The sequence below is a fragment of the Rhopalosiphum maidis genome, chromosome 3 (genome assembly GCF_003676215.2).
Source record: "Rhopalosiphum maidis isolate BTI-1 chromosome 3, ASM367621v3, whole genome shotgun sequence".
Taxonomy (NCBI): Eukaryota; Metazoa; Arthropoda; class Insecta; order Hemiptera; family Aphididae; genus Rhopalosiphum; species Rhopalosiphum maidis.
In genome coordinates, this window is record NC_040879.1 from 10,461,624 (window position 1) to 10,522,571 (window position 60,948).

The following is a 60,948-nucleotide window of genomic DNA, read 5'->3' on the forward strand; positions in this document are numbered from 1 at the left end:
CACGCGCTCTGCTTGATCGCGACCCACAGCCGCGTCGAGGGCATTTGACGAGTGACGGCGGGTGGGGGGGGGAGGAGGAGGCGAAGTCGCTAGTAGCAACCGCGCTATAAATCGTGCAGCGGGCACCCTCTTCTTCGGGAAATATAAAAAAAACGAAGATCAAAAAGTAATGTAATCGCATCGTTTTCAATTCGAGTGTTCAGCACGAAATCAAAAAAATTATACCGAGTTCTACTGAATTATGAAGTTTAGTACATTTGATTTTATTCTCGTTAAATCATCGAATATGTATTAGTTATAAAGTTTTGACTTGGTTTCAACTATTTGAGCATACCCAACAGCGTTATGTGATTCGTATAACGACATGTAGTTTATAGTTTATATTTATTTTGAAATTGTCTGAAACAGTTTTAATCCCATAAGCCATAGACAATAGTTATCCGTTGTCTACGATTTTGAATGATAATAAATTAATGTACACATACTACAGTTTTGTACTTTTAATGACGAAACCACGGTTACAGATGGAATACCTAAACTTTAGACGTCTACGTCCATAAATGATTTATAGTATATAGTATATTTATAGTGTTTATGGTGTACATTTTATACTATAAGGTCTACGTTTGAAACCAATATAGTACACGGAATAAAAATTATTTTGAGACTATCATAGTTCATACCGCAATAGCACATGATACTTTTAATGGTTACAGCAATAATAAATAACAAAACTAAGAACCGATATCGGTTTGAGATTTATTTTTATTAACTAAAAAATTGGACGGTATGGCAAGATCAATACATAATGTCTCTACACTCAGCAGTAAACGTGTGCAATACTGTAATACGAAAGCGTAGATATTTTTGAGCCTTGTCCGTCCGGTGCTGCTCTCTATAATAATATTATAAGTTTATAACAATCAGACAAGTGACTAGAATACTAGATGTACCGTAACATTACAAACAATATATTTTATTATAACATAGCAATTACGATGTATTATAATGAATAATGATGTATAGGTATTATTACACCATGGTCGGATGAAATATACAAAAAAATCATTATCTAGTTAACTACCCATTTTTAAAATCTCGTCTATATTATATTGTAATACGACTATAGGAAAACTCATGGCTTAAATAATTATATTAATATGATATTATAAGTTATATGTATAATTTCTAAAAATATTTTCTAAGACATTTAAAATACGAATAAAAACCGATTGTGCAATACTTATCTTTTTTTAAGGGCCTTTCCTTTTTAGGAAATAAAAAGAAGGAAATAAAAAGAAATACTTAGGCAATATCTTTGACGTTGCCCGTATCTTTTGTGTTGGTTCAATAACAATAAAACGAAATAAATGTAAAGATCCTGCAGTGCACGTGCGTTGTGTACTTACAACGGAGGATACAGCTGTCCGCCTGTCCGACGCCATACTGTGTGTTATACATTTTAGTTTAGTGTTATAAAAATATATTGTCTGCCTAAATAATATAACGGTGCGTCATAGTATGAATATAGGTGAATATCTACCATTTTAAAAAATTCCATAGAAAATATACTTTGCTTTTTGTAAATCATAATGGACATAATGAAATGAGTTCCGTAAGAAGTTTTTTCTTTCTAAAAATAAAGATTACCAAAATCTGATAACTTCAGCGTGTTAGAATTTTTCCTGTAAGGCATGTTAATGTTTAAGAGTAAAAACACCGGTCTGTATATGTCTTACTAAGTCATCTCTATATTTCTAATAATTAAATCATTTAAATGGTACGTTTATATCATACAATTATCATTTATCCGCCACTCCCATAACATAGAATTAAAATGGTAGCTTATTTTTCATTAAAAAAATATTGAAATTAGATATTTCAAAGCAAATAGTAAATTGTGGTAAAAAATAATGACAATATATTATCGTTATAAATGTTTCATCATTTACGAAGTACGAGAATGCTAACAAAAGTCCTATTCTATATTTAAAGTAATATTTTAAATTTGTATAACAGATATAATTTGTATAAATCAAAATATAAAAATAAACGATAAGAGTGTTTAATACACATAATAATATGGGTCGGGTTCATTTTTTTATAATTCAAAGTCCATTTGATAACACATACAGTTCGTATAGATTGATTGAACAAATTTAAATAATCGAATAAAAGATAACAAAAAAAGTATTATCATTGATTATAAATAGTTATAATAGGTACTATGGTCGTATTATATTCAAATTAAATTTTTATGAGATATTGTCTATACTCAGTATACCCATTACCCTATAGTTCTTAGTATACATTGATTTACAATATTTTACTATAGGTACCGTGTTTTATTTTTTGAACTAAGTGATTATAATTTAATGGTTTTAAAATGTGGTGTCATTATATTTAAAATTCCACAAGTATTATAATATTGCAGCATTCGTTCGGACATTAGGTCGATTAAATGTAGGCGTAAAACATTAAATATTAAATCTCCTTTAATACATTAATTCAACCGATAACCATCAGTCATGTACTATATATTACTTGTATTATATTATTACACTTTGAACTTCAATTAATTATTTAATTGAAAACAATTCACTATGTAATCGAATTTATGATTAATTATGCCATGTATTATTTATTATACTCATGGTATACAGCAGCGGTTCCCAGCCTATGGGTCACTGGTAGCCATAGACCATAATACGTAAATATTTATATGTATATATATGTATATTTTATATATATTATTAAAATTGCTAATGTCTATATTAATTCTAGTTAGGTATATAAAAAATAATATTATTATATAATAATATTTCTGGTTATACTAATAGTTAATCAATAATAACGCAATCAACAATCCAGTTTTAATCCAGATATTGGCTCTCGCAGAGGACAAGCAATGTCAATAATCTCATTAAATTGTTTAATTTATCATTACGTTCAATTAAGTTTTTTTCTCAATAAACAATTGTTTTATGCAATTTATATAATATATGAATATGTTATTACTTATTATAGTGGACCTCAAAGAATTTTTACAAAATCGGTGGTCCGCACAACTAAAAAGGTTAGAAACCGCAGAAGCGTTATTATTCAACATACTGTGTTATACACAACCGCGACATAATTCAAAAACGTTGGTTTTCATTTTTCATAAATATATTATTTATGAAATTAAAACTTTTTTTTAATTCGTTGATTACGTTTTTGCTATAAATAAACGCTTCATAGTGTGTCCGCTAAATAAAATCCACGTTTAATCATACTTCAAAACGTCACTGCCAGTAGCATTTAACAATGCACGTCGGCACAAAAAACGATACGTGCTCATATATATAAGGCGGTAACTATAATAATAATAATAATAATAATAATAATTTATCGTCGACGAAAACAACCGGACTAACGCACGTGGCACGACACTATAATAAATCATAATTATACGGTGACTTATTGCAGAGTAGCGTCGTACAGGTGGCTCGTTTCGTTTTACTTAGTAACGAGTGGTTATACCTATATAGGGCAGTTTTTTACAACGTAAATCGGACGATAAAACTTTTAAATTTCGAACGGTTTAAAATTTTACCTGCGTTTTTTAGTTCCCTTATTGTCAGACGTATCATATTATTATTGTATCGTAGCTACTTGATGATTGCTACAGGCGTAATTTGTATTTTTGGAATTTTAAACATATTATAATAAGCTTAAAAATAATAAAATTTCGATATTTCAATCGAAAAGTCGTCGGACTATCACAGCTGGGTTTCGGTTATAATCTGCGATTAATTAATATTTCGGTTTTACAGTTTTCAAAGATACTCTTTTGAAAATAAGAAACGCTTTCATAAAGCGCGTGCTCGTGTAAACGTCGAAAGGTATAATACTAATAGCGCTAACCAGTGCCATATTTATGGGTATTTGTCCAGGGCCCATGCCGACTAAGGGGGCCCACGTACTAGATTTGATTCTTGATCCTTTAATTTAATTTAATATTTATAATAATATGCCCATTTATTATTTAGCCCGGGGCCTCAAAAATCCTAAATCAGGCACTGGCGCTAACCGATCGGTTTACTATATAGTTGTGCACTTGTGCGGCCGCCTCTGCTGCAGCTGACCGTCGACATGACGGGTGGCCGACCGCGGTAACGCGATTCGCAAATCGTAATAATAATATCGACGGCAACGATCAGGACGTTGACGATACGCCAATTATACATACGCTCACAACAAGTGGCCACTACGCGCGACGACGAAACTCGCGAGTTTCGCAAAACACTGACAAGTGGTCACCGAGGTGGCCGTAACAAGTGCCAACCAGTATCGAGTGGTATACGTATAATATCGGTGCGTACCCACCGCGGTAACAAGTGGCCGATGAATAATTTTATTTGAGAATAACGTTCTCGTTCTCGTTCTCGTTTTTGCGCGGTAGCGATTGCCGTCGAGGGGGGTCGCGGCGGCGGCGGCGGCGGCGCCTACTGCCGATCGATAAGTATCGGCGGCACTCCCTCGCTATAGTAATATTATTTTGACCGCGTCCGTCAGGTGCTGCTCTCTATATTGCAACGGCAAGTAAACTCTGTACGAATTTTACGTGAACGTTATCTAGTGTGCTGAAAAAAATATTGGTATACCTATAATAATTAGTACAATAATTTTATTGGTACTTTAATTAAAATGAATTAATAATAACAGAACATAGTATGGTTTGTAGTTTGATCGTACATAATTATAACATAACAATAATATTATATAAAATTACGTATTTACACTAAAATGCATAATATTAATTGCATAATATTTAATGTGAATGTTATCTAGTGTGCTAAAAAAAATATTGGTGTACCTATAATAATAATTAATATAACTCTATATACTTTAATTAAAATAAATTATTATATATATGTATAGTGTATACGCATACAATAGAGAGGATATTTATTACCAAACAAAAACAGTTATAAAAAAATTATTTCGAAAAATTACTAAAAAAAACCTGCTATTTCAAAATCAAATTAAACGGAGTGCCAAAGTATAATAACATAAAATTATAAGTTTAAATTTACAAAATTAACAAAAATAATGCGGTTTGTAGTTTTGAGTCTACATAATTATAACATAATAATAATATTATAAAAATTACGTTTACGTTAAAATGCATAATATTTTGTAATAAATTGGTAGCTTGATCAACACATAACTTTAAAAAAATGCAATAATCGTAAAAATCGTATTTCTAATAATATTGCTATAATTAGTTAGATATGTAGATTGTAGATATAATATATTAAAAACTATACATTATTACGTTATTTTTTTCTTTTCTTGTTATCTCTTAATTATAAAATCTATAGAATAAATAAAAACAAATTGAATATATTCAAGTACAGTGAAAACTCTTTATAACGAATTTTAAGGGACCAAGAGATTTCTTTCGTTAAAAAAAGTTTTCGTAATAGAAAGGGTTTAAAAAACAAAATTTTTGTTAGAAATTACGTCGATAATAAAATAAATATATTCGATATCGATAATAATGGTATTATTACGATATTAAAAGTAGATAATGAAAGAATGAAATAGTTCTTGGAAATTTCGGTATTTTTGCTGATTATTTTTATAATTTATAATACTTAACAGGTAAATTGTGTTATGAAACATACAATATTGTTTCGTTATTGAGAGTGACTATACGTTATAAAGAATGAATTGACTAATGGGTTATAAAGCAAACCCACATTATATACAGTAGGTATATAATAAACGTTTAGAACTATTAATTTATTTGTTTGAATATTTTTATTTCTTTATTTACTATAGTAATATCGATGAAACTAAGAACACGTAAAATACATTTAATTAGAAAAAAATAAAGTATATTAAAGGGAAAAAATCACACATTCATGATACATCTAGTAAAACCAATGAACTCATCTATCACCTAATTACTCGGAATCTAAAATAATATAAAATATTTTTAAAAATTGTTTTTGTATACGTTTGTTTTATAGTAAAATGAAATATTCTAATCTATGTATTTAGGATTAGGACCAAGTGTATGTTTACACGTTACACATTGTACTTGAGTAAAGCAGACCTTGGGACACATCGTAAGCTGAACAAGTATATACGCATATTTAATGTACAACAAAATGTATTATAATATAATGTAAGCTCAGTGTCAATTAAAGGTACTGTCCGTTTAAAAGTAGTACTTTTTAATAATACAGAATACATATTCAAATTTAAAATTCAAACTTCATCATCCTTAAACTTAATTGCAATAAAAATTAAAACACTGTGCTTGATAAGACTTTGATTTATCAGCGAGAGATCGATATAATTAATGACAAAAATACGTCAAGTACAATAATATTATGTTTATTAAAATATGTGATGGATATTATTTTGGTACACGAAAAACGTTTAATACCTTTACCCTGTATAATTATACATTATCTCTAACGAGATATTACGCAAGAGTACGGATAGTATGATGACTAAATTTAATTTAATTTCCTACGGGCAGACGTCTAAACTTAGCAATAATGGCCGTACACTCGGAGGCATGTCGAAATTCATTAATTCAGATACATGCCAAGTTACATACTTAACACGCGATTAAATTTCCGCGGAATAAAATCACGATTTTAGAGACCTCTTTAAATACAATCAATGTGTACATAATATTTAATATATTTAAGATAATAGTTTAAATAATTTTACTATAATAGATACTATAAATAGTCATTTTCTCTGTAAAAGTACATGTAGTTTATTTTTAGGTTTAAAGAAAAAATAATTATTTATAAAATTTGTTTTGCATAATTAACTACGTATTTATGCATCTGTAAGTGAAAATTGTACGTATTTCGTTTTTACATTTAAATTTGGGCCCTAATTATAAATATTTACTTCAGATAAGTGAAGAAAAGCATAATATTTTGAGAGATGTTCCTGTTATGACTTATGATAATACAATTGAATGCTTGTAATTTATTAATTAGGTTCCTATATGGTTTTATATTCAATTTTTTTCAATCGAAATTATCAAAAATGTATTCTGCTTTGGAACACGAAACTACAAATGAATATTGTTCTTTTAAAAAACAATCACTTACCAAACCTAATGATAAATATAATAATTAATAATAATAAAAATATGTTATGTTATAATTACTTTAAATTATTTAAAATAACGTCTTCATACGTACAGTTTAATCGAACAAAAATCACCCCATAATATGTACGATGTACCTATAACAGTATAACCTTATAACACATTGTGTTAGACGAATTAATGGTCAGTCGTATGCGGTGTACTATGTATAGATATAAATATAAATAGTTACGTGGTAGGTGGTATAAACTCTAATAATGCTGTTTTTCTGTAGCTTCAAGAAATGTAATTTCCTGTTGTTGTCTAAACATTTCAACTTACGCGGACCGCTATAATATGTACAAAATACAACACGTACAAACACACGTACATCTATATACATGCCGCTAGTGCTCGCTCATCGCGGCTACGTGTTTTATTTGGATAAAAACGTCGTAGCTCTTTTTTCTTTTTACATCCTACACAATATTATACGTAATATGTTATTACATTTCGACAGCAAACATGGTCATTGTCTTTCGAAGAAATCTAATTTCCGTTTTATTTTCCTCGGCCGTCGACGAATTTTCGGTAATGCAATATCCGTATAATATACGTGTATAATAGCAGTTGAAATATATTTGCGCAGCAGCATGTCTTGGAAACCTATACGCCGACCTTTGCTTCCCCAACGCGGCAGCTTTATACATATACATTCTAGTGGACACACATCTGTAGGTACATCTTACTGTATAAGTGAACGCAGTGAACTCGTAGGTAAACGCGAAACGCAATTTCCTGTTGTCTTGTCGTCGCACGTGATCCGCTCACGCGTACACGGCTAATAATATATATATTATATGTTGGGATTATGTATATATTACTATAAAAAAAACCCCATGGGGATAAAACTTATCCGGTCGGCCGTCAATTCAACGGTTTGATTAAGTTGCTGGTGGGTGGGTTGGGGGCTTATGGACGGCATACGGCCGGTCACGTTAAAAGTTAAAAGTCAATAACAAACCTATCCTGTCTATATATTATCTCTCTGTAGTACTTATACATTATGTATAATACGTGTGTGCAATTCGCTAACTTCTATGTTGAATCTAATTTCCGTTTCGACCTTTTTTATTTAGCCCTATAATACACGTCGACGTACGTAATTTTATTATGATTAAAATTGATCGTCCTCCAGTAATATAATAAGATAAACATACCATATTATACAAGGAACCGGCCTTGACGTCATATATGTATGTGTTTATAATGGTTGACACAGAAAGTAAACACAAACTGTACAACGATGAATAGCAATAAACGAGCGAGTCCCTTTTAATTAAATTCGGGTTCACTGCGATGACGCACGTGAAGCGGCCCGGACGTCGCTTTTATGTCAATACTATATAATGATATAAACCTCGTATAAATGTATATTACAATAATATAGAGATGAGGGTCACGTTGGTCTCAAATAAAAGCAATAAAACGCGGTCGTCGATGGTTCGGCCAGAGATGAAATTTCATTTCTACAGTCCATCATAATCGTATAAAAATAATAATAATAGCCAAACAGAGTACCGTCGCCACTCAATTTAGCCAATATGATACGCGAGTAATTGTATAAAATAATTTTTATTATATTATATAGATACTCTTTTTATAAATATTAATATATTTTATAGAGCAGAAATTGGGCGTGGTAGAGTTTAATTTAATATCCTGTCCGATCTACTAACTGCCCTATTAACAAGTCGTAATAAGTACACAACATATTCCTTCAAAATATAATCTGGTATATTATATTTTACTGCTATACGTTTTTACGATGCAGTCGTTTATGTTGTTTGCTCACGTAATTGCATTAGTATTTTATATACAAATGGATCATTCTGAGAGGTTTGGAATGGTTTAAATTGCAAAAAAGGTTTTCCTAAATAAATAAGTATAATGTTATAGTATTTAATGAGTTCCCAAGTGTGACCACAGAACCCTCGTTATAGTCACGAACTCGCGACCACGTGACCTTAGATGAATACTGAAGTATAATATACAAGATATATAACCTACAAATAAAATATAATATGATATCATTATATTATTGAAAATAGAAAATATTCTCATAAGATCATCAAAAAAATTCAATATTACCTATTATTTATTAGAAAATTAGTAAAAATTATATTCAAGTACATGCGCATATAATATATATATATATATATTATACAAATAGGTAATATTACGTCATTCTAGTTTTTCGTAAGCCAAAACATGACTTAATACTACAATATATTTTTTTGTCAATAATTATTGACTCAAATATTAAATCATAAAATAAAAATTCAGTCATAACCTAATGATAAGAATACTAATATAATATAATGTACGTTTTATGTATGGATAAATGTCAAACTACGTTCATATATGCGGTTTATAGAATATCACAGTGATAATAACGTCATAAACATAATATAGGTAGTATTATATTATATGTTAGATGTGCAGTAAAAAAAGTTGTATAAATAATATATTTCTAATAAACAATCACTAGATAATAAGTCATCCAGAGTGGCGGACAAATTATATTACTAGTTTTTACAAAAATTAAAAATATATTTATTTGTGTGCGATATATTGTAAGAATAATGTTCTTATAATTTTCCGTTCGAAAATCATAAAAATGACGTTTTGCTGGGGACGCAACCATAAGCACAGATTAAAGATTGTCCATCCATCATCATAAATGTAATACTATGATGCTGGTTGCATGCCGAGCTAATGGGATGAAATTTTGCAGAATCCAGGCCGCCACCCCATCATTGCCACCCATAGATCAATAATTAATATAAACTAATAAACTATACAATACTCGGGGTTTTTAAGTTTATTCTTTATTATTAAGAATAACAATTTTAACATTATAACATTATTTTTGCAATGATAATCTGAAATGAAATAATTTTTCTCGATCATAAAATATAATATACATTATACGTATGTATAGCTATTTTAATATGATTTGATGATAATCGCACACGTATAAGCTGTTAACTGATAACAAATAACAATTAACAATAACTAGGTACTTAAATTAGAATTTTTATTGCAGTATATTTTTATATGCAAAACTGTATCATCATTTTCCACATACATTAGTTTCAATCAATTTCTAAACAATTTAGCTATCCCTGCAGGTGCATCCAAAACTTTTGCATAAAGTACCTATTATAAGATCAAACAATTTTTTTTTTATTCGGATCTAGTTAGGGTACACAATATAGTATTATAGACTATAGAAAATGTTTAATGTATTATTATATTTATATTATAGATCTTTATAGTTTCCGTTGACCGTAATCGTGTATTTAATGTATATACATATACATAAAACATAATAATATAGCATACTACATATAGGATAGTCTACATTTTATAATATTATTATGATATTTAACTTATAACCAAAAGAATCTAAATTTGCACTAAAAAAATATATATTATATTTATAATTGATTTATAAAACAAGAATTATTTGTATTATGATCTGACCGTATGGACTCGTGCACACACTCGACACACATTTAATATAATATAATATTATATATATTAAATTTATCATAGTAGGTAGCCAAATGTGTAGTATGCACATATTATGTTTCAAGGGTATGTTTTTAAAAGTCTTTTCAGGAATAGCGGTAACAAAAAGAAAAATAAGTATTTTATGATTTTTTCCCCATATAATCTTGTGAAACCAGAGTTAGTCACGCACACACATGAATCCCCTTACAGCGAAGGGTCGAAATAATAAAAACCTGTAGCATTTTATAATAGGCCAAACTACGCACTAAAACCTCTCAAGGACCAAGTCACACTTCATATATCTTAAATAACACATTCCAAAGATCACAATGAAACAAGAAACTTGAGTGATTTAGTATAAATCTAATAACCGGAAGTCCTAAAATAATAAATCTTCTTCGAAATAAATACAAATCTTGAGTTTTGAAGAACAAAATGAATACACACTTTATTTCTTATGTTCTTTTATTAAAATTTAAGAATTTTAATTTTAAAAATAATTAACTTTTAGAAAGGTTTAGTTTCTGAGTTTTGTTCATATTTTTTATCAGATAATAACTATTAGTAGATAGATATAACAAATTACGCTGTTAAAAATAATCATATAGTTTCCGAATATAAAATAATGTTATTTTTATTTTTTATTATTTTACAAATGTAAGAAATGATGTGTGTACCAAGTGACACTAATTTTAAATCATATATTTATTTACCATTTACATAACCTGATAACTATGTATCCTAACGCACTTATGAATTGTAAACGTATTTAACTTATTACCTGTACAATCATGATTCCAATGTAATACCTAAATTATTCATCATTTAAACGGGTTTTTTTTTATTATTTATATAGAATTTTTACTCTTAGGATAGGTATTGAAAATATTTATAAGTGTTTTAATGGCTCCTCGAAGGTAAATTACCTATACTCGCAATAGACTTCCATAAAAAAAATATTTGGGTACTCCTGTTATTATATCGCGATTGAAATGAATATTCTCGGTAGACATAACACTTATATATAAGTTAATTTATTACTTGTATACCTATATACATTATACACGTTAATACATGTATAATTTACCTTCATTGTACTCGTGTCCGATATAATATAATAATAATACTTATTAATAATATTATAATTATAATAATACCTACAATATTATGTAGTAGTAATATCTTTATACGCATATTTATGTATAACTTTATTTCACATCATAAATATTTTATGACTTATAGTCAACATATTCATTAATTTGCAGCGTGTCAAAAAAAGAAACCAACACCTATTATTATTATTGTAGGTATTAGAAACGTATTTTTGTAGAATACCTATAGTTATGATTATATTGTTTATACAACATAAAATCATTGCGTATGTAGTTTGAATACGTGCGCGGAGTATAATTAAGTAATAACATGTAGTAACGCGCTATTATCTTATTGATCTGAAAAAACACTGTTCATCATTTATTTTTACCCGAAAATAATAGATCTTAGTTGGCCAATTATCTCAAGAAACATATATTTTGAAAATGTAATTGCTTTACTTTAATGAGCGGTAGTTGCCTCGTAGTCACTTGTGATATACGACAATTTTTAAAAATATGGTATACAAATAATTTTATTTTGTCTGTCTTATTCTTGTTTTATTCTTTGATACGCAATTGCAGGAATAAAAATGCACTCACCCATAGAATTATATTTTGAATAGGTATTCAATTTATTACTTTAAAGTAGGAGCTTTTTATACAATCCGAAATTTATTTTATATTAATTTTAATGATTATTATGAATAGCCGTTTTTATTCAAAATAATAATTTACAATAACTTTCAATGTACTTTATTTATAATATACAACAACTGTAATTATTTTTTACATCGTTTGTAAAAGTTATAAAGTCTTTAATTGTTTTGTACTATTGTCTGTTTATGAAATAAAAAGCGAGAATATACTTTAAAGTGATTTAAGAGTTTAAAGCTCATTAACGATACGATTGTACATTTGGACCATGAATAGAAATTGTTATTTATTTTCTTTATCACTATTAAACATTTAATACTTATATAAACATAATATTCCCTAAACAACCTTTACAACTCAAAAGCAAAAAAAATAAAAATAATAATAACAAATATATAAAATAAGCAGAATTAAAAAAGAATGTTTTTGTACTGAAGTCTTTTATTCAGTATAATTTTCTATACTCCTTTTATAAAATACAAAAGAATAAAAACAACATTTTCAAAGAGTAAAGCTGTAATCTCTCTAAAATATGTATAAATAAAAAAAATCATGACATTCTAAATTATTATACTATTGACTATTATCAGTTCAAAGATACTTATACTTATTTTTTAATATTATTATGAATATAAAAATAAGCTCTTAGCAGAATATTTTAATATTAAATATTAATATTAATGAGATTCTATACAACCGTATTTTTTTTATTTAAAAAATACCGTATTTATGGTAAATAAGTAGTATAGGTACTAATATCATAAATAAATTATATTTTTAAAATTATATGAAATATTTATTTGTTTTAATTGAATTAAATATTGAAACAACGTTCTATACTCTTGAAAATTATAGCGCGGTTGAAAAGACCAAGAATCGATTTTTAACTTAATATACACTATCATAACATATGTCAGGTTAATTAAAAAAATAATTAATGAAATTATTGTTGAGTACTTGTGAACCACAAATTGGAGACATGTGAGTATATTTGTGAATATTATCACTTATTTATTATTATTTTATTTATATATTATCTATAATCTAACTGCAATCGCTGTTCCGTCGTCGCCGTAGAATCGGTCGAGACATTTGAATTTTACCTATCTCACTATTGATGACGGGTGTATGACACAGTAAATGGGGGACGTAGTGGAGTATTACCAAAATTATATGACTAAACAACAATATTTAGGTGGTATTTATTTAAAACCCACTAAGACCACATCAGATATTCGTTAGAAATAGATAACGAAGTTATTGCAATTACATATAAAATAACTGACAATGACATTTGGTATGAGTATAAAACAAACCTATAAAATCTATTAATATAATAATATAATATTTACCTTTAAACAGCAAACGGGTATAATACACTTATAAATAAATTGATAAAACTTACATTGTTTTATTATTCCAATTAAGTATAGTAAATCAATGAGTAAACAATAAAAATACAATATATATTGACTTAATAAGTTAAAAAAATTATTATTTATCATAAAATATCTGAATATAGTATAAGATTGAATAGGTATGAAACTGTTCAAATAAATTATTTACAATAAAATAAATAAGTAATTTAAATTCGTTATGCTGAAAAATTATGTAATATGTATTATGTATAGTATATCCATACATCAAACAAACTGATACACATGCTGCATACATATTTAATAAATAATTATTCGTAGGTATGTATTAAAATTAAAAATTATCAATTTATTTAACTATTATTTTATTATTACTTCTGTTAAAAATGTGACGAGTATTTTTAATTAAATACTACCTATTAATTATTGATTTATATTATTTATTCAATTTTTATAGTTTTGAATGATTACACATTAACCACTCATAGTCTGCTGGACATTAAGTCACGACCGTTTATCTTGATTTGAACCGAATCAGTGACATTTTTAAACGGATAATTTTATAAATCTCGATAATATTTTATATATTATTACAATTATTGAGAATTTATACCTCATTATATTCTATCGAGAATAATTACACAAACAGTCAATATAAGTACAGGTTTAGTCGGTTTAGATAAGTTTAGAAAATAAAAATTCTACGTAAATATACATATAAACTTTTTAATTATTTAAAAATAATGACTTGTTCTGATTTAATTCAATAGTTTCAAAAATAAATAAGTACCTTTTTAAAATTTAAAACTGTTAGGTATTTTAGAAATTAAATCATGTAGCGTATGATATAATTAATTATATATATATATATATAATTTATTTATTTTATTAATTGGGTACCATATACTATTTATTAATGCTTCTTGGTTTCTTTTAAATATTCTACAGTCTACCTTGAACTATTAACTTCACTTAGTTTATATTTATAATTAGTTTATGAGCAATATTATTTTAATAAATTGACTATAAAAGTTAAAAGGTTATGATTTAAATTAATATTATACTAAAACAATATTTTACTTCTATTATATTTTAAATGTATTTTTACTAATGATAGATATTATAGATAAATAAAATGTGTGTATATTACAAATTTCATTCAGTAGGTATCTATCGATAAGTGTCCCACATTTAAACAAACAATATTATGGTCACACTATGTACATATAGATCATTATTATTAGTACGTATTATGATTATAATTAGGTATATTGTATATTGTCCTTTATTTCCTTTGCATAATATTTACTGTATAATTTTTTTTTAACGCGTTTTCTATGGTAAATTAAAGTTTAATAAAGGAACAATATTTTTCAGTTGACCAAATGAAATCGAGAATGACTGTGGATTCTGTTTTATACCCATGCAGCGAATCGTTTTTGTGTGCGTCATCGCGTAGTTTTTTTTTGTACAATAATATTACACGCTGTAGTCGTACGATATGATATCCCCTCGTGGCAAATTTCCATAGAATTGTGCAGCTGCTTCGACGCTGCCATTGCCTGCGTATATAATTTATACGTGCCGAATACAATCGCACCCTCATTCGGCATCACCCTTATTGTCGATGGATATCGGTCCCGACCGCTGTTTTGTCGACATCGGCACCCTCTTCCGAGAATTCGTATTACCTAATTGTTTACTATATATGGTAGGGATGCGCCTGATTTTTTTTTCAAACATGTTTTCGATGTCCTGTATTAGTGATAAATTATTATTTCCACCCACTATACATTACAGTATACTTATAAAGGTACATTGAAACCGGTCACTGTAATACCGAGAAACTAACAATTCTTTCAAACATATTTTATGTATATTGTATACCAATTGTAAAGACGGAAACGTTAGGAATGTGAATTCACGACTGGATACTTTTTCAGATGACCGTTTATAATGCGATAGGTACAGTCGGACGTTGTCGGTTTGGTTCTTCCGGGAAAGCGACGAGGGTTAATCGACTTGATCGCCCTCAGGTAATTTATACGCGTATATTGCTGTCACGATGACATTTTATAATACAATGTGTTACCGGGACATTTTATGGCTCCTATAATGGATATTTGAAAAACGTATTAATATAATAAACCCGTGAGGGGTGCGACGCGTCGCGCGAGCGGTGGGGTGGTGGGTCGTTACTGTTTTTCGGCATCCATTTCCATCTATTAAAATATTTGATAATATTATTATGTCTACAGTGTCGTGGCAATAAACATAAAACCCTAAATTTATTATCTCGGTGGATTTGCTTTTAAGTTTAGGTAATTTCGGGTAAGCTCATACAAAAAATTATCTTTATAACGGTATGATAAACATTATAATATTACCATAGACAATCCTTATTTTTATTTTGTTTACAAACTGAAATATAATATATTTTTTTGACATTGGAATATAAATAAAGAATAAAACATTTTACCATGTATATCTATATGTATATGAATATTTAATTAAATATCAAGTGTAAGTCGATTACGTTGAATATTTTACATTCTAAAAAAAATTAATAAATTATTTTCTTGCTTTTTTCTTATTATTTCTTACATCAAACTTATAGTGAATTCATGAAAAATTTTTAAGTCATGCATAAATCATAAAAAATCGTTTTCAAATCAACATTGTATGGTATATGCAAGTATCCCAAAAATTATCATAAAATCAAATAAATTATCAAAGAGACCACGTTGATTTAAAATAAAATGTGTAAACTATCAATATTCAAGTACTTACTTAATTTAAGTATTTAGAAAAATAAAAAGGTGTTGATATTATAATATACATAATAGGTTTCTAAATTATTAAGTGGCCTGCTCATACTATTTATTATTTAGTAATGTGTAACGTTCAGACAATTTGTAAACTCGTTTCCGCTGCCGGTACCTTTATGTTATCCTTTAAGTGTAAATAATTATTATTGTGACTGTAAGTAATGCTGTACGAGTTGTCGTTATTTGGACGGAGCTGCGCACTATCTACGCACTGTGTACTCACATGTTGACGGTATCGCCAAATAGAAACATTTCAAGCCTGCGATTTTATGATCAAAACAAATTCACAACGGGGAAAACACTCGCACCTTATCTGATTTCAATATTTTTTCACATGATGCATTGGACTTTGATCTTTGACCACGTTGCAAAAACAAAACTAATAATAAAAAAAAACACATCCAGCACCTAATAAAGAGACCCGTCACTCATATCAGAGCAACAAAAAAATATGCCGTGATATACAATATACGATAGTAAGTAGGTATCCATAGTATACGGTCAAAGGGTAGGTACTTCAAACTATAAGTAAAATTATTTTCAAAAACCTTAAAAATTGACTAGGAAACTAAGTGCCATTTGGTATGCGAAATACGTAGCCATCGTCCACCACCATTGGCCGCACTTTACTTTGAAGTATAATGTACGAAACAAATACACACGTCTCGAAAATCTTGGGTTTAAAAAAGCTATTTATATTCCCGTCTCGGCGGAGCCAAAAAGCGAAAGGTACTATAGACAGTGTAATATTTTCCATTACGTTGTTATTACAATATTTTATTTATACCTAGGAATCCTGTAAGCTGGCGACGGTGTGGCGGCAATAGGTACGTTTTGACGAGGGTCGACAACTAAGAGTATTGCGTTTTTTGTAATTGACCCGTAGAACCGATTGTCATTGGTTTTATATTTATATTTTTTTTTTTTTGGTTACTGCAGGGGTTGAAGTTTGTGTTTATATTCGTATAGCATTTCCAATCGTTTTTATCTGCATCGTCATTCTGGGTAACTTTTTATAACATAAATATTATATAGATGTACATAATATTATATATCTTACACGGGCGTAGCAGGTATCGTTTTTATAATATTACATACTTCAATATAGTCTTTGTGTGATGCATTCTTGAAACCGGGCGAAATACGAACTACACCATAGGTAAATATTAATAATAATTGAAACATAATATTAGTATAATACTTGCTTGCTACTGTTTAGTATACCTACTTGTATTCCCGGTACTTATTTAATAATAATATTATGATGCGTCATCTCGTTAGAGTAAATTTTAAATGACGATTCAACGCAATAACAAATTATAAAAGAAAATCATTGCAAATATTTGATTAGTCAAGCTTTGGCTTTATTTTGAAGAAAACGTTTCGTTTCTATGTCCGTATCACACTATATTTATTGTACTAGTTTTATGTTTTATAATATTTGATTGTAATTACCAAAGCGGCCCAGTAAAACGTTTTTTTCAACTAGTTAAAATTAAATTGCATTAAAAGTAACTAATTTAAAGTATAATTTAGTTAGTTAGTTACTAAATTTCACAAATTATATTTGTTTATTTTTTATAGCAAAAATATATTTTATTTTATTTGATGTATTTACATGTGTGTGTGCATAGAAAAGTTTCATTTTACTAAAAGCGATAACGTTTTACAAACACTATATATTTTTTTTTCTACTTACACATTTACAACCACTATACGTACAGACCGTAGGTACAGCCGTATGCATAACATTATAGGAATTTTTTGCTTAGAATTTATTATTCTTCAAAACCTGCAACGTTTCAACTCCCTTAATGCTATTGTTATATTTTCGTGAATACACACGGGTTACAGCCTGTATATGTATATACTATATAATAACGTTACGAGGCAAACAGTTTAAGTACACAAGCATTTGACAGTGTCATTATTATTTAAATTTAGTAATGACAAACGGAGATAACTATTATCTTATCTCCGTATAATATATAGGTAAAAGTTTATCATAATTCATAATATTGTGAACAATTATTGTGCTATCTTTTAATAAAATAAGTGCCGAGAATTATGATACAAGATGTTTTTTAAGTTATTGTATGTCGCATTATGCGTTTTACTATGTATACGATGACAAATTATGCATAGTAATATTTTCCGCATACGGCAAGACGAAAAAATATAAGACTAAATAATATACCATCGTAATGGATCTAGGACAATTGGTCCCCGTCATGATTTTATAACCAGACAATTACTCCCCGACTTAAAAGTTAAATACAAAATATTTTTTATCATTCAACATTCTTTAAAATGTATTTTCAATTATATACTACTTTTAGAATATAATAACAGTTATTTGTTTTTAATAAAATAAAAATTAACATAATCATTTAATAATACTGAAACGCTTTCGTTTTTAAATCCCGATAGCTCCCGTTGCGGTCGTTTTACATTTTGTTAAAACATCGCTGGAAATCTTAGACCGAAATAATAGTTTTTTTTTCTTATACACAATCGCTCCTTTTTGTTCTCCTATTTGAAGGATCGAGCCAGGTGCACTGTCACAATACTCACAATAGGTAAATAGTATAACCTATAGTATATACCTACCATAAGTGAGTCACTACAGTATTCATTTTATTATATAGCAGGGACACACAAATTTTATCCGGTCCGTAGCCAAAGAATAAATAACATATATTATAACATTATATTTGTTATTATATGTAAGTACTTAGGATTAAAAATTTGCGAAAAATTTTCAGATTCCCAATGTGGCCATTAAAAAATATTAATTGGTGACCTCTGTTATATAGTATTCACAGTATTTATTATTAATATTATTAAGGGCCTGGTGAAAAGCACCAATGCAATGTATCACACAATTATTATACATATTACGTGTACGATAGTTCTTTTCAAAATATTATTACTTTTAAGTTGTATTATTATTTTATTGTTTACTTTGCCCCGAGTATATTATTTTACTATACATATTTCTTCATAACATATATTACTTATTAATTATTATTTAATATATGTATGTCTGTATTATAAGTATATAAGAAGGTTTACAACATTCCCTTGTTTATAAAAAAACAATTGGTAATAATATTTTATTAAAATCATAATTGCAATATACACATTTATTTGTACAATAGTCAATAAGTAGATTTTATATTATATTAAAATATAGCGGTAAGATACAGAATGAGAAGGTAGGTACTTAGTACTGCCCGACTAATAATATAGTTAGAAATAATAGAAACCAATATTAATTTTGATTATATTATTTGATTTATTATTATGCGAATAAGTTATATAGGATGAAATAGATGAATCATCGTATATTCCTACATGTGGTTGTCGAATTATTTGAAAAATAAATAAATATAATAATTATAAAATTATAATAGTTGGGTACCTTCCAATTATAACGTTCTATAACGATGGTGCGATCGTCAGGTCCTGCGAACGAGTTTACTATTGTAGGTACATAATATTTTAAGTGACTAAAATAGCCAATTGCAGCGTATTACATTATAATACGAATTATTGTCATCGATTGTGTCTGAAGTTTCAATAATTGTTTGTTGTGTGTTAGAATGACTATGATTGTAGTCTGTAAGAATTAAGAATATATAAAAAATATTTTTTTAAATTTTAAATTTAAATTTTATAAAAGATAATTTTATGATAATTATAATAATTATTATTTATTGAAATTATCATTATATTTTAGTTTTACTTAATATAAATTGTATTTAATTTTTAATTTTGCGAATTATGAACACACGTGTATTTACCAAAACATTTATTATCAGAATTATATTATATAGTTATTATAACCATTTTTCTAGTTCTTTTACTGCTTTTTGTCAAATTATATATTTATGGGAAATCACCAATATAATTAATATTGTAACGTTTGTTAAATTTATGCAATGATATTAACACATTCTTTAATGCTATTTGCCTATTTATATATTTGTAATTGTTATGAAATAATTAATTATTATATATGTAATAGCTAATTCGCAACTTGGTTAAAAATTGGCACGTTGGGACACAAAATATATCTACAGCCTAATTTGAACCTTTTTTATTTGGGCCAACTGCGCTCCAGTATATACCTGATATAGGTCTACTCCATACTACCCGTTTCAAATATTGTATCGACCTTCGTATAGTAGGTGTCGTTCTTAATTAGGGATCCTTGAAAAATTCACAAACTCCACCTAATCAATCCAATGACCAATATTTAAATTGACACGTGTGCAGGAAAAGTGTACATACTACTTATTTATATGAATATATAATAATAATAGGTAAATAGTACTATTCCCCGCATTTCTACACCAAACGTAGTTAGTGCTCTCAACTGCATTTCAGTATGTATAGAATATAAGTAGCTGTAGGTATAACAAAGGGATCTTGTTATAATGGGAAAAAATTCTTGATGAAATTGAAAATAAATAAATGTAGAAATATTGAATATAATATATGGAACGGCATTGGGGACGTACTTATGTTATTTAATGTATTGTTGTTTGAAATTGGGAAAAAATTCAGTACTCAGGAACACAAAGTCGGTTAACGACAAAGGCTTTCCACGAACCTTAAGTAAAATATTGTTTCACGACGACAGGCGTTGTTTATGGTGCTTTCGGTGTCGAATAAGAACTACAAAGGATTCTAGACACGAACGAAAATAAAATAATAATTGAATGTGCATAAGTCATTATGTTCAATTTACAGTATAATATTGATATAGGTATTCGGTTAAAGTGTATAACTAGTAGCAGAGCTTTTTACTGGCTAAACATTTTTTTTTTTTTAAATCTCTAAATGATCACAAATTTTCACTCTCGTAAATCTGTATATTATATTAGACATACTATCTCATAACATTAAAAGTTTCATTTTTTAGACGATTCTTTATAAAAAGTCATATAGGTATAATCAATTACTATTTTATAAAATATACAACTATATATAACTAAGTCGGTTTCTTAAGCATTATATAGCTTTATATTATATTTTGTGCACAATGTACATAGTATTTCAAATAAAGGAATTAAAAAAAAATTATAAGCGTCTATAAGGCATTTCTATTTTTTTTCAGAGTGGGACGAGCAATCTTTTATATTGATACTTACTTAAATGAACAGCAGAGTATAATATTATTATGTGTAACATGTCATATAATGCGTAACAGCGAAAAACATTATTCAGGCCAATAAAAAAGGCCTAAAAAGTTTCACTTTGCGTCATTATATAGATTGGAAATTCGTCACAGGTGGCTGATCGCGTCGTTTCCACCACAGTGAATTATTAAATTTATTTCACATATCACATATTTTATTCATATAGAAATCCTAAAGATATCTAAAATGCATTAAATGCATTATTCACGAACATCTAATGGTGTTTTTTGATCATATCACCAATAACAATCTACAGTATTACATTATTAAATAATATATTCATTTACTCGTATACATTACATGCATCTGTTACATAACGTGTGACGAAATTTCAAATGTTTTATCGGTTGATGACAGACCAAACATTACTTACGATATAATGCGATTGGGGGGGGGGAATAGTAATATTCTTGGGCATATTACATTTTCGTATACTACAGTCTTACAGTCGATTACATAGTTGAATTGCGATAAAATATACATTTGATATTCAATCAATTTATAAATAAACGTAAATATCTTAACACTTCTAAAATATGTAAAAATGTAAAACACATTTTGTCAAGCGTTTGGAAATTTTAATTAAAAACTTTTTTGTTTTGCAGGGTTTTCACATTTTGTTTTTGTCATCATCATTTTATATATACATGTATTGTATACATGGTTCGCATGAGAGTGTGCCGTAGTGGTGTATTATGAATTCGGATGAACTTTACTATATGATGCGCGCACAACGTTCTCTAGAGTACACAGCATAATATTCGAGAACTATAAAAGTAAACATATACAGTAACTAAAAATTCAGAGGAAAATACGATAATTTAATTGCCACAAAATGTGTTGTCTCCGTCAACAAATATTGTTTTTATGGTTATATTATATTATTATTTTCATCGTCATTGTATCCGTCTTTTGTTGGTAATGGCTTCGTGTTCCCAATTAATTTAATACTCGTGCGTCGAATACATTCTTTAAGTAATAGTACAGTGCAGAACTTAAGAGCACTTAGGAGGACACGTGTCAAAGATCCAACAAACGTAATATAATATTATTAGTGTCGTGTCCAAAATGATATAATGGAAATAGTGTTATATTTTTTTGTTGCGTCACGGTATGTAATGTGATTTTATTCTTGGGGTTGTTGGAAATTCCACTTAACTACAATCGTGATTGTTTGAAATATAAAATCTTATTATTCTTGTCATAACCATCATAAAGTGCTTTCCATTTTCAAACATTACTACCTCGAAATTAATTTTAACATTTTGGAAATTCTACTAAATTATATCTTAAAAATAAAAAAATATATAAACACTCATTTAAATGTAAATGTGTTTTAAAATTAAACATTATGAAAAAACATGCCTCAAGTTATAAACAATAGTTATTGTAATTAAATTTTCTTTCTATACAGAATATTGAAAACTGCAACGAAAAATCTAAAAATTGTACTAAATAATGAAGTAAATTAGTAGTATATGTTTTAAGTCTAACATATAAAATTAAAAATCTGTAATAAGTTTAGAGTTTTATGTTTTGTTGGAGTTTTTTTGTAGAATTCAAGTATGCATCATCATTGAGTAGACCACTAATTATTGTGTTATATTTAAATTCAATCATAAATTATTTCATACGAAAAATGATTCAGAACGGAGTCTATGTATCAGCCTATTTTAAAATTTATTTATTTTAGCATTTAAAATTTATTTTTTTATTAATATTACAAAAAACAACAATTACTTGAAACAACCGAAAAAACAATTCGAGTGAGAGATCGGCGGCCGGTAACAGAGCGTCAAAATCACGCCATGCCAGTTAGTATGCCACAGGCGCCCACAACATAATAATAACCATGTAGTTGTTATTACTTCACCGACGACGGAAGTGTTTCCGGCAATCGGGATATTATTATTGCTGTGTTAATAAGTTTTAACGTCGTAATTGGATTTTGTTATCGCGGTCGTACTATATTATATTATAATATTATCTCAAGTATACCTACTCTAGCATCGAGGCGCACACAAAGTCACTCAAAATCAGGCAAAATATTAATTATTAACAACAATAACGAATTATATGGTAGCCGTCAAAATCAGAAAACGATGTAATGCGCGCGTAATTAACAAAACTTTCGTCATAATTATTTCAATTATTTATTACGTAATTCAGTCCCCTCGCCTTTGAAATCATCGCCGCTTTTCCGGCTTCCTTTCCCACACACTTTCACTTTATTTTTCATCTTTCTTCATATCTATCACTCAACTTCTCATTATCTTAGTATCTTTCTCTCTCTCTCTCTCTCTCTCTCTCTTTCTCTCTATACACACACCAAGACCCATCTTGTCGAAAAGCTCACAGCAACAAATTAGTGCATTGCATACAATATACTATAGTCGATTTTCGTGCAAAATTATCGTTTCACGAAAATTGTACGCCCATCCTCGCCCGCCATTAAAATATATTCGTACACCTACTCTAGACTATGGCGCGCGCAGAGTTACTCGAAAACAAGCAAAATATTAATCATTAATAAAAACGAGAATGTAAAATCTTGAAACGAGGGGGTGCACGTGGTTCGCCATACCTTCGCAATATAACTATGCAAATTATTTTATTATGAGGTTGATTTTACCCTCATATATTCAAAGCGCTTTTTCATCTCTCTCTCTCTCTCTCTCTCTCTCCTACTTACTTTCACTTATATTTTTCACCTCTTTTCGTTTTTATCACTATTCCTCTTTCTCACTCACTCTTTTTCTACACGCCACAGCTCGTACCGTCAAAGAATTCACAGCGACGGCGCAGAGCATGGAATTGGCGAAACGTATATACATTCGTCGATTTCATCGTGTTTGTGAATTCCATAAAAATTCATCGTTCTAGTATATATATTATAAATAATTCAATGAAAGCAAAGAATTCGTAATTACTTTATAACTTTGACCGCACCCGTGCAGTTTTTGAATACGACAATAATAATATTACCATCATGAAATAAATTACATACATTATTCGAACCCGAATTCACTGAATTTTTGCGTCATATTTGCATCCGTTAACCTTTTCTAAAAAGTTTCAATAAATTTTAAATACAATAAGTACCTATAATAAATAGATACATTGGATTTTAACTTTTTTGACTTTCAAATTCCGTTTATATATACCACACTCGTATATGTACGATACACTGCTGTATTATTTAGGTAACAACATTATTTTCCAAATATAATATGATGTTATGGAAATTTGTACAAATAATGAAGTGTTCGTCAATGTGGTAATTTATATATTTGCTTTGCTGTTGAGTGTTGATGAAAAAATATTTCACACACACCTTATTATAAATAAACATATACTATACATTAAAAATATATTACATATTTGTATATTTAATGATATATATTGTATTGTTGTTAATAATAAAAAAGATCGATGACGGATAATTTCGACAGCTATATAAAAGCGATTCGTGAAGGTTGACTCACTTCGTATACAATGTCCTGAATTACACTTCATACACGTAGAATTATTCACCAATCGATCACATTGAAACACTATTATATTATAGAACTTGCGCTGAAGTGAACATGTTTTTCACATATCGGGTGTGATTGTCGTCGTATTGTATATTGATGGGGTGCATACATCAAGATTTTAATTTCCGATTACGTTTCCAGTGACAAGGAACTCTACCGTCGGTGTTCACTCATGTTTGTACGACAAGGGACGGCGGAAAGTTCGTATATGATACATATTAATGTAATATAAAGGACAAAAGATTTGTGGTTTGTTTAGCCACACAATCATTGGCAAGCGCGCGCTCAACATTATATTTGAACGAGCACGCCACCGTTCAATCATAACAATATTATTTGTATGCACATTATATATTACATCATATCATTACATTATTTTACCCTCATCAATAACCGAGAAAAGCAGAACCTAATCAGCAGCTGTCGAATGCGTCACCATATAATTCATAATCACTCACCTTGTACCGAGTATGAATTGGCATTCAAATATTGTAAAATATATGAATTTAAAAAAATAACCGTGCCTAAAAATTGATAGGATTATAGTCACAAAATTGAATAAAAGATTATTTCGAGTCAATTAGAGAGGGTAACACAATGTGAATTACAATTATTTTTGTTTAATTGCACTTGGGTTAAAAAAAAAAGGTAACGGTCGAACTGCACTCGAGTTCAAAAAAGCAGTGCAGTTCTATAAAATATTATGTCATAACACAGTTTCTTATAATTTCTTCAAAAAATAATTTCATTAAATAATATATACTAAATACTTATTATATTTGTAATATAATTATATTATATAAAAGTAATAATTAGTATTTCGATGATTGTATTTTAAGCGGGTAGGGAAATTAATAACAATATTTAAATTGGTGCGACACTCATTATTTGGAAAATTATTAACTTAAAATATTTTTTACTATTATTTATGGTTATAACTCTTTTTATGATATGTTGACATGTTGTCATAATACTTATTAGGTATTATCAAATTTAATTCCTTATTAAAAACAGAATATTTTTTGGAGTACTTTATTACATAAAAATTAAATTTCGGACTAAGCGTTTTGAATGCTATAAGAACCTATTTTAAGTTAGTTGAGTGGTATAGTTACTCTATAAAATATTGGTTTACTACTCCACTCGTATAAATATTAAATACATATGACTAATAAACTATACCTACTTCTCCAAAATTCGATTTTTATTAATCAAAATATTGCGAATAATATTCTATAACGGGATATGATATTAAAAATATACAATTATATCAGTCGAAAGAGTAAATAACTTAAAAAATTATAACGACGAAAAATAATAAAAAATATTGTTTTGTAATAAATTTAATTAGCTATGTGAAAGAAATATATTCAAAATCGTTAGTGTTTTCTCAATTAAAGATGGTTACCTTACATTAAATAGGCCCAGAGCTGTGGCCGTTAAGATTTGGCGCCCGGGGCAAAATTAAAAATATTCGCACCCTATTTTATTTATCATTATGCATTTCAATTATTTTGGCGCCCCTTTAAACCATACCCCCTAGCCCCCCCCCACCACTGCACGGCTCTGAATAGGCCACTCAGTATAATGTGACAACATCCTCATGATGAATGCATCGTTGCCTACCAAATTAATAACTCTACCAATCTTCGAAATGTTTTTTTTTTTTTTAGTCAGTAAGTTGAAGGGGTCGGTACTCGGTACTTACTCTGGCTTGCAGTCAAACCGAATCCGGAACAAGTAAATTTATCAAATACATTTAGAACTGTAAAAAACTTTACTAAAATGCATGTTTTAAATAAAACATTAGAATAAATATGGAATAATAGTATAGGTATTTGAAGTATAATATGTATGCATGCAGAGTGGCTAGGGAGAGGTGGTAGTATTGTGAGTGTTTTCATAATGTTCAGCTAGCAACTTTTGAACAGTTAATATTCTTGATGGGTTTATTTATTTTTTGAAAATTTTCTGCCGGCAAGTACAAACATGAAACAAGTAACATTTACGAGAAGCATGCAATCTACGTTTGTGATTTTTGAACTACATTTATAGTAAAAAGTGTTCAAAAAATAATAGAGTAAGAAATAAAAATGAAAAAAGTGAAAAAAAACAGTGCGTCAAAACACACAACTACAACCCCTCTCCCCTCGTTGCCGAAATATCTCAAAACCATGGCTGAAAATGTCAAACCCGCAAACTAGCAGCCAACTGCCAGGGGAATACAATTTATAAATAATTCATCGACGGCAACATTTTATAATCCCGATGTACAAACATACGTCGTAGACGTGAGTGTGCTTTTGTACAATCACCATTTAGATTGCTCTCTACAGGAAGTTGGGGAGTCTATTGACAAACACACGCGCTGGGTGAGTTTTCGGGAACTTTCGATTACGGCGTATCTATAATGAGTTTTCTTACCCCCGAGGACCGAAAAGTTCAAATGGAATTCGCCGTCACGCGTACACACATGTTATATTACTATAAAATAATATAATAATATTATGTGTGCGAGTGTGTATACATACATATTATATATATATATAAATATAATAAAAAAATATTACTCCATAAATAATTCAACGACTGTTCGTGACGATCTTTTTATGTCGTTACGTTTATTTGTCAAGCGCGTCGGAAACATTTCGACGGTAAGTTTTTTTACTGGCGGGACTGAATAGGAAGCTCGTGTAGTGAGTGGAAGGTAGGAGATCGACAGGCGGTGGCCGTCGTAATATTATTTTATATAATATAGTTTATATAAACGAAATCTCATTGATTTTTAATTTGAGGGTTGTTGAAAATAAAAATACTTTCATTAGTTATTGACATTTTTTATATTACATGGCAATAGAGACTGTTTTATAAAATAAATGACAAAATAAACGCACCAAATAATACGTAACCTTACATGTATTCATTTATAACGACTATTTCAATAAAAAAATACCAATTACAATCAATACATTTTATTAAAGTCATAATAAAATAAAAAATACTTACAAGACGAGAAAAATAATTGCATAAAAAATACAAAACTAAATAAATTAAATGCAAACAAATAGTAGTTTAAAAATGGTTTCGGTTTTGATTTGTTTCATATTGTTAAATTCTTGCTTGTTCTGAATGACTATAATAATATAATAGTTGTATTATATTTTCAACACAATGCACTATGCACTATATGGTATATATGGCTTCAAACGTTTCAATCACACACTATTTTTTTTCATTTTATATTCAAATGCCTTTTTATAAAGCATTTTTAAATGAACCTTTAAAATTTAATTTACTAAGAATCCTCTCAATTTTACAACAATCACATTATTAACAGTATATTCTAAGTTTTCATTTAATATAAATTATTTTGATATGTTTCAGAAAATTCAATTTTAATATACGTGTTGACTTAAAGGTATATATCGAATTAAATTGGAAATCCAATACATTACAAAATATAATAAATAATAAATTATTTTTAAAAATACAAAAGAGGTCTTATAAAGCCCGTGGTATACCTAATTATCGGAACCAATTGTAATACTAAGTTTAAATTAAAAAATAACTCACGGAAAAGTAAGGTTAAAACTGTTTTTAAAATAAAAGTAGACAGAGTAACTCAAAACATACTGCTTTTAAGCTAAAAACTATAAATATATATATTTTACATATACAGATATACATATAGGAACAAGTAGACCACTTCTTTAAATTTAGTTTTAAGAAATATAAATTTTATTCTTTATCTAATAGTATGATTTTAAAGTTATTTCAGTGATATAAACCTATTTAATGTATTGTATAAAGTCTTGGACTGATACATTATGATACTTATATATTTTTGAATCAATAGAATTTTAATTATAATATATCTATGTAATTAAAATTCTAATTATATCATCATACATTGCTGCCACATTTCTAGCTTGTATACATTTAGTATTATACTTATAAATAGTATATATAAAATTCTACTTTTATAATAAGATTTTCAAATTAAAGGAATTATACGAAAGCAAAATACAATTTTTAAATAATTACACTACACTTTTAAATTTACATTTTTTTCGGACTAAATGTTTTTGTGGTGCAGCAAACGGATCAATTGTATTGCGCTTTAAAAAAAAAAAAATATGATTCAAAGTATCAAAGTTTTAATATTCCAGCAGTAGTAATAATATTATATAATATGCGAATAAAAGTTTTTGTGCGTTGACGTCAGAACGACCGCAATAATCGGATTATAAGCGAAATATTCTACTAAAAGTTATGATAATGCATGTGCGCATATATCACGATCTACTTTTAGTACCATTAATGTACCTACTTTTAGCTGTATTTCAGTATAAGTAATTAATATATGCAGTGGCGCGTTTTGTTTATGACATTAAAACAAAACAGCGTGTGGGCGTGTCGGTGAGTATACATTTTATATTTCGTGGCAAAATATATCTCCGATATTGAATTATTAAGTTCTATATAATGTTCTCGTGTGCACGCTGAGAATTTTCGTGGAAATTTGTTCGGTATTTCAAACGTTTCGGCGTCGCTCGTTGCCTATACCCACGGGCATACATCCTACGTACAGAAATATTGCCGAATCGCGAGTGTTTGTTATATATTATTTTGTATAATACAGACGAGCTCGGTGGGCTAAAAAAGGGGTGGTGGCCGGGGATTAAAGGGTATAGCATAGGCTGCTATATATAATATGTATGTCAGTGTCAAAAACATATAATATTATATTGTATAAACCTATACACTCGCTATTCCTCACAACCCCCGTCGATTATTTGAGTATATAGATACGCAGTCCGTAGCCGGAGGGCGCGCTTTAATGATTTTCTACATAACGGGTATAATATAATAACATCATATAACAAACACACACGTGCACGCGGAGCTTCGGCTTTGTTCGGGATTTAAATTATATTTTCAATTCGAGAAAGATTTAGTTACGGTGTTTCTCCCGGATCATCGCCGACCACGTATTATAATCACACGCGAATGCCACACGCTCCAACCATATAATATATTATTATTATTATTATAAATCCACGGTTTGAACGCTATTATTCCGCGCGTTGTTGGCTGAGAAGCGACGGTGAGGGTGATGTTGACGAGGTCTGCTGCTGCTGCTATACAACATGTAAAATATAACTATTTTACTCGCATATTATGATTATAATATAATATATCACAACAACGTACTTGCGACCTTGTCTCATCTCACCTGTAATCTGTATGGACTTTTGAATGTGTGTATTCGTATTTTCGGTATTACCATAATTTCGACGTAATGTTTACTGTTTTTATTATGTGTGTGTGTAAATTATACCAAGTATAGGTAAAATACTACGAAATCCTCATTTAACGTCTGAGGAATTTCAAAACGTAATATTTTAAGTCGAAATGTAAACAATAAACATGTACACATACTGTATACTGTTATTTTGATATTTTAATCTGTGAGATAACCGTCGATTACTTAGAAATACGCTACACACGATTTGAATCATTTAGATAAAATTGCAATAAAAGACATTATTATTCTTGACTTTTAATAATGCATGGTAAATATAATTATTGGAAATTTTGAAGAAATTCTGCAAAAATATTTAGTGCAGAGGCCCAAAATTGTATATGAAGGAGCTTGATAATACACATCATATATTATGAAAAAATCTTGGAATATTTTACCTTATAGTTACCTATGTAAAAATATTATATACGTAAAAAATAATTGAAAATACCTTTTTTTTAAATATACCAGTTTTATACTCGCTACTTGCTCTCTTTTTGTCGATCTCAAATTAATCCATAACTAATATTTCTATAATATTTCTAATAACATTTTTTTTGTAATTACATTAAAAGATGGGTGTTGGCCGTTAGATTACATAAACAACTTGAAAGATAACACACCTAGGTACTTAATAATTTGTAAATTTAAGTTAATATACATTGAAGTTTCTATTTTATGGTAACTTCAGTAGCCAAAGATTAAAAAGAACTGTATTTTAATAAGTATAAAAATTAGTTAAATCTTCAGGTGTAAAAATATAAATATATCAAATTAATTAATTAATGCACAAAAGAATGTATAGTTAAAAATTTTTTTTGATAATTATTGTTATTCTAAATATATAACAAGAATGAAAAAATGCATATGATATGCGTAAAAACCATAAAATTAAATAACAAAATATTTTATCATATAAATAAATATCTATAAAATACAAAGTAAATTTTTTTAGAAATGTAGAATTTAGATGTTTAAAATAATGACGAGCGTGAAATTGGCCCCACCATGTTATGATAAATACTAAATATACCAAAGTTTTACAAATATTTGCAACGAATTTGTGAAAAAAATATGTTACGTAGAGTAAGTTCACAAAAAAAAAAATCATATTATATATTATATATTATTCAATGAATCTTAATTTTTACCTTTTCAACTAGTACCCAGCGTTTTTAAAAATATATTGTTTCCAGTATTTAAGTACTTTAGAAGAAGAATTTTGGAGACAATATGTAAAAATATGCAAATACACGTAAACAATATGAACTAAAAAATTTTAAATAATACTATGCGGTAAAACGTTTATGAAATATAACGTAGTGGGCTTGAAATACAATAATATTGAGTCAGATTTGTATTCTTCAATTGATACGTGATCGTTCTAAAACGCCAATTTTGATTAAAAACGCTTTATTTAATTTTAAAAAGTAATTGCAAAACAGACATCAAATATTATATCGTATAATACGTATTTTATAGCTTTGTATTTTATATTAAATCCTTGTACGGTACACAAAAGTTTTTTTCAATACCTACTCGTGCGGTACGCTTTTATTTTGAAAAAGGAGTAATGCCGCCGGACCTCGGGATCTGTCCGTATAAAACGTATAAACCTAATACAATTAAAGTCCATCCCTGAAACATCCCTCCGGCAAACTCGTGGCGTACAAATTAAATTGGACGGCCACTGCGCGTCACATACACTAAGAGCGGTCAGTCGGATCGAATAGAGATTTACCGCCGTATGTACACATTTCACCCCCCCCCCCAAATCGTTATTTACGGGATCCAATCGAGTTTTCAATTATTATTCCACCGTCGCCGCCGGCGTGTTAATCGTATACGGACAGATTATACATATATATATATTATATAAATCCCTCTCCTTTGACCGATCGCCGTCGCCGCGGGCCCAACAACACTTGTATATACATATGTGTACGCGCACAATATATTATTATATTATAACGTAGGTACCTACTATGGTGTACGAAAGCATCTGATGTCGCCGTCCGAAGTTTAATTAATATAGGACGGTCCCGTGACTGTTATTGATGTATATTTCGATGATCGTTTATCACCATTGTGTGCGTACGAACAGAATGCGATGGTCGGATTTAATCAACGCGGAATCGGTCGGTTTTTCCGCGGAGGGAGGCATTTGATGAGGGCGACGAAAGGTTTTCGGCCGTCCGCGCGTCAGATCGAGTTGTGACGATTGCGTTGCCTGTAAGCCAACGATAATGATATATAATAACAATTAATAATACTACGCTTTTTCTAATTATATCGTTGCGCCGTCGTCAGCGGTTTGGCAATCGAACGGATCAACAAATCTCATCTGTCTTTTCTCGTCCCGATCCCGTATTGACGCACGAGAACAATAATCTCGTGCGACCGAATTCGACCCTTCCGGCTGGCGGTTATATAATTCGTACACGACGTAGTGTGCGAGGGGTATGCTTGTAATTATATCGTGTGTACTTTGTTCAATACAGGTTTAACGAAACGGAAGGGATTACTCACTGGACCGCGACGGACAGTATAATAATATGTATAATGTCGTCTCCCGTCCGCCGCAGTACTATTACGTTTCGCCGGACGTATAAAATGTTCAATATAATATATATATATATATATATATATCGCACTGTCGCCAAATCGTGCTCGCTCATACGCGAATCGACGAACCCTCCCCCCCCACCACCAATCCTCCGCGAATCCGTTACCTATGTCGACATCGATAATTGTATACAACGAAATCTAATCGAAAATACCTCCGTGACAGCCGTAATCGCGTACAGATTACACTGGGGCTTAATGATATACACATATTATATTATCGTGCGGACGGGAGTTGTAATAGATTTTCAGCCAACCCCGCCAATCCCGGTTGGGTGGTTCCTGGAGTCTGATAGCTTAGTAAGCGCGTGTATTTTCAATTATATAATATATTATATACATATTATGTACCGTCAACCGAGAGCGTGGTGCAATCTATCACGATTCTAAATCCCATTTCGGTCGTCGTCTTAAGTATTTTAGTGATCTGTATAACAATAATACGCACGGAAGCGTAGAAATTACGATTGTAACCGAATTTCAACGTGGCGACATTTGCGCAAATAGGATTCGGTCGGCGGAGCGTGGGAAAAGGTCTCGTCCCTAAAGTCCACCGTGTTGTTGTTTGTCCGCCTTTCAATTATTGTTATATCATTACTGCAATAGTTTATAATTAAAAAATTGCTAAATTGCTCGACATAAATCTCTTATTGTCGTCCCGGTCCGTTAATTATATTGCTATAACGATTTAGCGGAGATCGCGCAACCCAAACGGACAATTTATTATTAATTAAAATCTCGACGTTACATTTTATTGTATTATGTGTAGGTAAGCGGGTCGGTATGTGCACACATTGTTTACGTATAACATCCCCTTCCACAAAAAAAAAAAATATAATAAATACAAATTAATTGTATTACCTTGATATTCGTTAAATTGTACGTGATCTTAAAATTATGTATTGATTTTACTTATAATAATAATATATCCTAGTGAATATTTTTAAATAATTTTACAAAATAATATGTTAAAAATGCATTTATTATAATAATAAATTTTAATAAAATCAAATAAGTACTAGATTTTTTTTTTACGCCGAATAAACTTGTATTTTGTATAATAATTTAAGTTTATGGATGTAATCTGGGTTACTTATTACGTTTTGAACATATTTAAAACATTTGTTTTAAACATCGTCTACATTGTTTAAAACGGTTAAAATATATTATTAAGACAGTATAAAATTATTAAAATTTAGGTGAATATTGTGTTGAAACTACATTTTTATTGGTTTTCTCATTAGACAGATAATGTTATAAAAAGATCAATATCAAAAAATTTCGATTTACAATAATTAACTTTTTTTTTTTTATCAAAACCCACCGGTGGCACTATACATAATCTATGGATTATCTACGAAGATTTCGAATAAATTTTACTTTTATTCCATTTTTATATACATTTTTAATACTGAATAACATAACATCATATTAAAGTATTTTGTTTTTACTAGATAAACTTCATACTAAAATTACTAAGGTTATCGACATATTTTTTTTAGACATTTAATTATTAAAATATATCAGTCCTATATTTTATGCAAATTATATATATACTCATTACACACTACACGACTACGCTAAAGGTAATAATAAAGTCAATCGATAAAAAAACATAAAATATAAAATATAATATGTGGCTCATAAACTTCGCTAGAATATACCACACACGCGACGTATATGCGTATAATGAATCGCGCTGTAAATTCACGTGACACAGTTATAACACTATCGAGCGAAGGAGGGAAATTAAACTCGACGGCCTTTTGGCGCCATCCGGACTCGTCCTTTTGTCGATCGTACAGACTGTAAGACATATGATATCATAAAACGCGCGCTTCCCCAATATCTAACGACGTTTTCGTCAAATACCATTGTACGATTTGTCCGTCGCGCTCGTTTAGCATGCAATTTGCAACACGTCACGGCGATTTATTCGTCGACGACGAGATACATCACGAGTGACTGCGGACGGCACAGGCCCACCCGTCTCGTCGGCTATGGAGTGGGTAGCGCACGCCATATGGTAGGCTACGCCGGTCCCGGGACGCTGTGGACGAGCTTCTCGGCGTCGATCGTGTTTAATTTCCGTTGGCTAGGCTTTGCGTCGTTATTTATTTCGACACGCGTGCACGCGCTTTTCCAATTATAAAATCCAATCGAATCTGTCGACATCGCGTAAGGTCTCGGCGCCGGATCCTCTTATCGCCTTTATCCCGAAATAATAATCGCGATCACGACGGCCGTCGCACGAAATTCAATTTGACGGCGGACGTGACGACGGGGGCTGCCGGTATGCGCTGTTTGTCGTGTCACCCACTCCGTATATTTATCATAAATATATGATGTACGGTGTTTGTAGTGTATGCCTACCGAACGACGTCGTGCCGTGTGGCCGCACGCGATAGAGCACACGAGTGTCGGCGGCGCCGGATCCGCGGGACGTGTCATGACGCTTTGACGTCGTGCCGCCACCCCGCCGCTTATAGGTGCGCAGGTGTTGACAACATGCGCGCAATACGGTATTATGCGGTGTACGATAATAGTTCCGAAACCCGAGTGACAAGCACGTTTTCAATTAACGACGCAAATTACGTTTTCATTTCCCGAGCACTTTGTTCAGCTAACAAGAACTGTTATCGAACACGCTCAACGACCCACCCGCGACCGTCGGCCGACGGCACATTCGACGAGCGTCCGTAAATATTAAAGCGCACAAGAGGTTCGTCGTCGTTTTGTTATAATAATAATAATAACGACAACAACAACAATGTGCGTCACACACGGCGACGTAACGCAAATAGATAACACACCTGAGCACTCAAGACACGGTGTCATGTCGATATGCTGTACGTCATAACTACGCGATGTTGTGCTCTGCGAACGACGAACGTGCGTAGTAGAGTTTTCGAAATTAATTTTCTGGAAACCTTAAGAGAACGTTACAGAGAACAATCGATGTTATACCGAAATAATATTCGTTCGTCGTCGGGTAACCCAGTGAATGTAGTACATGTCTACATTTTTTTTTTTTTTTTTTTTTTTTTTTAATTATTGAAACCAGCAAAGTGATGATTTATTAACCGTTACAAAATATTAAAAACGCGTAAATTATTGGTTTTGGGTTTTTTTTTTATTATTATCACAGATAATCATAAACATTATTATTTGCAGGCTGTCTGTATAACACGTCATTATACAATTCACAACAATCTCAATCACAGATCGTAGTACACGGACGTTTTAAAATCTACTTCACGGACGACAAGGGTCTGCGAAAAAAGTGTTCGTTATTTTTAGTCTTGAACAATGCCGTGTATGGATGTATAACTGATGTAATATGTAAAAAAGTGTGATCAAGTTAATTCGTCGGTGTCAAAGTCTCGCATTCAAATTTAATTTAATAGTATTACTACATTATAAAGAAATCGTATATAATTAAAAATTCGCGATCACGGACATTTTTCACCACAAGTCAGGTGGTGGTTCTATTGTCAACAAGTAATAAGACATACGTTAAATAAATTCAATAAATTGAGTATAGTCTATAAAAATAATATTCCTTTACACTTATGTTTTTGATTTACTAAAAAAATATAATATAATAACTTCTAATTTTCAAGATATTATTAATTGTCGTGTTAACCTTATGATACTAAGAACTCGCTATTTTGCGCTCTTAAGTAAATAAATACCTTTATAATAAATACTAATCGTATTTTAGAATATTAGATACCGATGGCAATTTGTATAAATCAACATTTCTAAATGGGCACACACATACAATTATAGTTATGTATTAAGAAAATATTTGATATTAGTATTTTATTAGATAATATTTTTTGAACGTTACTGTTTACGATTTTTATCTTAATATTGTACAATGACAATATTAAGTGTAATATTTTCAATTTCAATACAGAACTTAAAATATAATACCTATTTAATAAGATTAGAAAAAAAAAAATCAAGTAGTAGTTTTATCACATTTCAAATGTATAATAACAACAATAATAATAGTGAAAAATGATCAGACGAAAAACTAACTACTGATGGATCGTCGCTCAAATCAAAACTATGTAATCAAATATACTAATTATTATTGAAATCAATCGTTGTCATATCGGTTTGTTTTTACAGGGTAACGTATTAACGTTGGAGAGTTTTGACTTTTACACATATCACAACCATGATTTCGATTACGGTAATGTGACGACGAGATATAATTTCCGTTGTATCGATGCTGCGTGCTGTTATAGTACGACCGACGATTTCGTGTTTTCACGCGAATCCCGGCGAACCCGCTTTTGTCCCGTGAAAGGCGCGGCGTGGTACGCCATTAGAGATGTTTGCGACCCTCACGGATATGTATCGTGTGCACAAAAACGATAGCGTTACGCAGGTATACGCGACGCGCTGCTTACAATGCACATGCTCTCAAAACGAGATCCCATCGTTCTCGTCCTTCGTCCCGTTTGTATGGGAAACCTCCGCCGACAGCGCAAACAACCGTCGCACACGGTCGGGCGGCGGTCGCGGTCGCTGTGGCGGTCTGCAGGGTGGTTGCAGCTGCCGCCTCCCATCCGCATCTCCCGTTGTTGTTACATTCGACATTGTGTTTTGGCGCGATACCGCTGCACATTTGTTTTATCCGGACAGAGTACTTAGGCCGTGTTATTATTTCGCGTCACAGAACAAACGCTGTTTCGTGTAGTGTCCATTGATCGCAGTGTCTACACGCACTCGCAATGTCATGCTATTCGTATCGTCTTAGCGCCACCGCTAAAAGCACGACAAATATCGTCAAACAATATACATATATATATATACATACTAAGCGCACACGTTATATTATATTGTCTTATTATTATTATATTCGCACCGCCCAACAATACATTTACGCGGTTAAACTAGCGCGTCTCGTGGTCGTTTTACCAAACACACACACACACACACTATATATATATATATATATAATAGTTGTATTTTATTTCGTCCGTGTCATATGCACATATGCTATTCGCCGTCATATATATATATATATTATTTCACCGGCCATACCCTCGTCGCTACCAATCCGACCGTTTTCGAAGGGCACAGTCACACTGAACGCGATTTGCAATAAGAGCGATTTATTTAACGATTTAGCGATGTTACGATTTTTTTCAAAAACATACAATTGGTGTGATGTGGCCACAATATAAGGCGCTATTTGGGAACATTAAAAAACATATTAGCGAATTATTAGTGAATGTGCTCAGAGAGTCATAGGTACGAGTATATCAACAAAAATTGTAATGAACGCTGTAATCAAATTTGATAGCTCGGTAATTTTTTCTTCGATTTTGATTGTTTTTAATTTAATGAATAATTCTGTCTTCCAAAACAATATTCCAACATGAACATTTTTCTCTATAGCAAGGAAGGTTAATGCACTGTCTATAGTTTATTATGAGGCAATCGTAAGTTTTGATAAACAATAAAGATATTTATGTCTTTTGAATTTATGAATGAAAACCCTTACTTATAAATGAGTCTAAGCAATAAATCTTATGTAAAGAATAAATAATGAAATATGTACATAAATGCATTATTTAATAACATTATACACCTATCTTGGTTCTAGCAATGGTTAAATAGAAAATTATGATATTAACATAAGTACGTATTGTTTTATCGCATTATAGTATATTAAACATAAACTAAATTTAAGTATTTTAATTTGAATAGTGCCGTATATTTATAATTATATTTTTTGTACGCAATATATAGAATAGATCATAGAAAGAAAATTCTATTAGAATTTTGTTTCGTCTAGTAGACTTTTTCACTACTTTCAATCATTTATTGTTATTTAACTATCAGTATAATCTCTTTATTAATTATTTTCTACGGTCTACCTGTACGTACGATCTACTCGTACCGATCGTCAATCGTTCTATAATTCTATTTGTCAAATATTATGCTAGTTATCAGAATTCATAAATTATTACACGACACATACTCACATGATACATGCCGAGTACCATATCAATTTACGATTATTATATTGGTTTGGTAAACTTGCAATCAAACCGGCCTAGGTAACTTACGATTATATTGTACCTAAATTATTGCTTTGTGTATTATTGGTATGTCATTTGCAATATAAATAATAAAAATAACAAAATCCCGAATATATTTCTCGCTCGTTGCAAGGCGTTGGTCCTTATTTTGAGTTTACACGCCACTAACAACGCACCCTTAAACCGATGACAACGCGTCGTATTTTACAGTCTGTACGAGCGGTCTACGAAACACATAAATATTCTCACAGAAAACCAGTCTGTCTTGCAGGCCATTATATTATTTATATTCGAGAATAATTCGAAAGCAGTCGACGACTTATTGTTAGACGCACCCCTCGACAAAAACGGTGGACGAAAAAACTGGCCACCGCCACGGGATATCTCACGTGAATGAAAAGGTCGAATTCCCAACAGTAAAAACGATCCTTTCTACACAACACAACACCTGCGAACACACACTTACAAGTGCAATTATACGTGTGTTATTATTATATTATAGTTACTACAGTAAGATACACGAAAAATACAATCCAGCGGCCGACGCATTTCCGACGCAAATAATAGATATTATACTGTTTAAAAATATAATATTCTCGACGAAATCGTCACGGTCTTTGATATTTTATTGTTCTTGGAGGGAGATCCCGGAAGTGCACACTAAATCAGTAAATCACGTTAATAAACTGTTAAGTCGATAAATCTGATGGTGGTAATACATTTTACCGTACATACTATATAAACGTCGTTTGATTGATTGCTACAACTAAAATAACTTAAATGAAAAGTACCTACCTACGATGTGGATGGGTAGTTAAATTAAAGTTAATTTGATTTTTCGAAATCAGATAAAATTTTATTGCAAAATATTGTACCGCAGTGTAATAAATTCTAAAATTGACAAACGTTTATTTTATTTCTATTTAGATTATTTTATATTCTAAGAAACAAATTAAGAATCGAATTTGAAATATCGATTTACTCATATAGATAACACTAAACATTATACATAATATTATATACGATTGATAATTTTAAATTTAGGCCCATAACAGTCATAGAGTAATATTATATTCAGCCACATCTTTCAAGTAGACAGTCAGTCAGTCGTGCTGTGTACAATGAACCTATAATATTTTTGTGTTTTCGAAATGAACAAAAATTAATTATGATTGGCACATAATTGGAATTGTGTTGTTTTGGAAATCCCGTTTAGTGAATACAAATACAAATGTTTGAAAATTGTTGTTTATTTACAAAAAAAATATACTTCACTTATTTTTTTTTTTTAATCAGTACAATAATTCCTCTATATTTATTTGACAATTTTCACGTTTGTGATATGATATGATATTATGATATATTATATTATTTTAGTACGAAATATAATTATAATTCTGACAAATTATATATTAAAAGTAGCATATAGCAAACATCAATACACACATTTTGCGCAAGTGGAATCCCGATGCTGCCACTGATCATTTTAAATTATAAAAATAAATTACTAACAGCATTAAGACGAATAAAATGTTATTTGGGCCTGATCGATTGATAAAACTATAGTAAAGATTGTATATACTATTTTGGTTAAACAGATTTTAATTTTGATTCATTAATAAGTTTACTAAAATGTTTTGATGACTTATAAATTTGCAAAACATCATGTATGTTATAGTAAAAATGATATTATAACATTGCCTTTTTATCCACGTATTATAAATTTGTGGATAAAATAATGACTACTTAGTCAGTGCACGCTACCGAATGTTTAGTAATAAAATAAAAATGAAAAAAAGACTTTGGTTGTCAAAACGAATAACAATACGTTTAATACGATAGGTTATTATATTTAGAGGATTATTATACTAATATTTTATACATAGTGAGACAATGCGTTTCGTATTAATACTTTGGACGAACGACGTAAATCGTTCAACCGAACTCTTCATCATAGTACGTACCGCATGAATATGAGTAATATACAAATACCTTTATCGTTGCATTACCATATTATTATATATTATTAATGTTTGGGGACTATTGGTGGATGAGCCTAACATAGCAGTACATATTGCTTTCATGCATAATTTATTAACTACGTAATGTACCTCTACTAATGACTTTTGAGATAATAAAAATGATCCAAATACCTATACTTATACCTACGTCTATACACAATATTTATAATACATTATAAATGACGATAAATGCGAGGTTATTCTCCTGATGGTTTTTTTCTTTTTTTTTCTTTTGGTTTCGTGTTTTCATCGATGCCGCTTATTCTGTCCATAATCTATAAAATATGCGTAATGCATTCCTACGATAGGGTTAACGATATTAAAATTATACCAATATCATTATTTTAGCCTTGCAGGATGCAAGAGTACATTACATTCCATGCGTGCCCTTTATATTTTACAGATTTTTTTTCTATTGAAATTGATAATTGTCATCAGACATTTAATGGACTTTCTTAATGGTTTTTGACATTTTTCATGACTAATACATTTTTAAAGTAATCAATTATTATGAATTTCAACTCTTCTAAGCTATATAATATATAGTACAACTATATTATGCTACATTTTTTGACAAATTAAAATGTACTACCTACCTACTAACTTAGGTACATAATTAGATATTAACAATTATTAACTGTTTAACTATTATTTTTGGCTTTTTTTTATGCTTACTCATTTTCAATTATTAAACTTTAAATAATTAGTTAGTGCTGTAACAGAGTGAACGCTGCGACCTATTGTTAAGTATATTTAATGAATTCGTGGTTGTAACGTTCGTGTATAGTACTTTCCTATATTATTCGGTAATAATGTAAACATAAAATAATTTGGAAATCATGAACTTACAAGTAACGACTTTTATCATAAATAAATTAATAATTATAAAAATACAATTAAAAAATGTACAAAAAACGTACAAAAAATACCTATTGAAATATTAATAAATTAAAATTAAAAATAAATATCACGAAACATAATGCAACGAATTGGATTTTAAAAATAGTACTGAAAAATGTATTTTCTCTGTAAGTAAAAATAAAAATAAAATAATAATATATTATAATTTATGAGTTATGACTGACAAGCTTATTAATAAATAAATTCAGCAGAAAATTGTCTATAGATCGTACGGAATACTTTGTAAACATTAAATCTTATATTATAATGAAGTATTAGTAAAAATTTGAAAATATGAATTTTTTCAAATCATAATTAAAGTTAAAACCAGAAAGTCTTTCAAACGATCTACAGACATTTTTCGGCCGAATTTAAATATTTTTTCAGAATTAAAATTAGACAACGTTAATTAACTTTAATTTTGTCAAAATTTAGTGTTCTTTGAGCTAAAATTAACGGTAGCAGCGAATTTAATGAGGTAAATTTTAACCATACTAGGGGGTACCTGTGTAAACTATTGATTTTCAATCTGATGCAGGTGGTCGGCGTGGTTGCGACGCACAAGGCCACAAATGCGGTAAAAGTGATAGAACAAAATATTATTTTTGTTATACTATTTATACGTATACTTACACCTGTTTAAATAATACTATATGTATACACCGGGTGGTAAATTTAACGTAAGTTAGGTATTCATAATTTCGAAATAAATTTTATTTACATTTATTTAGTTTTTATTTACTTATTTTTTACAAGACAATTTATTTACAAGGTATAATAAGTAAGTCTGATGAAAAATTTGACAATTGCATTTAAGATTGCACTAAGAAGATTCCCAGCGGTGCCACATAACAAATTTAAGTTAATATTTTTATGCTTTTGACAAGTCCCTGGATTATTACCTTTTTAATCTTCTGGATAGATTTATTTTTAAAAAAATATTTTTTTTTACATAATTGTATGTCGTCAAAACAATTTCTGTAAAAAAATAGAAGAAGATATATTTTTACTATTTTAAATGACAACATGCATTTTGCATTGTGTAATTTCTTAATCCTTATTGGCTATTGCAATACAAAAATTGAATTTTTGATGTATATTTTATGAGTTATCTGTATTTAAAGTTTAGATTCGTAGAGTGGAGCAGTGAAGCGGTAAAGAAGTACACCGAAAAATGTTAGTCCACTACTCCACTCATTAAACCTTAAATAGATAAGTACTATAAATATAACTAATAAATCCAATTATTGATTTTTATAGATTACTCCGAATAATATTCTATTTCGGAGTATGAAATTACAAATAATATATGGTAGCATTCAAAAAAGTAAAAAATAATAATGTTTAAAAATAAAATAAAATCTAGTGTAAAAATAATATTATCAAACCAATAGCTTAAATTTTCATCAAGCAAATATTATAAATTGTAGCTATTATATTTATTTAAATATAAACATCTACGCGTTAAATTCTATTCAACTTAAAAAAAAAATGATAAAAATACAGTATTATGTATTCTATGCAGTGTTTAAAAAATACATTCATGTTCCATCATTAGCATTTTGAAGGGGTCGCCTTGTGAAAAAGAAAGAGGGTCGCCACTTTAAAGGTTGAAAACTACGGCTCTATATTATATAGTGGACGATAATGCGTCATGCATACGGTTACACAATCGACAGTTGATGATGACGTGTTGTGACTGGAACCATTGATTAAATATACATATATTTAATTAATGCTGGAACGGTGATGTGTTGAATACTATAAAATATAATAATACATACGTGATATTATGATGGTAATAAGATGCGATAAGGACGCAATTTTAATAACATAACTTATGTACAATAAATCAACCAAGCATTAAATCATTTAAAATATTTATTGGTTGAATTAATTAAGATTACATTTCTAAAAACTTTTAATTGCCTAACGGTATATAAAAAAACATTTTGTCAAGCTAACATACATTTTTATTATAATAGAATGTACATTTTTTTGAGTACATTCAAATTTTTAATCACTTCTCCAATATTATTCATGATACATGCTTAATATTGTAATGGCTTTAGAAATATATTATATATTTAATATTCATGGTTATTTATATGTATAGGTAAACTATACATGCGAATCAAATAAGTTCTGTTTTTAATTACAATGATTCAATAATAATAATATTCAATCACGAGAAATAAGAAAAACCGTTTAAAAAAAAAGTAGCATAAGAAAAATACACAAAAAAGTTACGTTTTTATTAAGATCATATTTTCTGGTAATATTCGTTTTAATTGAAAATTTAGAGGCTTCGACTAAATAAATACAAATAATGTATAATACAATTTAGGTTAACAAAAATTACTATGTTGACTTTTAAAAATATTTCTCTCTTTGTATGATTTAAAACTCACCTGAGAACTTTATATTCATAATTTAACAATTGTCATGTAATATGATAATTGTTGTTATGTAAATAATAAATAGAATATCGATCATGCTAGTGATTCAGATTAATCTGTCTAGTTTTGTAATATTTATTATAACAATAATGTATGCAGTTTATTTTAGAGAGATATGTTTTACATTGCATTTATTTTAGTCGAATAATTTTTTTTCTGAAAGGCAGATGAACCGCGATATATCAATGTACGAGTAGGATATTATGTATATATTCATAAACCAAAAACAATAAATATTATAACGATCGTGTCCATTTGCTTTAATAGGTAGTATTAGATTGTCCGTTATCGACAGTTGACGTCTTAAACTTTCCATGGAAATGGAGAATTTGAGGTAAGAGAATTAATAATATTTTATTTTATACTGTTTAATATTATAATATATATAGGTAGATGTTCCGATATTTGATTATCTGAATCGAATTTAAAATCATTTTTTTTATATATATAAAATTAACAATCTATGCTTATAATAATATAATACGAAATTATGATGATAATATTATGTACATATTTTAAATTAATGGTATGAAGGGGGATGCCATTCAATGATGGAACCCAATGAAAATAATCAGTTAAAAAAAAAATGAAATATCAACGCGTGATCTTTATTTTCGTTATCCTTTCTGACACCACCACTCCTTATTTGCACAATAAGTGCCACTATTATATTGTAGGTACTATTATAAGTTATAACACATAGAGTATAATTAATGTATAATATTACACATACATTTGTCATTTTTTTACACGTGAAAAAAATGTATTACCTAATACCTACCTACTACTAAACTAAAATAATGATTACTAGGGCTGGGATTTTGATGCAAAGGCATCTTTTTTCTGATATTTTGAAACGTTGATCCGTAAGTATAAAATGTGTTGGGCAATACTGACATTTTTTGACGTTTTTAGTGTATTTTCTTGGTTTTTAGAGCATTTTTCACAATTTCTTCATAAAATTAACAAAAATTGTTGTAATTCACAAGAAACTTTCGGTAAACTGCTGACGGTACGAATAATAAATTATATATAGTATCATATATTCATATATTTCATCATAGCTAGGCTTTTCCCCAAAAATTATCACCGTTATATACCTATTATGGATTATTATTTTTATTACACCATACGTACATACATAGGTATTTTTTTTAAATTATTATTTTAGAATGAATGATTAAGAAAACAGAAGCATAAAAAAACTAAACAACGTATAATAAACAAAAAAAAATACATTACTATAGTATAATTTAAAATATTTTTTCCAATTTTTAAGCTATAATAAATATAATTTAAATGCGTTTTTTTAGTAAATTGTTTATTGTGTACACTAAACACTTTTATGGTTGAATAGAGTACTTTTTATCTTTATAAAATGTTGTTGTTTTAATCCAAAGTCTAATTTTCTTAAAATATGCTTACGTTAACGGGATTTAACAATAATAAAACATTTAAAACTACTTGTTTATCACGATAAACGCAAAAACTTATCTTTTTCTCCATAATTCCAGATATTGTACTAGATAATTTAACCTCGACCATTTACTCATTTTATTGTTATTTTATTAATATTTTTACATTATATTATTCATTAAACTAAATTATGTATTATGCAGTGGCGTACGCAGGGGTACTAGGGTTATAACAGCCCCCCCCCCCCGAAATGTCTTCCTCCTCTTAAAATTTTTTATTTATTAAATAATATGTCTATTGCCTATGAACTATGGTTTTTGAACAATCAACTTGCTAACTCCAAATTATCACTGAAGTACGTCTGCCATTTGTGACACTTGGCAATGTTTACACCAGTACACCACGGTTGTAAATATAATTGACAGAAGGTCTAGGCCTACAACCGGGGCGGGGGTTTATACCATATACGATAAACCTTAGATCATATACTAGTATATGATCTAAACGATAAACCTATTAATAATGTTTTTATTTTTATGTTATCAGCGCGACACTGCGCCATAATATTAATATTATCAATTATCATTATTCAAATATTTGATTAGATATTGATAATAAATTATAGTTCAAACTTTGAATTTATTTTGAAAGAATTATTTTGTGTTATGAAATGTTGGTGATACTTATTATTTAATAGTTCAGCTATAGTTCGGGAGGGGGGAAGCTCCCCACATGTCTCTGATTAACCTATAGTGAACACCCTACTCGAACTAAAATCTTGTGTACGCTACTGATATTAAGTAAGTGTTTAAGAAGAAAAATGATATTAATATATAATAATAATATTATTATATTGTAAGAATTAATAATAGTTGAATTTAATATTAATATTTATTATTTTTAATCAATGTATAAGATAACATTTATCTATTTTATATATTTAATATCGTATAATATAAGATTTTAATTTTTCAGAAACTTTGTTATCTTACAATTTCGTGACGATTTAGAAATAGTTAATAAAAATTGGATAATTGATGATAACACTTACTTTTATCCCGTGGGAGTTAAAAACAGAAACGATTACTTCAAGTTATTAAATACTATGGTTCGACCAGGATATCATAATGATAAATATAATTGGTTACCTCACTATACAACCAAAATATATGATTCTGAAGGTAAATATTTTTATTTCTAAATTAATTAATTTCGATTAAATAAAATCTTTTATTTAGCACATAAATGTTTTTGAACAACATATATGATTTTAAATAACTATTTTTAACTAAAAAAGTCGCAACTATTATGATTTATAATATGTACCTATATAAATATTACTTACTCCAAAAAAAAAAAATGGAAAATATTTAAGTATATAATATATAAATACTTAATGTAAATATATTGAAACATGATTATTATTATTTTTTCCATTAAATATTTAAACAGTCGTGTAAGCATAAACGCAAATAGTGTTTGAAATTTGGGAAGGGGGCTGTAAACCAGGTCTATACTGGATGTCCATCCATTTGCGCCTATGCGTGTAAATAGTACAATAATACGTATAGGAAAGTAACCTGTACAATATAGCAAGTAAATATGTTTAGGATACATTGTGTAAGATATAAGTTGATAACCTTTAAATTTAATTATTTTATATAATACCTATATTATAATTAATAAAATAATTTTTTCGTGTTCAGATATTATTGTTATTATGAGTAAACAGTAGGTATTTGATAAAATATTTTTAAACACATTTAGAAAATAATGTCAAATATTAAATATTATAAGTAAGTATGACTTAATGGTATAGTCTTTTTATTTGCATTTTACAGATATGTTTGGAAAAGCAATGAGTAAATTAGCACTGATAAAATATTATAATAATTCCATTGGTGAAGCTGATTTTAAGAAATCATGTAATGAATATGTCAATAAATACTACCCTACACCGGTTCCACCAGAAAAATTAAATTCACAAATATTCGAAAACAAAAAGAATAACAGTGCGCCAGTCTCCAGGCTTTTGAAATTTCTTACGCCTATACCATGTTTCATGAATCAAAAACCGACCACCGATCCATTCAAATCTAATGATAGTGTTACTACTATCGTAGGTATTGAAGAATTTTCGGCTGGTAACTTAAACAAAAATGTACCAACTACTTTCACTCAAAGTTCAACTACAACCATTAACTGTAATTATTAATTACTATAGTTAATATTAGTGTATAAATATATGTTTATTCGATATCACAAGTATATAGATTATGATATGTATATATTTTAGATTGTCCTAAAAAAGATAGTGACGTTCCAGTTTCCAAGCTTTCAACTTGTAATACTCCTTCCTATGGGTCAACGAAATGTAAACCATTTAATTTTCCGCTGAAAAGCACTGCCAGTACCAAAAACCTTTCGGGTGGCACCATCAAAGAGAATAAACCAGCTACTTTCACTCAAAACACCACGTTTCCAAGTAATTTTGTTTCTCATCATTGTATAGGTATAAATGTACAAAGTTAATTAACACACAACATAAATACATTATACCTAAGATATTTTTTACTGAATTCAACTGCTTAGAAATTTTTTAAGAATATATGAAAACTGTTGTTCGAGTTAACTTATTTGTGTTAACTTCAACAATTAATGAAATGGCTGTATTTGAGATGAGATATAGGTGGCATTTACTCTTTTTGTAATTTACTACGATACGCGGTTATACGGATGTATGGGTACGTTTCTATTAGCTATTAGTGTTTTTAGTGACATAAACAAAATATTCTATAATTGTTTTTAGTTTTCAATTCTCAAACAGTACCTACTTAATAAACAACAAATAATTATTAATAAATATTTTGGGAACCAATGACCTAACCAAAGATGAGAATCCATAAACTCAATAATTATCAACCATTAATTTTTTGTACACATTAAAAAAATATCTAAACTAATATGCAATGAATTATGAATTTGTTTAAGTAAATTACCTACTATAGATTTTTATTTTATGTTTCTATATTTTTTTTCAATGATTCATTTTTTAGTTTTTACAACAGGTTTCGATTAAAAACGTGAATTAATTCGTACGTGAACATAGAGTCAGTGTACACGTAATAGTGAAACATTTGAATTTACGAATACGTACAAAAGACAAAACATGCGAATTTATTATCCATGTTCACGTGTTTAAGTATCATTTTATTTATTTATAAACAATAAATAAAAATAAAAAAATAAAATAAAATATTTATATTAATATATATTATAAATATATTCAGGTATTCATGTATTCGAGGATTTTTGTTTATGCTAAAAATGTAATCATTCATAATAAATTTAATATGAATTATGTTTATTTATAATTTATTTAATTATTAAATTAAAACTGAACGGTATTATGAACTTAAAAAAAATATATAATTAAAAATTAAAATACGGGTTCAGAGACCTTTAAAGTAGGTATATAGTTTTATAAATGCAATTGTTAATTTCACGTGAATGCGCGAAAGCATGTGCAGGTAAAATAGGAAGCTCTAAATTTTACCATTGTCATTTACGTGATAAAGGCAAAATTCACAAGCCTATCATGTAAATACGCCAATCACTGGTATACGTATTTTATATTTCTATTAAATGAATAGTCAATTAGTACCTAGTAATAGTATGATGAATATTTTGTTTTATTTTGTAAATATTACATTATTATTATCTGTTAACTAGACATAAAGAATAATTTGATACCACAGCTGAGTATGTCAGTACCATCAATAGATGTGTTAGATCAAACCAATATTCTTTGTAAGTACCATAATTAAATATTTATAAAAAGTATCTTGTAAAATAATTTTTTAAATCTATACAAGTCCTCTAATTTTAGGTTTTTAATTATTTTTTGTGTCTATAATATCCACTAGCCTATCAAAGAAAAACAATTTAAAGAAATTAAAACGATTACAGGTGAATTTAGTTTAGTAAGCATAATAGCCAGTCGAAATACTAAATAAACCTACCAAGTTCTTACACCTCGCGAATAGTTGTGTGATAAATACCTGAAATTACGTTCCTAATCTGTTTAACTTTTATTTTAAATGCTTTGCATAGGTTTATTATAAATAATAATAAAGATAAATAAAAAAGGAAGAAAGTAGTTAATGCTCTGATCATCAACTTCGATGGAGATTTATTTTAGAAAATTTGTTCTATAGTTGATACTTTTTAGAGGTGAAAATTGAAAATTCTTAGTACTTTTTAAAATAATCGGTAGAAAAAAATAAAAATATTAATTGAAATAAATATTATGATATATTATGCAACATTAATAATAATAAAAAATACATTAAATCAACTCAATATGTATCTACCAAAATTATTATAAAAACAATATCAAAATACATATCGTGAAATATATTTAGTAATACGCATATAGGCCTAACAGAACGTCTTCTCTCAATTTTTTTTTCGTATACAATGACTTCTCATTAAATTTAAATTTATTTAACAGATGTATTACAGTGGTCAATGGCTTACATAATGATGAGGTATACTCACGCAGTCACGCTTACTGTACAGCAAAACGTTTACCTATTTAAAAAAATATACTACATTAAATACTTTACTGCTTTATATAGTTACCACAAAAACCATCATAAACTAAAATAATAGTTATATGTACCTACAAACAGTACAAACTAAATCCAAATTTCTACCAAAAATTGCCTACATTGTTGAAAAAAAATCCATTTAACCCGCTATAAAAGTTTAACGCACAATTTTAAAACCAATACACTACGCTTAGAATAGAAAACTAATTAAAAATATATTGGATGCAATTATAAACTTGTTAAAATAAATTAATATTTTCATTAAATTATATCGTTTATTTTAGGTTAAAATTTACTTATTAGTGATTTTAGTCAAATAACATATTAACATATTGTTTATTAATATACGAGTAGTTACATTATTTCTATATTATAGTACTAATCACGTAATATTTCTATATGTGATAACAAAAATACATTTAATTTCTATTATTCGTTACAGATAAAAAAATAGTCTATTTTGAACAAATCATAATGGGTATTAATTTAAGAATTACAAAATCATTGGATAATCAAGAAAAAATTATCAGCTTAATAGAAGAAGAAACTCGAAAAACATTAGCAGAAAAATATGTAAACAAGGTGACGGAAGAATTTGAAGACCACTTTAATTCGAACTTTCCTTTAAAAACATTTGACGATATACTTGAATTGGAAAAATTATTGATTCAAAAACAATATTATAAGCTTTTAGTAAGCAAAACTATATAATATATGTATATTTAATAATATATTGTTTATAGATACTATTGAATGGTAGGTATAGATGTTTATCCTTGCTACAGGCATATCCATGGAAAACTTACAATATAATTTGATAATTTAACCGCTTTATTAATTTAAAAATAATATAATTATTTATTGATAATAATAACATTAATAACAATATAAATACTATAATGAGATATTTCATTTGGGTAAGTTAAACTTGGGTATACTATATAATATTTTATTTTTAACAACTCTTATTATGTTACTACGTTTATTATGAGGAGTATTTCAATACTTATTAGTAAAAATTTATCACAATTTAACCTGAACTGTACACAGTGTGATTTTTACGTATAATACAATATTACGATTTAATAAAAGAATTGTTAACAATTAAATGTGTACCAAAAGTTATAAAGTATAAATTAATTTTTAAGATTTTAGAAACAATTAATTCACAAACACGTATTTATATTATCTTGTATTCACTATACTTTAATATTGTTTCAGAAAACCAAACTTTTATCATATTCTGGTGCTGATTTAAAATCTATGACAATAAATATCTTGACAAAATTGTTTACAAATAACGTAGCAGCCAAAATAATGCTGTCAGGTTCGAACATTAAACGTCCTCTAACGCTGGATACCATGTATAAAATCAAATTTCAAAACAAAATAATATACAAACTTGTTATAGGTAAATACCATTTTTTATGTTACATTTTGTACTATAGTCACTATATTTATCATAATATAATAAATAATGGCATATTTTTGTAATATAAGCCGTTTACACTTAGGTATACAATATACATATTATTACGTCATATTAATGTTTTGGTCTGTGTTTCTAATCGTTATTTTCTAATGAGCATAATATACCGCCGTCAAACAATATCACTTAAGATAGATTTTAAATTTAATTATAAATTACAAAATAACAAAATAACTAATAAATATTGGTTTGACAAAATTAAAGTTAGTTAACGTTGTCTGATCTGGATTCTGAAAAAATATTCTAATTCGGCAGAAAAATGTCTGTAGATCGTATAAAATATTCCAGTTTTAATTTTAATTTTAAATTTAATATTATGATTTGAAAAAGTTCATAATTTAAAGTTTTTATAACCTCTTCATTAGAGTATAAGATTTAATTTTTACAAAGTATTCCGCACGATCCATAGAAAATTTTCTGCAGAGTTTAGGATCTTTCTCAGAATCAAAATTGGACATCTTAAACTAACTTTAATTTTGTCAAAACTTTACGTCTATTGAGTTCAAACTGACGGCAGTAGCGAGGCTCCTTAAGGTTTTAAACTAAATAAAATCACATTATACTCGTATAATCTGCACCATTTTGTGCCTTCAAGAATTGTAATTTGCGACACTTTTAAATAATTAAACAATTTTTTTTTTACAAATTAACATTATTGTATTTTTAATCATTGATCAATCAAGTTAATTTTAATAGTTATATAATTCTAGAAAATTCTTAAAAGTAATTAAAAAAAAGTATTAAATAAGTATAATTCCAATGTATAATATTCAACCATATAATAGTTATAAATAAATGTATATTAGTATACTTAAATTCCAACAATTGAAGTTAAAAGTGTGGCGCAGATTACATATTCTATTTCGTTTTCGTTTTCTGTCGTGGCGCAAATTCTGAAATTAATTTTTAGATTTGGCGCAAAATACCATCTCCCAAGTTATAGGTAATATTAAATAAAACCGGGATCTAGTGGATTTGAATTAGTTCTATACATCAACATTAATATAATTACTAAAAATAACTAAAATACTATTTTTTTAAATAAATAAATAACTCTTCATTTTTTCCCTATCATACGGTAAAATTAAGGTTTTATAATTTTATTATATTACATGTATACAACTTATGTGTTAAAATAAGGAACTTATAAAGTTATAAACCACTTTTATTTTGAATTTTGTATAGAAAATATTTAAATGTACTTCGTGACTATTGTATTAAGTTCATACATAATTAAAATTGTATTTGTTTCTTTAGACGTCTTAATGCAAAAATTCAAATGTAACGAAGATCAGATTAAAGTACCAATTCGTAGCTGGTTAAAACACGCCAAAGAAAACAATGAAGTTGAACATAGCAAAAATTGAATGCAATGCATTTATTTATAATGAATTTATATAAAAATATATCAAATAAGTCAAATGTTATAACTAAATAATAATGGTGGTGGTTTATTTGTTTAGATTTAAGACAATATTTTATAGAATTATAATTTGAACTAATATTTCAAGTACGAATAATGTATCAAACCCATCTTTTTTTTATAATATGTAATTATTACTACAAAGTGGTATAATAAACGTTTTTTCTGGCAGATACATTTACAAGACTTGTACGCCTATAAAAATTACTATTGAACTCCTTAAAACGGTCGCTAATGAATGAAAATTTAATAAACGCAGCTATTATGCGTATTATGTGCATACATTTATAATGTAAGGCGCAGTGTTTGTAAACACACCAGGGGCCTTACTACTACCGTCAATTTAGCTCAAAAGACCTTAAGTTTTGACAAAATTAATGTTAGTTTAAGATGTCCGATTTAAATTCTGAAAAAAAATTTTAACTCAGCAGAAAATTATGTATAAATCGTACGGAATATTTGTAATAATTAAATTTTATATTATAATGAAGTGTTAATAAAGACTTGAAAATATGATTTTTTTTCAAATTATAATTAAAATTAAAAATTAAAAGTGTTTTGCACGATCTACAGAGATTTTTCTGCTGAATTCGAATATTTTTTCAGAATCAAGATCAGACAACGTTAACTAACTTTAATTTTGTCAAATCAGTAAGTAAGTTTTGGTAAAATTCGTATAGTGAATTTTTATGATTATCGAGATATTGCCATGTGTATGCGCGTACGAGAGTGGTATCCGTCGGCGGCTCTAGCCGGTATTCGTATTGAATTTCGCTTACACTATTAATCATTTACAACTAACACAGTGACACGTAGATCTCGGTCGGTTAAGACGAGATTATGAATTACCTATATATTGCCCTTTAAATAATAACCGCATCGAGTATGTATGACGTCGGTCAAATATTTACTGGGATGTATATACTTACAAATTAAGGTTCCTATTATTATTTGAAATTAACTATTAAGAATTTGCATCCCTCACGAGGGCCTCATTACGCAAGTCTTATTTTTGTGTATCGTCGATTGTTGTTGATAAAAATAATGATAATGTCTAATGCGTTTAGATATAAGCATTTATTTTATAAAATATTCTACAATCAATGGTATAAGTAAGTATCTACTACCTATTACTTACCCTGTGCAATATACACATCTTCGAACTTCCAAACGACTTTACCACTACTCGTTGACCTTTATATAACAGTAGTTATCTATACCCTCGTGTTGGAAAGTGCAATCATGGTTCCGTTAAATTGATTGTCTGAAAAATTATATTCATGTTATAATTATGTTTTGTGGATAATCCTTAACAGCTTATTTTATTATTGTTACTTATAATTTATTTATTTTTTCCTATTTTTATATTATTATTAAAATTATTTTAATAAAATAAATTCTATTTAAACAAAATTGTTCAAACAATTTTTTTTATAAATAAACTATAGGTAAACCATATATTAGGTTAGGTACCCATACTATAATTATGATTACTGTAGACCGTATATCGAGAGAAAGCTTTATAGTCTTTTATTTATAGTATTTTTTGAAATACCTATAAGTACCTTTTTTACTTATAAGATACTAAATTATTATTTTTATTAAAAATGTATTGAATTTCGATGTAACATTTATTTGTAAGTACTAAATATATCTTAATGAAAAAAACAACTTAAAAATACAATACATGCAAATTGTCTTTGCAGTTTATAAGTACTTGTGAAAAAAAAGTAATCATCTACTTTACTATTATATTAACACAATAAAAATACATAAAACACCAATTATTAATAAATCAAATTATTGAATTGTGTAATAAACTTGACTACATATAGCATATTAGTTATTTCTGATACATTTTTTATTAGTTACTAGCCACTGGTTACTGAGATTTATCCTGTGTACCTGCAAGGTCCAAGGTAGATGGTAGTAAATACAATAATTGAATAATATTATGTAGATGTTAAATTTCTCATTAGAATTTTAAGATGCCTACTGAATATTGTACTATTGCAGATCGAACAAATCGAAAATTCTCTGAATTTGAATCTTTAAAATATTACAAATCGACACGGCTCCATCTTCGGTATACGTATTAACAAGCACTCTATAGCCCCAGTGCCGTACGTAAATACGTACACTTCATTGGCTCATTTGAATTTACCGCCAACATATTAATCCGCGCGTAATAATATATAAATTATTATTATTTATATTTATCATAGACATATTATATTAACATAAATATTAACACAAAATAAAATAATATTTATATTATTATTAATATGTCAATGATATTTATAGCCCCATTTGAATTCATTATCAAAAATCAAACAAACAACAATGCTATTTTCAATTTTGGTAATTTATTACAAAATACCGGAGTATCTTACAAGTCTTTTTCACAAAAATGTATTTTTTTTTCCTTTAGGGTTTATAGCTAAATACGTTTTCCGGTGCGATTGACAACGAACGCTGAATCACCCAAATCTACCCTCACATCAACCACACCACTCCCTCACGAATCCTTGTCAACAGCATACAGTGGTAGGCGGGTGCACGGGAGTTCAAACACGTGCCGAGAATGACGTGCGTATATCGACGGCTAAAGGATGTTATATAAACCGGGCTCGGATATATTATATTGTGAAAAAAGGGAACGAGCACTTTTCCGCCATCTCTGCAGGCCAGCCACCATCCTCTTCCGTCCGCTCTTGGGACTAACACCCGGCACGGTTTTCGATATAAAAAAAAAATCAAATTTGCTTGACAAACTTTATAATATGAATGTAATAACGAAAACGAAATAATATTATACAGCCATAGTTGTATATTATATTTGATGCGTATAAAATAGACTATAGGCATTGGTCATTGCGGTTTTCGTGTTATTCATTTTATGTGAGTGACGTCTTAATCACCACTTCAGTTACTGTTCGGCACGCGGCGGTACACAATAGTATGTTTTCCATAACGAACCTGTCAATTGTGATGTTTATAATTTTTTTTTATTTAAAAAAAATACAATGTGTCCCGTTGAAGCATGAATTTACAACTTTAAATACAAATCCAATTGATAGATAGTTAATACAATTATTAAATAATCACAATACATTTTTTGGTACTTTTCGATTATTGTATTTCAACGGCTGACAAATACGGATTCTATTATCTTACTCTGTGCTGTATGATACTTTTTTTCTCAAGGCTAAAATATCAATACAGTAAAACTCCGATTATCCGGACTAATTAATGTCAAGGGTGGTCCGGATAAGCAAATATCCGGATGATTGGTATATGACATATTACAAATTATATAATTGTATAATTATATGAATATGAATATATTGTATGTTTGTATTTATTATTAATATGTATGTACTATAATTTAAAGTTTGTAACAATAAACAAATAATTGTACTATAATATTTAACTGAAAAAGAATAAGCTATAAATACAATAACATATTTTTAAAGAAATTTTTAAGCCGTCAAATCTTTTTTCTCGTATGGTTAATTAAATGTCCGGTTGATAGGCGTTCGGATAATCGAAGTTCTACTGTATTAATAAAAACATAATTTTTTATTTTTATTTATAATGTTTAGTATGTATTGTGTATAAAATCGTAAAATAAATAAAAAAAAGTTATGTAACTAAAATTATCAATAATAATTACTCAAGGGAAATAAAAATTCGCTTTGAAATATGTATTATTCGAGATATCTAACTCGAATTTATATATTTATACATAATTTATATTTCTAGGGGAACAAAAAATAACTTGAGTTGTCAAGTTTTTCGAGTTGTCGCGACTCGACTGTACTATAATCATCATTCATCGTATAATTATAATGAAATAAATAATTAAAAAATCCGAAACATTTGTCTATATTTTGTCACGAATTACATAGAAATTTAAATTTGAACGGTTATAAAAAATGATATGCTTACACAAAATAAACACACATCATGAAATCAATACATTTATCGTTCTGCTCAGAATCTAAAATAACAATTTAAAGTGAATAAAATATCAATAACACACACACATTATTATATAGTGTATATATAAGCTTATCTCCTTCGTTAGGGAATTTCACATCGTTATGTGACGTTTTCTATATTATATAGGCGCTGATTACCATTCATTATCCTTCAAACGAATGTCCCTCGATAATCTTTTCAACTCGTACAAAGTCCATTTCAACTAGTAGCCTATATGCTCGTCTTAATTTCACTACTGATTGTGTTTCAACCATCTAATTTTATCAAAGTTTTATTATTTATATTAAAACGTATAGCATTGCAGCGTATAATATATAATTTTGTGTAATCATTTAGTTATAACTTTCATAAAGCTTTCGAAAGTATGGAAAGACTACTTCAAAAAACTACTTAGCTGTAAAAACCACACTTCCATAAGCCCATAACCACAAAGTACAGCACAAAAAAAACCAAATGATTGTCATAAAAGCTTCATAATAAATTATAGCTCAGGCATTATAACTAGTGTATAATAAATGTATTATAAAGATTATACTAATAATTACTAAACCCTCGTAAATCCCATCAATTTTTCATCAAAACGACTCAAAAGGTTTGACATAACTGTATACAGGTATAATTTCTTTTAGCATCACTCGTATAATAATTTTAAAAGTTGTTTTGAAATATTTAATTAGTTTCTGAACGGCCTTTTATTTAGTTTAGCAAATTATTCACGAAAATAATGTAAGTTTGAAAGTTTAAAATTCACAAACTCTTAATGGTAATTAATTAAAAAAAAACAAATTTAAAAATATTATAATATAATAAAATCGTAATCGTATGACCGATGCAAATTAAATTCGTTTAGAAATATCTTTGTTTTAAAATTCGAACCACCAGAAATACCTAAATCGTTGTAATTAGGCGTAAAACCCTGAAAAACTTTTAACACACGAATAATAGCCCCAAACTGCTTATAAACAAAAAACTATCATAATTGATGTTTAATGAACGTCTGGGAATATTTTGCCCGGGGCAATAAATACCCATCGCCGCGGCGTGTATGTGTGTGTATAATATAAAATAATATATTATAATATATAGAAACAACCAATATTGTTGTCTGTCGAGCAAAAAATGTCGGGAATTTTTATAAAGTATTTAAGCTTTGTGTTATATGAAAATAAAAGGAGCAGTGGCTTTTTTGCGAAGTATATAGGTAGGTACTTGCGTTGTATTATCGTTTGGTCTCAGATCATGCGCACGCATTCCGAATATATACCTTTACAAACGCGACAGTGACGGAAAGGGTTTAAGTAGGAATTATAAAACATCACTCTGATCGAAATGCCGTTCATCGTATCGCCAAAATATTATGTATCCACACACATACAAACACACACACACACACACACACACACACTTACACACAAAAAAATGTATATAATATTATGTGTATGTAATTGCTTTGTTTACGGGGAATTTAATTATTATTTCGAGCGCATATTTTCTCGGCGACGGGTCCCTCTCGCTCTCACGACCTTCTATATTATATTATTATACAAAATGTAACAATATACAACATCATTATGACTGTACAACGAACCGCCTGCACCGCCACCGCCCGTCGCACCGGTCCGACATCGATAGCGACCATGACGACGACGTGGGTTGTGCGAACAGTTCGACGTATAGCGTGCGAGCAAAAATAAATTCGATGGGGTGTTTTCTGTATCGACGGGGTGGTCGGTGGCGGCGTCCGGGGTTACCGGGGCGGCCCGGACGCCGCCATCTGTCTATGTACTGCTATATAGTGCTATACTCGACACACACACACGCACGCGCGTAGTGTTATAATATTATATTGTGAATTTTACAGCGCGGGCGGCTCGTTATCCGCGTAATATTCACCGTCGCTGACAGAATTTCGGCAGACGATAATGTTTTTGAAATATTTAAGGAATAATTTTAAAATATAGAACCGTCGTTTTAGATCGTTTTTAAAACCATTTGAATCATCGTCGAAGCATTGTAATTTCGAAATGCTGCCTGTGATTATGATATACGAATAGTATCCGAAAACGCGTATAATATGTAGATACGTTATTGTAAGTTAAATGCGGTTACATGTATCATACGTGTACACACCGAAGTCGAGTACTCGAGTATAGCCTATAGGTACACAAAATTATACTATTATTAGTCTATAACAGACGTGATTGTCCATAGAAGATATTTCTCTCCTTCTCGCTATTGCATAGATTTTGGGACTTGGGTTCGTCGCTTTTCGAATCGTTCATAGAAATCAGTAATCATTGGACTTATGAAACCAAGTAAAACAATATACTCACAACTAAACGACTCGATAAAAGTTATATCACAGATATTTAAGGAACACGAAATCGACGGTTTTAATTATTTTTATTTACATAATATAGTATAACAAATATTATACTAAGAATTTACTGTAATAAATAATTATCGTGGATATCTGTGTACCTATGATAAACGTTTTTAGAAATAATATTTTTAAAAAATTTAATAATTAGAAGAAACTTTAAATGTATATTGACGAGGACAGACGCATACAGTTTCGAGGAGTTTCTTATTGTTTGTGTTACATTAAACTGAAATTTCGTAGAATATCGTAAATTATTATAATGGAAACTATTAATAAGTCGATTAGGTATTTCGTAGAATTTATGTAAACAAAAAATAAATGATATATTGTTATTGATATCGAAAACAAATATTAAATAGTTATACATTGATAAGGTTATAAATTATTTGTGACTCACGATGAGTGTCAACTGATATGACTTATTGATGAGTGATTATAAAAAGACATTTAGATTTTAGTTATCTATACTACCCACTCTATAGTATTAATGTATTAAATGATTATAGTACTCAATAGTATGTCGCAAGTCCTTCTTAGTCAATCATCTAGTATGTTGTTCGAATTTAACTGTGACAATATTTTAAACATTGAACGTTTAGTTTCATTTTTATAATAATAAGCTACAACTATTTTTTCATCTATAATGCGTAATAAATAAATAAGCATTTAGATATTTTTTATTATGCATAAATATTTTTATACTTGGAATAGCCTGATTAGATATTGTTTGTCCTATTTATATTTACCAGATTGATTACTTCTGGCTTCTGCGTATATGTGAATACTCTTGAGACAATAAAGAAAAAACAATTAAAAAAAAATAGATTCTCTGATGTAAATTTTTTATTTTGTGAAACACTTA

General features: G+C 28.8%; 1 protein-coding gene across 1 annotated transcript; it reads left to right on the forward strand.

Annotated features, from left to right (window-relative positions):
* The first annotated feature begins 45,077 nt into the window (after window positions 1-45,077).
* Window positions 45,078-53,642, forward strand: LOC113559664. The gene is made up of 8 exons (XM_026965417.1): window positions 45,078-45,091; window positions 47,149-47,354; window positions 48,015-48,377; window positions 48,470-48,658; window positions 49,906-49,983; window positions 51,229-51,479; window positions 52,008-52,197; window positions 53,533-53,642. Exons 1-8 carry the CDS (start codon window positions 45,078-45,080, stop codon window positions 53,640-53,642), a joined length of 1,401 nt encoding a protein of 466 aa, XP_026821218.1.
* The last annotated feature ends 7,306 nt before the right edge of the window (window positions 53,643-60,948 follow it).

Excerpts from the sequence above, each read along its gene's own strand:
- LOC113559664 (XM_026965417.1), top strand. Across the intron at positions 47,355-48,014 it reads CAAAATATATGATTCTGAAG|ATATGTTTGGAAAAGCAATG; the intron begins GTAAATATTTTT and ends TGCATTTTACAG. Across the intron at positions 49,984-51,228 it reads AGATCAAACCAATATTCTTT|ATAAAAAAATAGTCTATTTT; the intron begins GTAAGTACCATA and ends TATTCGTTACAG.